General features: G+C 35.5%; 5 protein-coding genes across 9 annotated transcripts; all 5 read left to right on the forward strand.

Annotated features, from left to right (window-relative positions):
* The first annotated feature begins 8,184 nt into the window (after window positions 1-8,184).
* Window positions 8,185-10,746, forward strand: LOC122279889 (L-type lectin-domain containing receptor kinase VII.1-like). Its single transcript, XM_043090781.1, has one exon. The coding sequence runs from the start codon at window positions 8,330-8,332 to the stop codon at window positions 10,412-10,414; it is 2,085 nt and encodes a 694-aa protein (XP_042946715.1). The 5' UTR covers window positions 8,185-8,329; the 3' UTR covers window positions 10,415-10,746.
* A 7,959-nt stretch (window positions 10,747-18,705) lies between these two features.
* Window positions 18,706-20,381, forward strand: LOC122278203. The gene is made up of 3 exons (XM_043088337.1): window positions 18,706-19,073; window positions 19,374-19,599; window positions 19,755-20,381. Exons 1-3 carry the CDS (start codon window positions 18,777-18,779, stop codon window positions 20,183-20,185), a joined length of 954 nt encoding a protein of 317 aa, XP_042944271.1. The 5' UTR covers window positions 18,706-18,776; the 3' UTR covers window positions 20,186-20,381.
* Window positions 20,382-35,088: 14,707 nt separating this feature from the next.
* On the forward strand, window positions 35,089-43,515 carry LOC122279272 (serine/threonine/tyrosine-protein kinase HT1-like). Of its 5 annotated transcripts, none has more exons than XM_043089793.1 (4): window positions 35,089-35,230; window positions 35,794-37,072; window positions 37,306-37,761; window positions 38,310-38,769. In XM_043089793.1, the coding sequence occupies exons 2-4, from the start codon at window positions 36,134-36,136 to the stop codon at window positions 38,580-38,582; spliced, it is 1,668 nt and encodes a 555-aa protein (XP_042945727.1). In that variant the 5' UTR covers window positions 35,089-35,230; window positions 35,794-36,133; the 3' UTR covers window positions 38,583-38,769. The 5 variants fall into 5 exon arrangements, 2 of the variants coding, with proteins under 2 accessions (XP_042945727.1, XP_042945726.1); XR_006229542.1 differs by lacking the exon at window positions 35,089-35,230 and adding an exon at window positions 42,135-43,515 and having other exon boundaries at window positions 35,709-37,072; window positions 38,310-38,637; XR_006229543.1 differs by lacking the exon at window positions 35,089-35,230 and adding an exon at window positions 41,192-41,617 and having other exon boundaries at window positions 35,709-37,072; window positions 38,310-38,637.
* An 8,075-nt stretch (window positions 43,516-51,590) lies between these two features.
* On the forward strand, window positions 51,591-52,932 carry LOC122279741 (transcription factor bHLH162). The gene is made up of 3 exons (XM_043090543.1): window positions 51,591-51,809; window positions 51,920-52,267; window positions 52,383-52,932. Exons 1-3 carry the CDS (start codon window positions 51,684-51,686, stop codon window positions 52,455-52,457), a joined length of 549 nt encoding a protein of 182 aa, XP_042946477.1. The 5' UTR covers window positions 51,591-51,683; the 3' UTR covers window positions 52,458-52,932.
* A 2,458-nt stretch (window positions 52,933-55,390) lies between these two features.
* On the forward strand, window positions 55,391-59,551 carry LOC122279245 (eukaryotic translation initiation factor 3 subunit D-like). The gene is made up of 2 exons (XM_043089710.1): window positions 55,391-57,237; window positions 59,306-59,551. Exon 1 carries the CDS (start codon window positions 55,523-55,525, stop codon window positions 57,233-57,235), a length of 1,713 nt encoding a protein of 570 aa, XP_042945644.1. The 5' UTR covers window positions 55,391-55,522; the 3' UTR covers window positions 57,236-57,237; window positions 59,306-59,551.
* The last annotated feature ends 12,538 nt before the right edge of the window (window positions 59,552-72,089 follow it).

Below are 72,089 nucleotides of genomic sequence, written 5' to 3' on the forward strand. Positions count from 1 at the left end.
CGGTGTAACCAAATGGGAGTGGACGTCAAAATACCCCAAAACTCATATACTTAACTACAAGGAGGCAGCATGCATCCAAAGAATGGGTTCAATCAAACAAGAAGATAGTACAGTTAAAGTCAAACATCATTAGCAAAATATCATAGCATATCAACGCCAATTAGTCCAAAAAGAATATATAAGTCCTAGTTACAAAAACTTGAAATTGATACAACTATTTGAGAAACAAACACAAAAGCAAAGATCTTCAAGAAGGAGGAGATGGTGGAGGCTCTAAGGCTGTTGAGGTGGTTGCAAGTTCAAGAAAGCGTCAGGCATGCTCTTGCACCCCAAGAAGTCAACAAATTGAATTGCTACATCAGGGGGCTTGAAATCATCAAGTTTCAGACGCTTCAGGTCTGTATGAGGGTGAGCCAACAAATGATTTGCAAGTGAGCCACGCCAGCCCCATACCCATACCCATACCCAAATGCTCTGCCCCTTATACCAACCAATAGTAGAGACCAACTGCAGATGCAAGTGAACCACCTCACCCCTCATTGTAGTTAGTTCGGCCTCTAACTCTTGTGGCCGCGCCTTATGCACCCTCACCTTTTTATCCAGATTGATCAGAGTTTGGTTCTGCCTGTCTTGGTTGGCATCAAGAGTCTCCCAATTTTTCTTGTAAGTATCGAACCTCTTACGCATGTCTTCATAAGACCCCTTACTCTCGAACAGTTGGGCATTAAATTCCCTCTGAGCTACATCATATGACACCTTAGCCCACGAGAGATCAACGGAAAGCTGCTTATGACTCTCCTTAGAGGTAGCCAATGCATGTGCGTGTTCATAACAATGTTGCTTAGCCACAACCAACTATTGCTTGGAGGATTCTAATTCCTTGCTGGTGTTACACAGTTGGGCATGAGCTAAGTCACGCACAGGTTCTGCGAATCGTAAGGCAAAGCCTTGCTTGGCATTCAGAGACCCAACATGGAGTAACTGACCTTGAAGCTTAGATGTCTCCTCATGAAGAATATCGAGTTCACCTTCCCAGAGAGCGAACATGTCCATCAGCTTACTCGAGGTAAGACTTCAACTCAGTCTTCTCAGCTAATAGGTGAGAAATCTCTTGTTTGGTGTAAAATGTAAACTTTCACCGCTTGCAAACTTCAAATTCTAGATCGGCGCAGTCGTTAACAATCCAAGCCGCCAGGCTATCCACGCCCTATAAAATACAAGAAAAGTTAAGGTGAACAAATCTAAGTAAAGGACAAAAAGGATGACAACATAATAAACAAAATCATACCGAAGTCAAGAAATCCTTCAATCATAGTGACATCTCTGTCACGCCCCCATCCTGAGGAGGGCAACTTGCACGAGAAGGGCCCTCAGCCCCTTCTTCTTAACTTGGGGGTCCTCCACATAAACTCTTCCCAAGGGATGTATATCTGGCACAACAGGAGGTACTGTGTTTTCTACCTCAGGTGTAATGGGTGCAACAGAGATCTCCACCTTTAGTGTAGAGATATAGTGGGCTAGAATGGCATCGAGGTCCTCTTGAACTCCACTAGCATCTTCTTCTTCTTCCACGTTGCCACCGAAGAAGGATCCACCCCCTCCTTAGGGGTGGAAGTCTCCACGTCGCCATCGAAGAAGGAGGGGGATGATGAGGGGATAGAGACTCATTCGTTGTCCGTCAAAAGGGTTACACCTGTAGAAATAGTTGCAAGTAAAGTACCGGAGCTGGAAATTTGGTTGGTGCCAATTGTAAAGGGCACTAACTCAGGAGTCATGATCCCAACCATGCCCATAGAAAAGGCATTAAAAATTTCAAAGTTAGATTTGTTGTCTCTAGGCGTAGAAGCAAGAAGAGAGGGAAAAGGCTGTGGCAGGCAGTTCAACATCAAAGGTTGTGGCCAAGTCAACAAGGGTCTGGCCCATAAGTCCATCAAGATCATCCAGCCTAGGAGAAGCAGGCAGCAGTGTGGGTGTATTAGACATCTCCCTTCCCAAAGTTGGCACAATGCCAAAATCTCTAGTCCTATACAGATTCACATCAATAGCTGCACCCTCAACATCTTCAATTGGGAGGCTAGTAGGAGTATCGCCCTCCATTTGGCAAGGACACTTCATGGGACGTTCAGAAGAAGGCGGCAAAGAAGGCCTCTTCTTGACAGCCTTTAGCTTGCACCCCTTTACATGGAAGTCGTCGGGTACAACAAGAAATCTTTCTATATTGGCTGGCGATAACAACTTATCTGTCCACAAGGCACCTTCCTTGCCTTTGCCATCATGTTCCTTGGCCTAATGAAGAACTGCATCAACGCATTCTTATTCATAATCTGTAAGGTCAATGAGAATTTTCTTGTCATCAGGGACCTTTCTCCAATTGGCCTGAATAGGAAAATTAAGAATATCTTTCTCAGAGGCTGAAAATTCCCAGCCTCTCCCAACAAGAAAGAAAAATTTATTGCTCCAAGTCTTAGCATTGGAATTGCAGGGTCCAAAAGCCGCCAATCACTGACAATTGGTCCAAACACGAAAACTATAGATGTTACCTCATAGTCGGCTCACAGAGTAGAAAGAAAAGAATTCGTGAGTTGTTAGTTCTTGGTATCTCTCCCCCAGGGACTCCAGAACCATGTGAAACACCAAACAGGAGATTAAAAGCACACATTGGGTGAAGTTGGGTAGGAGATATCTGAAGAAGATTAAGGACATCACGAATGGGGCGGCAAAATGGGAGGCATAATCCGTATGACATTGCACAAGCCGTGAGAGCAACTCTTCCAAAGAAACCTTATTTGTTAACAACACTAGTATCCTCAGGATGAATTATGAACTCCACTAAATCAAGAATACAGCAGGAATTCTGTAACTTTGTCAATTCATGAGTGGTAATGGTAGAGTGCCAAACAAACCCCTCAAAAGAAGGGGGTGTTTGGCCCTCGTTCAGAATGAGTGGAAACCCTAGAAGGGGTCTCCACTGGAAAGTGACAGGGAAGAGAGCCGCAGTGAGCTATCCAGCGATTATATTGAAGAAAATGAGTTCAAAAAAGTGAGGGATTGTAAGTTTTCGAAGAGAAATGCAAAGAATGGAAAGAAAATGCAAAGAATGAAAAGTTTGAAAGGAAAACCTTTCGATGGTAGTGAGTCGAGGAAAGGGAAAAGACAGCAGCAAGAAGGCAATGATGGGATATTCTGAGAGATTCGTGGGAAGCTGAACTATTACTTGTGCGCCGTTGGTTATCATTCTTGAAAACAAAGAGTAAAAGAGGAGGAGCAGTAATAGATGCGTGTCAAAGCTTGGCATGTCCATGGAATTCATCTCCTACATAAGGCATCACATTAGTTAGTATAAAGCTAGTGTGGTAAATCCTTGGGTCACCACATGTCCAAAACCAGCGAGTTAGGAAAGAAGACATGATATGTTTCATTTCCCACGTATTACCACAAAAAGATTAGTAGGATAGTTGGAATGGATATTTGGCACCCACGGGCCCATCAATGATAAAAGCTCAATAGCCATGGTACAAATACGATGATGAGTATTATGGATACATATTAAAGATGATAGGCAACGCCTCCTATTTATCAGGAAAGAGATCACTCCAATTAATGTGAAAAGCCTACAAGATATACTCAGGGGATTGGTTATCTTCTATACTTAACTTCACTAAAAATAGTACTCAAAGGTTACACATTTACATTAATTCATATACTGACTCAAGATCATTTCTCTAACTTAAACATCGGAGTTCTACTAGGCATTCAGTACTGTCCTCTTATTTTATTGTAGGTATCCGTGTAGTTAGTAGTGTGAAACACATCTTCAACAAAGTCCAACAACTATAACGATCAAGAATAAATCTGGTTGTTTAAATACCACTAGAAGAGTCACATATCGGTAGTTTAAATAAGGACGCGCGCCTAAGATATAATTATTGCCTTGCAAAAAGAGACATTATATGAATATAATTATTACTTATCATATTATTTGAATTCAAATAACTGACAATTCCAAAAGTAGAAAATAAATAATGATAAAAGCAGCATTCACTTGGAAGATGGGGTAAACTAGCTAGCTCGAACAAAACCTAATCAACCGGAAGCAATGTCCAAACATACATGCCTTTGGTTTGACCTTTCTGGGAATGCTTACTCATGTCCTTTCTTACTCAATTCCATTTAAAATAATAACATCCAAACTAGCATCGTGGGTTTAACATAACCTAGGTTGTGAAGTGACTCGTAACCAAACAGAAGCGTCCAACAGGTGGCTTCTCTTGCTACCTTCCGAGTAGTTTTGGGCCTGGTGTCAGTGGGCCATGGCTCTCCAGCGCCTACCATTCTAATTCAACCCAAAAGAGCTGAATTTCATGATCTAACTCGTAAATTGCGTGCCTAATAGAACAAGTTTCTACCACCAGAGATCCATTGTCTTTCTCGTCCCAAAAATTCATTTTCGTTTCAAAAAATTTGCCTTCTAGGCTGACAAAGGAAAATACCGAATTCGATAAAGGTTCAGAGCACTTGCACCGAATATAGAAACAGTTTTATTGCTTATCATTTTTATATATTATATATTAATTTTTTTTTTATTTCTATAATTTTATTTAATTTTATTCTTTTTAAACTAATTGATTTCTTATATTCATCATTCATACGTCACACATTTAAGTTCTATTAGATATAATTATTTTTACCTACTCTCCAAATATTTTACTAATGATCAAAATAATTATTTTATATTAAAAAAATAATATAATTAATTATATTAATAAAACATATAAATATATATAAAAATAACTACCCATAAAATTTATATTTTTCATAAATAAAAGAACGGTCTACAACTGTATAATTAATAATGCTGATATCTCCCGTTGGACTATTCTTTGAGGTTTGGTTTTTCAATCTTGAATGCTGCGGCGGTACATGACTTCCGTATGTGGTTTTAATTTTGCTTCAAAATCCGTTGGTGCGTAATAAATTAGGCGACAAAAAGTCCTGTCTGATTGTCTGAGCAATTAATTAATTTGTCACGTTCCTAATTTTGTAAGATATCTATCTGGCTTGCAATATATATTTATTTTTCCTTCTGCTGACTCTGCAGGTCGTATAAATGGGGATATCTTATGGCTTCTCTTTCAAATTCTTTTATTCACAACTTGCATGCAATTAAAGATTAGAAAAATTAATTAGTTTATTTATTTTTTATTTTTTATTTTTTTGGGTGGGAAGTGCTTGAATTCAACATTCAATGTAAAAGACTCAAGAAATTGAGTTGCGATGTGTTACTAGAAGGCCGTTTAATTACCATTCAATTGTTGCATTTGCACGGGGATTTTTTTTCTTCAAATTTTTCCAAAAATGGAGGCGTTTACTTGAACTCAACCACATATCAATGTGATGTTGCATGCTCTGTGTCGTACTCTTGTGGGGGTGTGGTGCTGACTCTTCAAATAGGGTAGAAGGCTAGTCATGGACCTAATACCCATAGAAATATTAAAAAGAAAATTCAAAAGTTAGAATTGATCAACTTTTTCTTTTTCTTTCCTTGGCCGAAGGATAAAGTATTGGAAAGTACTAGTACTACACCCATAGAGAGTAGGCATCAAGAAAAGTCATTGATAGTGTAATTTCTATTTCAAATATTTTTTAAAATACTTTCAACATTTTTTTTTAAATCACAAATTTATTAAAAAATGTTTAGTTAAAAAAAAAAATGCAAACGATACATTTTGTCGATAAATTTTATCATTGAGAGTATCATTTTCTTAAAATATTGGCTAGTACCATTGTTTATGGTCCTCTAGTTTTTCTTTATATTCATATTAGACATTCCATTTTTGTGTGCTATGATCTATTTGCAACACAAATTTCAAAGTTGAAAAGAGGTGATTTTTGAAATGTCGTAGTGATCAGGTTGTGGAAAAGTTATGTTTTGTCAATAACACGAAAAAAGAAAAAAAAATCTATTTTTTCTATTTGCATGAAAATTTCTCTCTCTCTCTAACACTCTTTCATAAATATATAGAGAGGTTAGCAAGTAAAATGAGAAATGGTAATTATAGTCGTGAGTGTGCAAATGTCGCATAATTTTTTTAAAAAAATGAATAAATACATAATTTACATAAAATAAAATTAATTTTTAAATATGAAACCCACTCTTTTTAAAAAATGACTACACAACACTTACGCACTCTATGATTATATATAGTATTACTCAGGTAAAATATCCTATTCATCTGCCAATGTAATAAAAGGAAAAAAAAAAATCTTCTCAAATATTTATGTTCATTTAATGATCTCTAAATTTTTTTTAAAATATATATATAGTAATAAATATTGCAAAATCTATTCTATATATTTATTTCTTATTTAATTAAAAAGCTCAAAGTCTTTTAAATTGGAGCACACTTTCAGCTTTATCAAATTACCACCGATCAAGGGTTTAACAAGTTATGACATTTCAATGCATTCTCACAAGATTAACTGAACAGTGTGATTAGAAAAATATAGAGAATGTGCTCCATCATATCGATAATCGATCACACGTTGTCGGTTTATAATTTGACCAAAGAAATATTATTATGGAATCCAACAATTTTTTTTTTTTTTAAGTGCAAAGATTGATGCTTTTTAAGTTATGGCATGATTATCCTTTCCAAGTGTCATTAGTGAATACTAACAGAAATTTGCAAGATGCTCTCCATAAATGGAGAACAAAATAATTAAGTTAGTTTATATGATCATCATTTAAATCTCTTTATATATATATATATATATATATATATATATATATATGCTGCATTAATCAAACCTCTTAATTAATTCATTATTAATGGGCCCCTAATATGGTAGATGATCTAATTAATGGAAGTTCCCCTTTCTTTTCTAAGAAGGTTCACCCCTTTTCTTTCTACTTCCCCACTTCATCCTTCTTTTACTTTGCTTAAGGTGTAGATTTCCTCACACCTTTTAATTTCAATAAAGCTATTATAAATTGAAAAATGAAATTAATTCAAAAGCCGAATGGCCATTTTGTTTGAATAATTTTTCAAAGGGGCATCTGTCACCAGAATTGAAAAAATTAAAAAACAAATGCATGGGGAGGTGCATTTTGATGATAAGATTGAATAGTATATGGGACAAAATTGGTATTGACTTTTTTTTTTTTTTAATATCTTAATGGTAGAGCAAGAAAAAGTCAAAATGCCGACACAATTGTTTTTTTTTATTATTAAAATATTAATTTTTAACTGATGTTGTTCATATAACAAATAAATATTTTTTTAAAATATATCAAAAATAAATATTGATATACATACAATTTTTTTTTTATAAATTTATTAAATTTAAAGTATTTCTATTAAACAATATTTTAAAATACTTCTCATTTAACATAGACTGTAAAAAATATTACATATGTATGATGTATATATCATTTTCTGTTGTGATATGATTTACTATTACTGAAGTCGAGAATAATGCAACGCTACTGCAAACTTTCACAGGGTAATAGAGAGATGGAGGTAGGTACGTCAAATATATAATCATCTGTTAATAAAATGACTACACTTCGGCGATGCTATTATGCCGTCCAGTATTTATTGTAGGGCGTGCTGTCTTTTGAATTTTTTTTATTTTATATTTTTCAATATATTTAAAATTACCTTATTCAGAATTAAAAAAAAATAAAAATAAAAAAAATTTGTGACCAGCTGTAATTTAAAAAAAAGTAAATGAAGTGCATACAAACATTTTCCTCTTAACATATTATCTGAGTTAACGTACCAAAAGAATTATTATGTTCCACGTGTTTATGACAACACAGATGACGCCGTACAAAGGCAAACACAGTACAATCTACAGCCATCTTTTGACTTTTTATACGGTCTAAACTCAAGAGAAAACCCAATTCTAATCGCGAGTCAAAAAAACTTTCCCAGATCTTTCTGGATGATCCGAGGGGCCCGGCGGCTTATGCCCACTGCCAACTTTCCCACTCTACTTTAATAACTTTTTTCATCTTATCTTACTGTTCTTTACTACTTTTATTCAACTTTTTAGGGTTTATTTCCAATTACCATAAAACACACACTGCGACACATCGACGCTAGAGATATCTCAAAGCGGGTTTGACCAAAAAGTTCATAAAATTAAGATGAAAATGAAAAAAAGGTTTGCATCTTTGTAATTAATCAAAGATCCAGGGCTTCATCGTAGCCCCATGAATGTCTAAAAGCTGACCAAAACACTAAATATCTGCTAGTGATCATCTTGTATCAACCTTTCTTTTCCACCTCCCACCTCCTTCTCTCTCTCTTCAAACGCGGCCAACATGAACAAACATAATCACCAACAGCCTATCCTGATTTTTCTTCTGCTACTCATTTTCATGTTCTTCCGATCCATTTCCGCTGTTGATTTCACCTTTAATGGCTTCAAATCTTCCGATATGTTACTTTATGGATTCGCCACCGTTGAATCTCGTGTTCTAACACTCACTAATAGAACGACTTATACAATTGGTCGTGCCCTTTACCCGCAAAAGATTCCCGCAAAAAAGCCGAACTCTTCTTATGTGTATCCTTTCTCGACTTCTTTCATCTTCTCCATGGCTCCATACAAGAATACTCTTCCTGGGCATGGCATAGTTTTCCTTTTTGTGCCCTTTACTGGCATCACAGGCGCGAGCTCAGCTCAACATCTTGGCCTTTTCAATTTCACCACCAATGGGAATTCCGAGGATCATATTTTTGGAGTCGAATTTGATGTGTTTCAGAACCAAGAATTCGATGACATAAACAACAATCATGTTGGGATCGATGTGGACTCCCTCAAATCGATCCAAGCACATGATGCCGGGTACTGGCCCGACAACCAAAGAGGCAACAACGTCAGTGATATTGATGATGCGAAGTCCTTCGAGGAATTGAAGCTGAACAACGGTGAAAATTACCAAGTTTGGATTGACTATTCTGATTCTTTGATTAATGTTACCATGGCTCCTGCAGGCATGAAAAGACCTCTGAGGCCTTTGTTGAATGTTTCTCTCAATCTTTCTGAGATGTTTGAGGACGAAATGTATGTTGGCTTTACTAGTGCTACTGGAGCGTTAATGGAAAGTCACAAGATTTTGGCGTGGAGCTTTAGTAATTCGAACTTTTTATTAAGCGAAGAGTTGATCACGACAGATTTGCCATCGTTTGTTCTTCCCAAGGGGCCGATATTTCGTTCTAAAGGGTTTATTGCAGGAATGACGGTGGGAGGTTTCATAGTTATTTTACTTTGTGCCCTGTTTACTGTGTCTTGTATCAAGAGGGAGCGAAGGAAAGCCAGGGAGAGAGCGGAAATGGAAGAATGGGAATTGGAGTATTGGCCCCACAGAATTGCATACCAAGAAATAGAGACGGCGACAGAAGGGTTCGCAGAAGAAAATGTGATCGGAACCGGAGGGAATGGGAAGGTCTACAAGGGGGTTTTGGTAGGAGGGGCTGAGATTGCGGTGAAATGCATTTCACATGAAAATGATGGGATGAGAGAATTCTTGGCCGAAATTTCAAGCCTTGGAAGATTGAAGCACAGAAGTTTGGTGGGGTTGAGAGGCTGGTGCAAGAGAGAGAAGGGAAGCTTCTTGTTGATCTATGACTACATGGAAAATGGAAGCTTGGACAAGTGGGTATTCGAATGCGGTGAGAACAAGATGTTGAGCTGCGAAGACAGGATAAGGATTTTAAAAGATGTGGCTTCAGCAGTCTTGTACTTGCACGAGGGGTGGGAATCCAAAGTCCTGCATCGAGACATAAAGGCCAGCAACGTGTTGCTTGACAAGGACATGAATGGAAGGTTAGGGGATTTTGGACTAGCCCGGATGCACGGCCACGGTCAAGTGCCTACCACAACAAGAGTGGTCGGGACGGTCGGATACTTGGCGCCGGAGGTGATAAAGAGTGGGCGGGCATCTACTCAAACTGATGTGTTCGGGTTTGGGGCCTTGATCTTGGAAGTCATGTGTGGGAGGAGGCCTATAGAGGAGGGAAAGCCACCTTTGGTAGATTGGGCATGGCAATTGATGGTACAAGGGCAGTTATTGAATGCCCTGGATGAAAGGTTGAGGGCTACAGGCGGGTTTGACGAGCAGGAATTTGACAGGGTACTGCACTTGGGGTTGTTGTGTGTATATCCGGACCCGAGTTCCCGGCCAACCATGAGACAAGTGGTGAAAGTTTTGGAGGGGAATAATGAGGTGGACGAGCTTGGAAGTGAAGATATGGATGCATATTTGCTACAAAGATTGAAATCCAAGGGTGGGTGGTCCGAGTTTTCTACGCGTTTTGGCTCTTCATTTCACCCAACATTTGAAGATATTCGACAGTCTTCATTGATGTCTCTGTCTTGGTCCAATACTTTAGAGGGCAGGTGAGTGATTCTGCATATATAAAATGAATGGATAAGGACGTTTTGTTGAGCGAGAAAATTGTCGGAAATCTTGATCTTTTTGTATCAGGTTTGAAGAAACATAGAACATTGCTTGTGTAGGGAAAAAATGAATGGGGATTTGCTGGCGAACTTGCCGAGACAATGGAGGATAAAGAGTGTGATGAGGGTAGGGGCTATTTGAAAGCTTTTATTTCTTGCATATTTCTTTCATTCGTTCATTCGTGTATATCGAGCCTACGCAAGTGACGATTCAATAATGTGCTTTTATTCTCTTACAGTATATAGTAAATAGAAACATTACTGTTTGATACTCTTTTATGCCATTTCAGTCGAGTTTTTTTTGGAAGAAAAACAAATAGAATGATGTCTAGGATTTTTCAATGTATGTTCTCGTGTTTCTTAAGACACTGTTTCTAGTTTTGTAACAAGTATATTTATATAGTAATGCTACTCAAGATCCCTTTTATCACTATTTTTCCACCGTTTTGTTATATGATATTAAATGATTGAAAATTATTTATTATTTCTAATTTACAGACCAATTATTTGATATTATAATATGAGATGTTGAAAAAATAATGATAAAATAAATGATAAATAGAAAGTTTCTATAGAAAAACACTAAACCCACCGAATGTGAGTCTCGAATTTGTATTCCAATTTTTTTTTTTTTACTTAGTAATTAAGGAAATATTATTTAGAGATGTTGTGAAATTTTTTATTTTTAAAAAAATATTGAAGAATATAAAAAAATGCTCTTCTCGAGACCGGGCTCATGCTACATCATGCTCTTTTCTATAAGATTTTTCTCTTTGTGAATAGATTTATTTTAATATATTGTATAAAAGGCTTTTTGGTCCCTTCTCCACTCATACAAAACTTATGAGATTCCTAATCACAAACATACAAATATAAAAAGAGTTAGGTAAGAGAATATCAAAGTGCTCAATCAATTTTTTTATTTTTTTTTATTTTTCGCAAATCTAAACTTATTACCAGAAAAAAGATACATAGATAGCTAAAGTTTGTTAGCTCAAAAGTAAATAGATATAAAGTTTGTTGTTAACATTAATACTCCCTTGAAGGTTTATTGTATTATTTTTCTATAGCGTTTCCCTCCATATCACTGTCATTTTCCTTCCTTGTGGTGGTTGCCATGCATATTATTTCTTTATTGTTCTGAATGATTGTTGGGAACCCAGTCCCCACTTTTTGTACTCAATCCGGTTCATCTTCAGTAAGATATATTTTAAAAATTAGTATTGCACATCATGAAATGTATTCTATAATGTTGTCCTTTGCATTCCCTTCCACTTTAAGAAACTAAAATTGTCAAAGCAGAGAGATAGTGAAAGAGAGTGAAAGAAAATCTTGGCTTGGAGTTGATCGTCATGTATAGGAGTATTCTGTCCTGTCCTTGTCCAGCTGCCAATTTTGAGTTTTACCAAACTTTCATGATGTTCTGAAATGATTGTTGTTAACTTGTTAGGTGAGAACTTTGTAAGGAAAAAAAAATGTTCTTAATTGCCTTCAATTAATTTTCTTTGGATCAATAATTAAAGAGAGAATCTTAAAAAGGATGTGGTGCGTATGAGATGTATACACCATTCACATCTGCCTTCTATTGTTTTCATTGTATACCAAAAAGCACAGGATTAACACTTCTATATAGGTTACACAAGGTTTTTTAGAGACGTCAAGAACTACCTCATCCTCCCATTACTATTTTGGAGTTTTAAGATTTAAGATTTTTCGAGATTTTTGAAAACATTTTAAGGTTAATGTTGTTCAAATTTGGAGTCAGGGTGCTTCCCTTCAACTATCACTCTCTCGTAGAGTTTTAGTGGCAAGTAAGATTGAGGCCAACATGTCCGAAAACCACATCAACAAATTGCAGAATGGTGTCAAAGAAGGCAAAGAAAAAGCAAAACACTAGCACAAAAGATGAGTTCCAACTTCCAATATCTATAAACCCCTCGATTACTGTTCTTACATATGCTTCAGCCTGTGTAGGTGTATTGGTGCTAAGGGATTTCAAACTCCTAAGGAATAGATGGTACCAAAGTTAAAGTCTTGAGGAACATATGGTACTGAAGGATATCAAATAAGGCTTATGTGAAAGAAAAATGCTACTCTCATTGACAGTTGGGTTTCGATAATTTTTTTTTTTACTTAATAATTGATGAAGTATTTTTTAATAATATTTTAAATTTTTTTTAACAAAAAAATTTTGAGGGTATAAAAAAAGAATGAGAAAAAAAAAAAAGAAAAAGAAAACTGCACTTATTGGGTCCTGTCTCGTGCTACACCCGCGGTTTGAAAAGTGAAAGACTGGGTTGTTAGGTTTTTGGAGAAAAAAAAGGGGTTTGAAGATAGACATTTGTTTGGACGCTATGAAAATACTAGAAGCAAGAAGCGTTGAATTAATTAAGGACAAAACTCACTGAAATGGATTACCAGACAAAGAAATGTCAAAATGTGAAGTGAGAGAGATGGGGAGAGGAGAAATAATGAGATGCTAATATGTTAATTGTCTCATTGGTTGGTGTAAACCTTACATTTACACTGGGCCCGGTCTGAAGATGAACCCATAATTAAATAGACTTGGGCTGACTGATTTTTAAAGCCCAGTTATTTCAATCGGGTCTAGTTTCTCTCTCAATCCTTTGGAAGTCCAAATTAATAGGTCTTTCAATGATTAATGGTTTAACTTTAATGATCAGAAAAACAAACATGATCGAATTTTAGAACATATTGCAATCCAAACCCAATAACATTGTCTGACATATATTATCTTTCATTATAACGTGTTCTTCCACACAGATTTTCTCATCCATTTTCTTGTTTTCTTAGAAAATTACCACTTTCAACCTTTTAATATTGATAGATGAATTAAACCATTAAAATGAAAAGGACTACTACCGGGTCCGTGTCGATAGAGTGTGCCGCTATGGACATCAGATTAAAAAATATAGTTGAATATTATAATCCTGAAGGCTAAAAGTTTAATCAAATTAGAATCTAACAATCATAAGACTTTTTGAATAATAGTTGGGTCTTTAACATAGAATAACTTCAAATTAAAATTAACATGTGAGAGTTGTCTTTAATTTAAACTAAGGGCTATTTTAGAGGGGATTCTTTTGTGCATAAGGTTAAATTGTTGTAATGTGATTATTGAAAATGACTCCAGTTTGGTAGTGAATTGACTTCTTATAGGGCGATGCACATTGTGTTATCTATGAGATTTTTGAGAAGATTTAATGGTTGCACTTGAAGGGATAACGTTTATGGTGGTCCACCAATATCGTGAAGGAAACCAAGCGGCAGATTTCCTAACAAGGCAATGTGAGATTGGGATGAATATTAACTATGAAGGCCCCCATAATTTACCACTACTATTGAAAGGCATTATTGATTAGATAAAGTGGGGCTTCCAACTCTAAGGAATTAATTGGTTTTAATTTGATTTTGTATAGACTTGCACTTTTCTATAGGCATGTTTAGATTGTTTATTTTCTTTAAGGTCGTTGGTTTTGTATTTGAGAGCATTTTAATGGATTATTTACTTGTAATTTTTCATATGCTTCACTTGTAAACACAGTATTCCTCTACTATAAATGATGACATATTAATAAATTTAGAATGGAACTATTATATATGTGGCTACCGGCTCTCCAAAAAAATACCAGAGTCCTAATCCAAGATCAATTCCGTCCACATACATTAATATAACCCCACTCTTACTTGCTGCAATAATTAAGTTCTGGAGCCTAATTGGTTCTCTCATTTGAGCTTTGAAATTAGAATCCTGCCTGCATCAATTAGGCGTATGTAACCCCCTTACCAGAATTTGTTGTTTCTGGGTGATCAATCAGGTTCTCTCCTCATAATTGGAGCATTTGACAACCCAAAAGTTTTGTCCCTGAAAATACCAAAGGATAAGTACTAATTCTACTTAATTGCTTTGCTGATTTTGGACATTTAATGCACATGCTTATATAGAGAGTTTTTATTTTTTTTAGATAATATTGTGAAATTTTATGTTATATAAAGTAGGTAGGGGGCATTTTGAGTCCCTGATTTACAGTCTGAAAACATGAATTTTTCACTTAAATTTTAGAACATTTCCCGAGCTAAAATCATTTTTCTGTGCTGTGCCTTGCGTCATATTTCATGTATGCAGATCCTCCGATTGAACCAAGAGTTCTTCTATTTTTAAGTTGTTGTGTAGAATATACTGTTCAAATTATTTAATATAATGATATGCTATACATATATAAACTACTATTCACCTCCACATCCCACACCTGATATAGTTTTTTTTTTTTATTTTAATATCAGACCCATCATCACCGAATTTATATCTCTTATATACCTCTATTTTCATAGATCTCTTTCTTCGATCTCTCTCTCTCATCAAACCTCCTCTTTCTTATTCAGATCTCTCTTCTCAAGTTCTCTCTCTTTGAACCCCCACCCTCTGTCTTATCGAGCTCTCTCTCTCTCTCTCTCCCCGTCTTAGATTTGGGTTGATTTGATTTTCACTTTTTTTTTTTAATCAAATTTTCTACCCACAAGACAGGGAGAGATCAAAGGGAGGGTTTTATGGGATTTTGTGGGGGATATGAAGGGATTAAAATAGAATCGGTTCATTATTTGTAAATTTGATTTGTCACGTAAGGTGTGAGTTGTGGGGTGATATATCCAATTATGAGTACATTATTTTTTAATATTTATATAGCAAGACTTAATTTATTAGATTAAAATTTTAAATTTTTTTCTAAATTAAATCATGGCCATATAAATACTTTAATTGACGCATTATCTTATAAATAAGAATTTCCGTCTACCAAACTAAAGAGAGCGTAAACGTTTTAAAACATGACACATACGTCCTTATTTGTCATAAAAGCTTTCTTGACGTCGGTTTTGCATTAATTTAGGACGACAGGGCTGTGCAGTTGGGAGTTGTAACCGACTCACCAGAGAGATCTAGTACCGTCGATTCCTTGAATGATGCTGTCGGGTCACACGTACGGTTCGTGCCAATATTAGAGTTTCTAGTCCGACCAATATACTCCACACTTCGATTTTATTTTCGTCTCGTTATATTAAATGTAGCATTTTTATTAACCTTTAAATAATAGTTTATTTTTTAATTAAAAAAATATAAAAATTATGGTATCAAATCATAGAATGAAAGCGAAATGTTATATGATATATAACATTTTCGTTGTTGATACATATAAAATCATTACCACGTACCATAGTTGTTGTTTAAACAAGACCAGCCTGGCATGCATAAATGAATTCAAAGATCTTTTTGGGATGAGTATCTACAGAACAAAGATAAACACCGCTATCCCTTCAATTTGTTATTAAATATTTTTTTTTGGTCTTATCTGATCTTTAATTAAAAGGATAGTTTTACGATGGATGGTACTGGATAGTACTATAACCATCGTTTCGAGCTATCGTTAATTATTTTTTATATTTTTTTATATGTATTTTTTAATATTTTTAAATATCTTTTTAAAAAAATTATAATATTATTAAAAAATATTTTCTTAATTACTAAATTAAAAAATAAAAAAAAATTCTAACAGTAGCTCTCAGCGGTATAACTAATATTTTTTTTTTTTTTATCATCCGCATATAAGTTCTGACCATAGTTTTGGTTGCTTATTTGCTGACACGTGTTTAGATGTCACGTGAAGTTGCCAAGAAGGAACTTGATATATTTTTTAAAATAAATTAAGATTTATTAAAAAAATAGTTTTCTTTTTTTATATAAATCTTATATTTAACTACTTTTTTTCAAAATGTTATATATTTTCAATTATAAATTTATCTTTTATAAAAATAAACTTGTAAATTAACGTTTGTTTATTAAATATATCACAATTATTCATTTAACCTATTATTATGTTATTAATTTATAAATTTAATTTATCTTAAAATAATACGATAATGTTATGTTTCAAGATCTACCGTCTACGTCTGGGAGAGGAACCTGACAAATGAACTGTGACTAACGTGTTCATCTTATCGATTATGTTCATCTTATCGATTATGTTCTGAACAAGCTGTGGATATTAAAATGAGAAACGAGTGATACAAAGAATGTGGATCATGTTTAGCAATTATGTTAATATCTTAATCGTTGGTATCATCTCTTTACTTTGTCCTTTTATGTTTTGACAAGACAGGGTTACAACTGTCCAAAATTATCAAACCGAGGAGATGTCTAACAAGGAGCTGTGAGTTTTTATTCATCCACTTGTAGTTGTTATCGTATATGTATATATAGATAAAACTTAAGAAATCCATATCATTAAATTGGATATACAATGCTGCTGACAAAGCGAAGTTTAGTTTATCAAAATGTAAAGTTACATGTAATTTTAAAATAAAATTTTTTATATATTATACTATTATTTTATTTTTATTAAATTATATATAATATGAAATATATATTATTATTAAATAATTATTTATTACATATTTTTTATTACTTAATACTTATGAATATATAATATCTTATTTAATAAGATAAAAATAAAATAAAAATGTGATGTATAGTATTATTTTTTTAAATTTATTTATAATTTAAAAAAAATTAAATGATATTTATATATTTTAAAACTGTATAAATAATTTTTAAAAAAATATATTTAAAATTTCACATATAATATTCGAATTACGAGCTACTTGGATGATGGATCTCCACAAGCTTTTAATGATTGATCGAAGTGGGACCCGTCCAATGGGAAGTTGCGAACAGAGAGCAAAAAAGGTACCATTCACGCATAAACAAGATGTCGCGTTTTTGGTTTCGTTTGTTTTTTGGTGCCAGCAGAAATAATTGGGTTAGGTGAGACGTGTGGGTCCCGTCCATTGGATAAACTCACACATGGCCCTACCTATTACCAGCAACAATGGTGGTCCCACACCCTCACTACACCATGAAGATGGAAGATAGGACATCACTCTCTTTGAATATGTAATAATTATTTTTTTAGAAAAATAAAAAAAAAAGTAAACATTTTTTAGAAGCATTTGGATCCGGTCAGCTGTCAAGTGGTTTTTTACACCAGCGAATAACAATATGCCACACATGAATTTCAGTAATATTGTAAATAGAGCCGCAAGTAGCAGATCACTACTTTTCAAGACCGCGACGAAGACCACAACTCCTCTCTTCTCCAGTTTTATCTTCTCTCTCCTCCTCTCCTCACCCCCGTCGGCCTCCTCTTCTGCCTCTCTCTGAAAAAAATTTGTCACGTCGGCCTCCTCCCCTGTAGCTTCCAAAGAATCTGAGGGGTTGTTATTCCACAGGAGTTGATCAGGATCATACAAATCAGCTTATTTGAGTATTTTATCACATATTTTGCATCTATTTCCATTCCTAAATACAGCAAACCAACCCAGCAATCACAACAAGCATTCACCATTACATCACAGTTTTCATTTATCAGGTTCATTACAGCAAACATTTAGATTCATAACAAATTACTATGGAATACACAGCAAGAATCGGTATAAACCAAATAGAAGAAAATTTTGAAAATTCTTCCAAGCATTTACGCGGCCTAATGTTAAAAAACAGTGCTCAATTATCTAATTAAAGAAAATGACAATTATAAGACATTTTGACAATTATAAGACTTTTGAACAAATTATGCATCGTACGTAAGTGTTTCAATGGAGGAGTGCCTCGGAAGGGTCCAAAAAATGTATAAGATTTTGATGGTCCAGAAAATGGATTAGATTTTAAAATGTGTGGAATCGGAAGAACCTAACGAAAAAGAAGAAAAAAAGAAGAAATGGAAGAGCAGAACGAAAAAACAGAGATAGAATTGGAAAGAGGATAAGCAGAAAAGAGGAAGAATCAAGAGAGAATAGGAAAAGTCTCAAAGTTTTTTACGATAAGATGCGGTTCATTGTAAGATAAATACACTTACCATATGCTGTGTTCCTATTAGCCGGTGTGAATATGAGTTAGACATCCGACCGTTTCTTACTCAACATTTTTTATTATTAGAAACCCATTAAGATAAACAAAACAAGTGAATATCCGAGTATATCCATCCATATGGGATTGGTGTGGATCGAAATTATTGAACCCTGACTGACGTGGATCCTTGCTGTTTACACCACATGGGTCTAAAAACTAACCCCAAATGCGCGGCGGACCGTTCTTCTCTGTTGTCTGTACTTCGGTCCCACGCTAAAACCATTCTTTGGTCTATATAAGTAGACTTTAGCCCCTCATCACATGGTCTATCCCAACCGGTTCACACATTTGCTTACTACCAACTCGACCATATTTGTGAAACATCATGGTTGGCCTGTCCCTCGCTAGACTTCCGGTGGACAGCCACCGGGATTGGAGGTATAATAATAATAATAATAGTCGTGAATTTACGCCGCCTATGCAGGCGCCGGTGAGTTTCTACGATATGATTTTCGGGTTTTTGGAAGAAGGTGATCAAAGTTTGCCGGAAAGTGTTAGCAGTGAGGAAGGGTCTTCGGAGATGGAGAACGGTCTAGAGGTGGAGGAAGAGATCAGAGAGAATAATGGTAACAACGTGGAGGAGGATAAGAGTTTCTGGGAGAATCAGCACCAGATTTTGCAGGTAATTGGAATTTTTCTTGTATGTTTCCATAGCACCCTATAATTGTACGTTACAATTAATCCTCCAAAGCTAGAAATTAAAAGCTCCTTGGCAACCGTATTAAATGAATTATTATAACCTTAAGGATCTTGAATAACGTCAAAGATTTCTTAGCCCGTTATACAATTTTTGCTTATTTTGGTAGATTTGGTTAACTATTTTGGTTCCATCTTAATTTCTTACATGGAGTACTGCTTTTTGCATGAATGCATGAGCGTGATCTCATCGATTTCTTCGTACTGATTAATGTCCGTGTCACAGTCTACCCTACACAGGAGCAACTCCCTGGAATCAAAGATTAGGAGTGTAACGAAAGAAACACTAAAGGAAATACGGATTGCGAATACAGTCTGTGCTTGCGGCAGACCCTTGGCAACCGGCTGTCGGAAATGCCTGATGGTGGAAGTTTCCGGTCGCCTCCGAAGTGCTGGTTACAACAGTGCCATTTGCAAGTCTAAGTGGAGAAGCTCCCCAGATATTCCGTCAGGCAAATAAACAAAGATGTTTTGACTTTATATCCTATGATTATTTTCCGACCCACTTTCCCATTTCTTTTTGTTTGTTTACAAATTATTATTGTTATTGTAATTCTTAATTTGTTGCTACTTTCGCCTGAAGTTATTATTATTCTATATGCTACAGGGGAGCACACCTTTTTGGATGTCATAGAAAACTCTAATACTAGTTCAAAGAAAGGAGAGGTGAGGATTATAATTGAATTGAACTTCCGGGCCGAGTTCGAGATGGCAAGAGCAAGTGAAGACTACAACCGAATGGTCCGGCGGCTACCGGAAGTGTTTGTCGGAAAAGTCGAAAGACTGAGTAACATCATCAAGATTGTTTGCTCAGCTGCCAAGAAGTGCATGAAGGAAAAGAAAATGCACATGGGGCCATGGAGAAAGCACAAGTACATGCAAGCAAAATGGCTTGGTGCATGTGAAAGGACAGCATCCTCCCCACTCTTGTCAATGGATCTCTCTGTCCAGTTGCCAAAGCCAAGGGCCTCCATGCTGACGGTAGATTTGCTAGAGAAGTTGCCTGACGTGCATTGTTCAGCAGTTGCAGTTGTGTGATTGTAAGACGAGAGTACGCTGTTCCTTTTTCCTCCTCTTTTTTTTTTTTTTTTGGCTTGTGATCCTAATATGGTCATGATGTTTCGACTACTTGGAGGTTTAGAATTATATTTGTACAGACAAAGGGATCTCTAAGTAATAGAACCAAATACTTCGTTTTGGTCTCCAATACATGCTGAATTCGGATTAACTAATATTTCTTTCTAGCACGTATTGCGTTAACCCCAAAACAAATTAACAATCGTGGTTTCTTGTGGATCCAACCCTCTGGGTTCTCAGGCTATTGATATTCTGTAAGTGATTCCATATCAGCAGTGATAAAATGATAAAAGACTGGTGTCTCCGTGATTTGTTATACTTGTTCGCTGAAATTTTTCATATAACAATTTTGAGTTTTAAAAGTAAATATTAAAATATTATTATTATTTAAAAATTTAAAAAATAATAAAAAAAATTAAATTATTTATTATATTTTATATACAGATTTAAAAAAATTATAATAATAAAATAAAAATTTTATATTTAAAATAAAAATTCTTGATGACTAAACAGAATAGAATGTAATGCATATGTTCATGAATGTACAGAAATACTATTTATATTTGTTGTCACATCAGAAAATGACGAAATAAGGTAGAACTGTTACGAGAACAGATTCCACTCACAAATTAGAACAGATTCAACGCAGGACTAAAAAGTCCCTCTTGATGATGCCTCTCCCCATTGTCACCACCTAGGATTTTTTAGAGAATTTCTTTCTAGAAGCCTTCAAGTCTTTTATAATCTTGTAGAATTGTGTAGAGTCATCTAGAAGGGGCGTTATAGACAATTTAGAGTAGTGTTCTAGAAAGGGCGTTATAGACAATTCTAAAGTAGGAATCTAGAAAGTTCTTTACCCTTAGATTGATGACAAGTGTCACAATCCTAACCATTCTTTGTACCAAGAGTTCCCTATAAATAGAGGGGCTCTCATTTGTGTAAATCACCAAGCAATAAGAGAAACAAGTTCTCTAGAGCATCTCTCTCTATCTTCTCTCTCTAGTTTGTTCTCTATTGTCTTGAGTCCTTTAGAAGGCTTACTTAGGAGCTTTGTGGGAGAGAAAGCCTCCTAAGGCCGCACGGGTCGAGTGAAGAAATTCTAAGTCCGTGACAGTTGGTATCAGAGCTATCCAGGTTAGGATGGCGAATCCAAGTGAGATCACCATGGAGGTTCAGGAGACAAGAAAGAGCAAGAGGTCGAAGGACTCAAGCTCATCTATGGAGTCTCGTCTCGATGGGATCGAGAGGGCCATGGCCAAGATATTGGCCAAGATCGAGGAATGGGATCAGTCTCACAGGGAGGTGAGCACCCTCGACAACACAGTGACCAAGATGGAGGTGGCAGTAGCGGATGTCAGGGACCGACTTGACATCGTGGAGCAAGGTTTGGAGGAGTTAGGATTGGAGGGACAATCCGAATCGCTCAAGGAGTCCATTCTAAGCACCATCCACCCTACCATCGAGGCACAACGTGTTGAGAACGTTGCTTTCCAAGACCGGGTCTTGGGGGAGCTAACGAAACTCCATGGGCAAATGGAGGAATACCGCGTCGGTCTGGAGGAGACCAAGGCGGATTGGGCCATATGCAAGCGGGCAGTGGCTAATGGGGCGCCGTCGGAGCTGGAATGATGGCGACACCAAGGGTGGATACCCCCAAACCGAAAGAGTTCGATGGCAAGCGGGATGCCAAAGAACTTGATAACTACATGTGGCACATGGAGCGCTACTTTGAAGCTTTAAACATGCAAGACGAGCGTGTCAAGGTACGTACTGCTTCCCTCTATCTTACTAATCTTGCTGGTACTTGGTGGCGTCGTAAGCATAGTGAGATAGAGAAGGGTACTTGCTCCATTGATTCTTGGGAAGAGTTCAAGCGTGAACTCAAGAGGCAATTCTATCCCGAGAATGTGGCTATTCATGCGCGGAAGAGAATGAAGGAGTTGAAGCACACTTCTTCTATCCGCAACTATGTTGAGGAATTTTCTGCCCTCATGCTTCAAATTACAAACATGAGTGAAGAAGATCTCCTCTTTAACTTCATCGATGGTCTCAAATCTTGGGTGGCTCAAGAACTCAAGCGTCGTGGAGTCAACGACATCTCCACCGCCCTGACCGTGGCAGAGACCTTAGAAGAATTTGAGTACCATAAGAGTGACAACTCTTCAAAACCCAAGTCTTCGAAGGACAATCACACTAAGGGTGAGGGAGCGAAGGGGTTCAAGTCTCCACAATATAAAGACCGAGGTGACAAGCCTTCAACATCAAAGGAGGGTAAGAAGGACTACTCTAAAGACAAGAAGCCAAAGGATGCTTGTTTCCTTTGTAACGGCCCACACTGGGCTAGAGATTGTCCCAAGAGGAAGGCCATCAACGCTATGTTGGAGGAGAAGGAAGTTCAAGAGAAGTCGCACCTGGGGTATCTACAACTTCTCAACTCCCTAAAGGCAAGCACAAAGCCAACCACCAAGGATGGGTCTTTGATGTTTGTAGAAGTGTTCGTTAATGGGAAGAAGAGTCACGCCATGGTCGACTCAGGAGCTTCTCATAACTTCATTAAGAAGGAAGAGGCCACACGGCTAGGGATTCCTCTTAAGAAGGGTCAAGGATGGCTAAAGACTGTGAATTCTGAAGCCAAACCCCTTGATGGCGTAGCTCACGGGGTGGAGCTACAACTTGGCACTTGGAGAGGCACGGTGGATTTCTTGGTTGCTCCTATGGATGATTTCAACATCGTGTTGGGGATGGAATTCTTGAGACAGTTCAATGTAGTATCTCTTCCCCACTATAACTCGGTGTGCATCTTGGAATGGGGTCCATGCATGATACCCACCGTGTCCAAGCCAAACACCACCCAACTTCTATCCGCCATGCAATTCAAGAAAGGATGGAAGAAGGGAGATGTGTCTTACTTGGCCTCCATGGAGGAGGATGAAGTGAAGATTTCCTCCCCTCCACCCAGGGAGATCCAAAAGGTCCTCAGGGACTATGAGGATGTCATGCCGCCAGAGTTGCCCAAGCAACTACCACCTAGGAGAGAGGTGGATCATCAGATCGAGATGGAACCCGGCGCCAAACCACCCGCCAAAGCCCCTTATCGCATGTCGCCTCCAAAGCTTGAAGAACTAAGAAGGCAACTTAAGGAGCTACTTGATGCCGGATTCATCCAACCCTCCAAGGCACCATACGGGGCACCCGTGTTGTTTCAAAGGAAGCATGATGGGTCTTTGCGGCTGTGCATTGACTACCGAGCTCTAAACAAGGTAACCATCAAAAACAAGTACCCTATTCCTTTGATTGCTGATTTATTTGATCAACTAGGCCATGCAAAGTACTTCTCCAAGCTTGATCTAAGATCGGGATATTATCAAGTAAGGATTGCGGAAGGAGACGAAGCCAAAACAACTTGTGTAACTCGCTATGGGGCATACGAGTTCCTAGTGATGCCCTTTGGCCTCACAAATGCTCCAGCTACCTTCTGCACGCTCATGAACAAAATCTTTCATCCCTATCTTGATCAATTTGTGGTAGTCTATCTAGATGATATCGTCATCTATAGTTCTATCCTTGAAGAACATGTGGAGCATCTAAGGGTTGTTTTCCGTGTCTTAAGGGAAAACCAACTCTATGTCAAGAAGGAGAAGTGCTCATTCGCTCTAAACGAAGTCCATTTCCTTGGCCACAAAATCCAAGGTGGAAAACTCAGCATGGAGGAGGGAAAAATTGAGGCAATCAAGAAGTGGGAGCCTCCCACTAAGGTTACCGAGCTCCGATCCTTCCTTGGGCTTGTCAACTATTATAGGAGATTTATAAAGGGATACTCCACAAGAGCATCACCCCTCACCGACTTGCTCAAGAAGAACAGGGCCTGGGAGTGGTCATCAAGGTGTCAGGAAGCCTTTGATGATTTGAAGACAGCCATCACGGAGGAACCGGTCATGGCCCTACCAGATTGTGCCAAGCCCTTTGAGGTACAATCCGATGCATCAGACTTTGCCATAGGGGGAGTTCTCATGCAAGAGGGACATCCTATTGCATATGAGAGTCGCAAACTCAATGAAACTGAGAGGCGATACACTGTGCAAGAAAAGGAGATGACAGCTATCATCCACTGCCTCAGAGTTTGGCGACACTATCTACTTGGCTCCCGTTTTGTAGTCAAGACAGACAACATTGCCACTAGTTACTTCCAGAGTCAGAAGAAACTAAGCCCAAAGCAAGCTAGGTGGCAAGACTTCTTGGCAGAATTTGACTTTGTCTTGGAGTACAAACCGGGCAAGGTCAACCTCGTTGCTGACGCACTAAGTAGGAAGGGTGAACTTGCTGCTATCACTCAAGCTCAAGGGGAGCTACTCGAGGTGATCCGTGAAGGCATGGAGCATGATCCCTTAGCCAAGAACTTGGTGAACATGGCTAAGGAAGGAAAAACCAAGAGATTCTGGGTAGAAGACGGTCTTCTCTACACCATCAGGCGGCGAATCTATGTTCCAAAGTGGGGAAACCTACAGAGGAACCTTATCAAGGAATGCCATGATTCCTTGTGGGCTGGACACCCGGGCCAACGACGTACTCGAGCTTTGCTGGAAGCTTCATACTATTGGCCTCAACTGAGAGACGAGGTGGAACTCTTCGTGAAGACTTGTCTTGTGTGTCAGCAAGACAAGGTGGAGAATCAAAGTCCTGCAGGATTGCTAGAACCACTACCCATTCCTTCTCACCCATGGGAAAGTGTGAGCATGGATTTTATAGTGGCTCTACCTAAATCCGAGGGTTGCGGTACCCTCATTGTGGTAGTAGATCGATTCTCCAAGTATGCCACCTTCATCGCAGCTCCTAAGGATTGCTCAGCTGAAGAAACTGCAAAGTTATTCTTCAAGCATGTGGTGAAGTATTGAGGCTTACCACAGAGCATCATTAGTGATCGAGACCCTCGCTTCACAGGAAAGTTCTGGTCAGGACTATTCAAGCTTATGGGGTCTGCCCTACATTTCTCTACTAGCTTTCACCCTCAGACAGATGGGCAAACTGAGAGGGTGAATGCCTTGTTAGAGTTATACTTGAGGCACTTTGTAAGTGCCAACCAATCCGATTGGGCCAAGTTATTGGATGTCGCTCAATTCTCCTACAATTTACAAAGGAGCGAGTCCACAAACAAAAGCCCATTTGAGATTGTAATGGGACAGCAGCCACTTACTCCCCAGTCATTGGAGACAAGCTACGCGGGGAATTGCCCAACAGCCTTCAAGGTTGCTAAGTCTTGGAACGAGCAATTGGATGTGACCCGTTCCTACTTAGACAAAGCAACCAAGAAGATGAAGAAGTGGGCTGATCAGAAGAGAAGACACGCAGAGTATCGTATAGGCAACTTGGTGTTAGTAAAGATCTTGTCGAGCCAACACAAGTTCACAAGAAAGCTACACAAGGGGCTTGTACGACGTTACGAGGGACCATTCCCAATCATCAAGAAAGTAGGGAATGTCTCCTACAAGCTAGACTTACCCTCCAAGTTTAAGCTTCATCCAGTCTTCCATGTCAGCTGCTTGAAGCTTTACCATGGTGATGAAGAAGAGCCAACACGAGGAGAGTCTAAGCGTGCACCATTGGGCATAACTACCAATTTTGATAAAGAAGTAGAAGAAGTCTTGGCGGACCGTGTCATCAGGCGAAAGAGTCATATGCCACGCCAAGAATATTTGATCAAGTGGAAGGGATTGCCCGAAAGCGAGACAACTTGGGAACCAAAGGAGTCGTTGTGGCAATTTGAAGATCACATCCGAAGGTTCCATGAGGACACCGCGTCGAGGACGTCGCGAAGCTTGGTGGGGGAGAATGTCACCACCTAGGGTTTTTTAGAGAATTTCCTTCTAGAAGCCTCCAAGTCTTTTGTAATCTTGTGGAATTGTGTAGAGTCATCTAGAAGGGGCGTTATAGACAATTTAGAGAAGTGTTCTAGAAAGGGCGTTATAGACAATTCTAGAGTAGGAATCTAGAAAGTTCTTTACCCTTGAATTGATGACAAGTGTCACAATCCTAACCATTCTTTGTACCAAGAGTTCCCTATAAATAGAGGGGCTCTCATTTGTGTAAATCACCAAGCAATAAGAGAAACAAGTTCTCTAGAGCATCTCTCTCTATCTTCTCTCTCTAGTTTGTTCTCTATTGTCTTGAGTCCTTTAGAAGGCTTACTTAGGAGCTTTGTGGGAGAGAAAGCCTCCTTAGGCCGCACAGGTCGAGTGAAGAAATTCTAAGTCCGTGACACCATGCTCTTTTCACTCGCGATAAAAGCTAAACCAAACTGTACCGATTCACATTAAGCATAGCACAATGATCCCTTTTCATCTTTAGCTCCTCGATATTTTTCTAAGTTTTATTATATATAAAAACAGTCGTGTACTAATCTATGTATCAATACTGATTCATTCATATTTAAAATTTAAATTAATAATATTTTTAATAAAATCTATTTTTTGATTAATCACATCACATTAGTGTACAGATTAATACACAATTGTGCTTGTAATTATATTTTTCCTTTTCGTAAACAGACTTACTGTAGCACCCACATCAACTTCGTTAGGATATCTCCGCATGTATAGCAGCCCAGCTAGCTCACAAGGAACACAGGACTACGGTGCCTCCGTCTCTTTTCTTTCCTTTCTGTTGTTTCCTCAAATAACTCTCGTTATAGCACTAACCACAACTTCAGGTTGCTCTGCGCACACAACTTCAAAATATACACTTTGGTCATTTGTTATGACTGCAAAACGACTGGGATTCGGATACTTTGAACCGGTGGGTATTATCATAAACGAATTGCAACATAAAAAGTTGGTAAGGTATATTCAACTATGAGCTGCTTCTGCAGCCGTTTATGAGCAGGATTGGCATCTACGCATCTTATTTCATTTCCACTTCTAATTAATTATGAAACCAAAATATATAAAGGTAAAGGTATCGAAGATAAAGAATCTATAAGGAGTATTACAAGACAAGCAAATTTATAATTTCAGTACAATCAAAACAAAGATAGTGAAAATGTACAGCCGACAAGAAGATTCTGAAATAATCTTAACAATGGTACAAGCAGCTGTCATGTGCAAGTGCACAAGGGAAGTCTTTTTTTTTTTTATTTTTTTTTATTTTTTTTGGGAGTAGGAAAAATATGTCGTTTGGGCCCTGCTTGCAGGAATCAGGATCAACTTTACGTAGTGCCCTATCTAAATTTGATGAGGGGGTCCCATAGAGGTCTGACAAGTCAACAATTATGCAAAAAGTTAAAAGCCAAAACATATCACAAACAGTCTGACCCAACTGTTGTGTTTAAGATAAAAAAACTTCACAAGAAGTTCAGTCACACATGACATTCAAAGGCAATAACTAATGAATCAACCAACCAAAGTTCAAGAAGTCTGGATGGGTTTTGCATCTATACCATATATTGGACGACCTTACATTTAAAAGTACATACATATTTGATAGCTGCAAAATCCCAAATTCTGCTCAACACCAGGTTCAGCACCCCTCCATCCCTCCTTCCCTTCAGGGGATCCAAATAAGAGACAGCAACACAAGATTTAAAATCTGACTTCCATTAAGCTGAAATCTCCCTTTCCAACTTTAGAGCCTCCATAACATACTAGGCATCCCAAGCGATGATAACACCAATGACCACAACTCCCTCACCATATCATGAAAAAGGTTATCCACTGCAGTAACAATCTACATTGAGACAATAAATTTTCCTCTCTTCCTAAGCATTTCTGTGTCGAATTTTACCCAATTTCATCGTCAGCCCAATGCTTCCTCATAATGATACTCATATGGAAACAACTGGAAGTACATACAGGGTATGTATTTTTCCAACCTACAATGATGTAAAAATCTAATGGAAAATGCAATAAGCTCCATACCTCAATAGCATCAATATCAGAAGGGCCATATGATTCATCATCAGGGATTAATGAACTTGTACCCCTAGGTATCTGACATGCATCAGAAACACCATCCATTTCAATCTCCCATATCAGTAGCTGAGATTGAACATTTCTTAATATAATTGCTTGTAGACATATTGCACAAAACTATGTGATTAGGCCTCGTTTGGTTACACAAATAAGATAAAAATTGAATAAAATATTGTTAGAATATTATTTTTATTTTAAAATTTGAAAAGTTGAATTTTTTATTAGATTTTATGTGAGAGTTTGGAAAAATTGTAATGATTAAATTAGATAAGTTGAGAGGATTAAACCAAACGAGGCTAACTGTTAAAATTATACCACTTTCAATTACTTTCACCCTCCCTCGATCGGGTCCAATTGTTCATTCTTGGTTACCTTTCGGCTGCTTTAAGATTAAACAATAAATCAACCAAAAAAATTAGTTATATATTGGAGTTTTAGCCATAGATGTCGATCAATTCTAAGAATCAGTAACATAGTACTGGAATATAGAAGATGGGATAAAAACCCAAACTGCAAATTGTTTGTTTCGAATCTACATAGGAAGGTAAAAAATTTAAGCCTTCGGCCTTTGTCTCTTTCTAATACAACCGATAAGGAAGTTGGCGGTGTCAAAATATATAGGATTTAAGTTACCAGTTCAATGTTTTCAGCCCCGGGCTGCAGCATGAGAATAACACTTGATTTATTCCCCTTATTAGCAGATTCCATGGAATGCTGGATGTTCTGTGTAGTACCCAGCCCATTTGTCTTTGTAAAAAGAAAAAACACTTAAATGAAATGGTGGGCTTTTGCTTTTAATTTTTTTTATGCACAGTAGCCATTTATCTTCCTCTTCCTCTGTTATCATTCCAAAGTTCAGCCGCACCTTTCAATCGCTTTTTGCACGTTAAACAGCTTGCATTTTCTCTCGTTTCCTCTTATAAATATCCATTAAAATGAAATCATCAGCCCTTCAAATCCGTGAAGTTTCCTTAATTTCTGGTCATTAATTTTTTTTTCTTAAGTGAATGGTTTTTTCCTTAGAAAAAGTCCAAAGTCTTCTTTCAAAAAGATTTCAAAATCCTTATCATCTCTCTCATAATAATCTATCGTTCGGATCTTTCCTATAACTTGATTGATTTCTATAAGTTCATTTTCTCATATTCATTATATTTTATTCTCAGTGGTGTGAGTGAATTTTTTTTTTTATAATATCATAGTATTAAATTTTGTTAAAATTCTCTATATGGTTTTAGTGATTTTTTATTGTTTCATCACATTTGTATTTGGGTTTTGACTTTATATCGTTTGTGCATATTTTTTTTTTTTAAAAGTCTTTCCACTTGCACTTATCTTTATTTGTTTTATGTTATTATCTTAGTGTTGATAAAAAAATAAAAAATAAAAAATAAAAAAAAATAAAAAAAAAACATTTTTTATGAAAATCATTATTGATGAAAACCATTATTGCGGAAATTCTGGGACTTTGGTGTTAATTTGTTAGACATAAAGTGGGATAGATTTTTCTTGTATACATCGACGAGATGGGTTTTTTAGTGCAAAACTTGCATGTTGATATACGTGTTTTTCTTATATGTTACAATACTATTAAGACGCTAGTATTCCGATTAAATGAAAGGGAAATCCAGTAATAAGTCATGTTTCGAATGTTGTTTTGAATTGATTCAAGTTCAATTAGTACTATTATGAGCTTATTTTGTGTTGAATCAATGTTACGACGAAATGGATTTTAAGACAAGTTTGATATCATTTAGGCCTTGAGTAATACGACTGTATTTGGCAAATGATAATTTGGATAATGAGATAAGTAGGTTTAATTAATCTGGTATTTTTATAAGAAGATTCTAAACTCTTCGTTTCTAGTAAAGCATGTACCATTCAGAAAATTATTTTACATTGCATAAAAATATTAGAGCATCTCAAGATAAATTATTATACCATGAAATGTGTGACTTGTACCTAAACTTTTATGTAAGTAGTTATGATATATTTATAGAAACTTTATGTGCATTATAGTTACGTGAAATGTTATATGGGTTATATGATAATACAGTACTGTTACTAATTTTAGTTTGGGAGGATAACTATATTAAAGGATTTTGAGAAGGTGTGGATCTGCTCAATGAGAAATGTATAGATATGATAACTATATTGAAAGACAATGAGAATGTGTAGATCTTAAATGAAAAGGGAAATGAGAATGATAATTATACCAAAAGATATTTAAGAATGTGTAGATCTCAAATGAAGCGAGATTTATGGAAATGATATCTACCCTTGAAGGTAGTTTCCATGTGGAGACATTTTTAGAAGTATAAGAGTTTTATTTTACCATGTTACCATGACTTCAGCTATTAATTAATTTTACTTATCAATTTATTTTTTTTGAGTCTGATATGTTACCCTTAGCTTAATCAATCCTACTTACGAAGACGTGAATTTACCTTCTATCTGTAAAATTTTATTTCATTTTACAAATATTAAAGAGAAGCAAGATAAAAATAGAGCTTAGATGACACGGGGAAGGGTTAGATTAAGAGTGATGGAAAAAAGTATGGTTTATGGGATAGTTTGAATTTTAGTCATTTTTATGTACATACCCTTAAGCTCTTAAGCATTCTTGGTTAACAACACAACATATTCAGAAAGGAATAAACAAAACAAACGTCAACCTCATATTTTTATAGCAGAACATCGTATTTAAAAAGAAAAATGCTGGATGCAAGTGCCGGGTGTAATCGGCTTGCAAGCGGCGTGTCCACATCATTTAATAAAACGGTGGGTTTTTCATCTATTTTTTCTCGCTCTCAGTTTCCTCCCTTTCTCCCTCCCTCCATTTCTATCTCCGTCTGACCTCTCCATCTCGTTTCCTCCTCCCTCTTCACCTCCATATCGAAATCCATCCATTTCCATCTCCTCAGAACCAGTTCTTCCATTTCCCTCCTCTCTCTGCTTCTCTCAAGTCCACGCTTGCCATTCTCATCAAATCCCATTTCCTCTATTTTCCTCCTCAGATCCATCGAAGGCTAGCTCTCCCTTTCTCCTCCCTCCGAAAAATTCTCTGTCTCCCTCCGTTATCTTCCCCAACTCCCTTCGAAGACCAGAAAGTGAGAAAGGGGCCCTCGTTTCAATTTGCTTTTGTTTCCTTCGAAATCCCCTTCCCCTTCATCCCGAACCCCGAATCGTCTTCGTTTGTCTTCAACACCACCACCATTACCTCACCCCTTCTCCACTTCTCATCCTCACTCTGCAAACCTTTCCTTAATCCTCTCTCCAAACCCAAATACAGGCCCCTCGGACATCTCTCCAAACGATTTACGACTACCATGAACCTCTTGAACAAGCTCAGCTTCGGCTCCCCCAGGGCCACACAATCCACAGCCGACGCGTCGATTGCACAGGGACCGGACGACGACGTTCCCACCCCTGGCCAAGAGTTCGCTCAGTTCGGGGCCGGTTGCTTCTGGGGGGTTGAGCTGGCCTTCTAGAGAGTCCCTAGCGTGACCAAGACCGAGGTCGGGTACACCCAGGGGTTCGTGCATAGTCCCAGCTACGAAGACGTGTGCTCGAGTACCACCAACCACTACGAGGTCGTCAGGGTCCAATTCGACCCCAAGCAGTGCAGCTTCGACGCTCTTGACACGTTCTGGGCCAGGCATGACCCAACCACGCTTAATCGCCAGGTGGGTATGTTTAGGTTTTGGGTTTCTCTGTTAATTTTGAAAGAAATTGGATATGCATCTCTCTTGTTTTGACTTGCTGTAATTGATTTTCAATTCATGTCTGCTCTGATTTTTTATGGGTGCTTTGAATTGTTGTGGTTGTTGTCTTGGTCTTCAAATTCTAGGTCTTCAAGCTTCATCTCGCAGTAATGCTTTGGCGCTCGTCGTGATCCATGGGGGTAGAGTGGTTGTGGGCGGTGGGATTTTTCTGGTAATGAAATGTGAAGAATCGGGACGTTTGAAACACTAGCCTCTTCTTCCCCCATCTTCTCTCTCAGCTACGGTTCACAAAGTTAAAGTAAATTTTGAAACCTTGAAACAGAGTCCATAGAGTGGCTCCTCGTTTGGAGTTGTCCTCCGCCAGAATAGGCGCCTCCAAAGAATGGGAAGAAGATGGAATGGGCAACATGAACATCTTAAAAACTCGGGCAACAGCTTTAAAGCTTCAATTAATTCAATTAAGTTGGACAACATGAACATCTTAAAGCTTCAACGATTCCAATAAAATCTATCAGAAAGCTATGGCCTCCGAATAATCTTCTCTGCTATTAATCAAAGCCAACTGACATCGCGTAATAGTTTTTAGATAATTAAAAAAAAAAACACATAACCCACTACAAGTATCAAGCTGCGAGGAGGCTACTTCTCGATGCCGATAGCTTGGATTGAAAGGGAAGAAGGCTGCGATGAGGTTAGTTGAGACTTGGCTTTTGTTCTCTTTGAACGAAATGGAAAGTAGATGACAAGCGTAGACTTGAGAGAATAGCAAATGTGTGAGATTTTATTTTATTTTTTTAATAGATGCTGACGTCAGCCGACTGCACAGCAACTATAACCGGTGACTGTATATAGCAAAGCCCATTTAAAAACGTCGTTTCCCAAACTCCATTGAAGAAGACTTCGTTTTCGCGAACTACATCCTCCTCCATGACATCATTTTTCTTTTTCAAGAGATTATAGGCGTTTGTAAGTAAAACTGGACAGTGGGAATTATGGGAGAACTCTGAGAAAGTGAGACTAAAATTTTAGGACAAGGCCCATAGTCTCGTGATCCAAACTATGCTTGACCGCCCATACGGCATCAATTAGTTTATTGTGAGAAGAAAACCAATCTTCACCGCCCACGATATCTCGGGCCAAGTGCTAAGACTTGGTGCATACATTTTTGGTAGAAATATATACATTTATTTTATTTTTTATTATAAAATAAAATTAAAATATTATATAAAATAATATTAATTTGTAAAATCTTTTTATAGTTGTAATACTTCTCTACTACTAATATGACATGGCTTAATTTTAAGAGAAGTTTATAAATCAAATCTTAAAGAAGGGTGAAAGTTACAAAATGAGTGATAGTTTAAGGGTCAAAGTAAAAGTTTTGATAATTTAATGGTCATATTATAACAAGAATAATAGTTTGAGGGATATCATGAAATTTTATTAAATACGTCAAACTTTGAATATAATGGGGGGTATACAAATTTTTGTATAATTACATACAATATTGATTTATTATCTCAGATCTCAAAAGCTATAACTCTTGTTGTTAATTAGAAAAAATCCAAAATATTTTTAAGTAATATCAACTTAACCATGAAAAAATATAATTGAAAATACAAAATTCATAGTAAATGCTTGATTTAGGCATACCTTTCAAACAATTTTATTTTATCTCATCTTAACATTCAAACCATATTCAAATGCAAACATTTTAAATTTTAAATTTTCAAATTTTTTATTTAATCATTACAACTTTTTCAAATTTTCAAATAAAACATTAAAAACAATTCAGTATTTTCAAATCTCAAAATAAAAATAATATTAAAAAATTATATTCTAACATTCTTTTAATCTTATAAATTTTTTATTCAAATTTTTATTTCTTATTTTTAAAAATTCTATAAAAATTTTAATTCAAACAATTTCACCATTATTAATAAATTATCTTACTATTATTTACAGCGACGCCTTAAAATCATAAAAAAATATATAAGAAAAGAGAAATGGCAAGAAAGAATACCACTATACTCTATCCCAATCATTATTTAATTGTTATAACAATGATCAATCTAAAAATTAATAATCCTTTAAATTTTTATTTTTCTAACGTCGGAATAATCTAAAGATCACTAATATTATATATAAAGTTAGGAAGGAGAGTAAGATAATTGAGGCATCCGTGCGAGAACCGTACCGTGAAACGTGATTCCGCTGGATAAAATTCCAACCGTACCTACTACTACCTTATTATTTCCCGATGGAGACACTTGGATTCCTCCCTTCCCCTTCCTTCTTTGCCCACCTTTAATCGAACGAGTAATTCGCCCTCTCTCTTGAGTCTCTGTCCGTCTTTTATGGCTTTCTAGATGCGGTCCCCACACCCCCACAGCCCTACTCTAGACTCTACACCAAAGTTTTGAATTCGGTTCGGAACCGTAGGGATTTTTCATTTCGGTGTAATATGCGATATATCAAATCTCATTATTTCGTTTCGCTTTAAATTTCAGTCCATTTGATCCGTTTCGACTATTTCGGTTAAATTCCAACTATTTCGATTGAAATTGACATTTCGGCTTCTGTTTTGTTTTGGACTATTTTTATAATTTTATTATGTTTTAATGGTATTTTTATAAATTTAAATAGTATTTAACTAATTTTAAAATATAAAATATATTTATATAATTTTAATTTTTTTTGTAAATTTAAAACTTTCTCCTTATTCTCCTTAATCTTTATTCTTTTTTTAAATTTAATAATTTATTTATTCTTTAATTTTTTTTCTTTGTTTATGTTTCTCAATTCAAACTTATGATTTTTTAAACTTATATTTATTTTATATATTTTCAATTCTTTCATATATATATATATATATATATGTATACATGATACACACTTATATATATTTATATATTTTTTATATTAATTGATAGTTTATATATACATATAATTATTTATAAATGATATATAATTAATCTCGAATATCCAAAATGTTATTGGTATTAAAATATTTGATTCAATCTTTTAATTAAAACGGACACCGAAACTATATTAAAAACTTTGGGATTGTAGACACCATCTCCCCCTACACTTCACAGACCTCAGCCAAAATGTCGGGTCCATGGAAATTTGGAATCTACGGCCTTCATTTCCCTCCATGTACGATTCGTCTAATAGTTTACTAGCTTAGGAAATATATATACAACGTAATTGTTAAGGATAGAGGGGAAAAAAATCTACCAATCTGTGTCTGCCTATTGATTGCTAAAGCAAATGGTCAAATACCCTTCAAGCTCATGGTGATTTTGTCACCATCACTTGAGGTGAGCTTGTGTTTCTTTTCAGGCCTTCTTGCTCTGTACTTTATCGTGTATATTGGGTGGTTTATGCATCTGGGTCTCTTCCTTATTTGTAATATTTTTCTGGATGTATGATTGTTTTTGCACAAGTATTTTCTTTTTTGCGTGATTAATGGGGTTTACAATCATTGGTGTTTCTATGTTTTCAATATAAATGAATTCACTTTTTTCCGCTTTTTGGGCTTTTATATATTTAAAAATAGAAATTTTACTGTTAAAGAATTTTTTGTTGTTTTTTACTGGGTATCTGTGTGGGATTTTTCAGGCTTTTACGGAATGGAATGATTATCATAATTCTAAGTCACATATTTTATATATTTTAAAATTGTTTTTATTTTATTTTTATTAATTATTTTACGCATTATTTATGCATTATATACTTATTATAGAAAAAATATAAAATAAAATAAAATATATGGGACGTGTAGTGCTGTGAAAAATACTTGTGAATTATTCTTTACGGAACGCGGGTAGTATTTGACTTTGAAGCTGAAAATGGGTTCGTTGGCTTTGGTCTTGATGAGCAGATTCTGATGTCTGGGGGGTCTGTTCTGTGGTGGGCTATGATGGGTTTGAGATTTTGCTTCTGATGGAAATGAAATTAGTTTTTGGTACCGGCTCATTCATGATTGGTCTTCAAGGAGTTCAATGGTTCTTTGATTTTCATGAAGGAAAATTTTGATTTTTAGCAGTCAAATTTTCAATGGTTGTTGATGGGTTTTAGGAAATTTGGTTTCTGGAGCTTCGATATTCATATAGTATTGTTTGAGGTTGACCCATCTTCTCAGCTGGAGGAGAAGAAGAAGAATAAGGAATTCTCTGGGTTTAAGGTCTTTTAGAGTTTCAACGGCTTACCGTGACGCAGTAATGGCAGAAGAGGCTAATTCCTGGATTAGGAGAGCGAAGTTTTCTCACACAGTTTGTCATCGGTTGGACTCCTCAAGATTGGCCTCTATTCCATTCTCAGTACAGCTTGACCGATATTCAGGTTTGAAATCAAGTCCCGGAACAACTTCTTCTCGTGAGAAATCTATCCCTAGTGATTCAAAGATTCAGCGGAATCCTTTGACAGTCGAGCAGAGATCTTTGTCCTCTTTACCTGAAACTGTGTACTATGACGCGTTCAAGGAAGCAAGGTTTGAGCCGAAGAGATTCCTGTCTCCCTTTCCCGCTGACCGATTTTCAGGTTCGAAATCAAGATCCGGAACAACTGCTACTGGTGAGAAATCTATTCCCAGTAATTCAAAGATTCAGCGGAACCCTATTAACAAGCAGAGATCTTTGTCCCCTTCACCTGAAACTGTGCTTCCTGATGCGTTCAAGGAAGCAAGGTCTGAGCGGAAGAGATTCCTGTCCCCCTTTCCGAGGAGAAGGGAATCGCAAAAGGGGATTATGAAAAAGTTTGTGAATAAGGATTTCCCAGAAATCACGGCATCCAATTCGAGCTCTCCATCGAATACTAGCCCGCTTAGGCACTTGGCTTCGCTGAAAGTCAATGAAAAATCGAAGACCCGGAAGGAGTTGTCGTGGGCAAAGTATTTTGATCATGGTGGAGGAAGGGTGACTGCTGTAGAAACTGCAGATGAATGGACCGTTGATCTGTCTAAGTTGTTTCTGGGGCTTAAGTTTGCTCACGGGGCTCACAGTCGGCTTTACCATGGGATATACAATGATGAACCTGTTGCAGTCAAAATTATTCGGGTTCCTGATGATGACGAAAATGGAGCCTTGGAGGCTCGACTAGAGAAGCAATTCAATCGGGAAGTCACTCTTCTATCTGGTCTCTACCATCAAAATGTCATAAAGGTGATCAAACTTTTCCTTTTGCCTCCCTGTAATATGTTATTCCGTCATGCATACATGCTTCAGGGCAGAAACTGTCCTTTGGCTTGTTCAGTTTTTAATATGTTGATCACGAATTTGCCATAGGTTTAAGCTTTTAATTCATCATGGCCGAAATCATCATTATTGTAAACAAGTTCTAGGATGCTGCCTTTTTAAAACCTTAATACTGATGTTATTTTGATCCGTGAACACAGTTCGTCGCAGCATGCAGAAAGCCACCAGTTTATTGTGTCGTCACAGAATATCTATCGGAGGGCTCCTTGAGGGCATATTTGCATAAGCTCGAACCTGAAACGCTTCCTTTACAGAAACTAATCGCAATTGCTCTGGATATTGCTCGTGGAATGGAATACATTCACTCTCAAGGTGTAATTCATCGAGATCTTAAACCAGAAAATATCCTTATTGACCAAGACTTCCACATGAAGGTCGCTGATTTTGGTATAGCTTGTGGGGAGGCGTACTGTGATTCTTTAGCTGATGACCCTGGGACTTATCGCTGGATGGCACCTGAGATGATCAAACATAAATCCTATGGTCGAAGGGTTGATGTGTACAGTTTTGGGCTCATCTTGTGGGAAATGGTGGCTGGAACAATTCCGTATGAGGATATGAATCCCGTACAGGCTGCATTTGCTGTAGTTATTAAGGTTTTTCCCCCCTTAATTTCATGTTTCTTATAAGATATATGTCTATATTTTCAATGCATATATGTAGGTCTTTTGTGTTCAGTCTCTTTAAGTATTTTCTGAATTTTTAGCTGTGCTAAGTTCTACATGCAGAGAATTCCTTTTTCTGCTTTTCGTTTTGTAGTTGTTGTTGTTTTCCCTCTTTTCAGTTTGTCTACCTTTCTATTAGATTTGAGTCTTTTGCGGTTTGAAGTTATTTCACACTTAATAGAAGTAAAACACGTACAACAAATACAACAAATCACAGATTGACTGTGTTCTATCTGTGTCATTCATTCTGCAACCAGATGATAACCATGTTAACCTCAATGAAGGTATTGGATGATTTTGACATATTACAAAAATTGATTTTTAATCTGAACTTAGAATGAGAATTGAAGTTAACTGCAACATATTCTTGTATCATTTGGTCATCTGGTTTTCTTCCCATGTTGCCTTACTCTTGTGGAGAGCAATTTGATGGGTTTTATGGATGCCAGTTCTAACACCAGTAAAGTTTGAATTTCCAGAATTTGAGACCTCCTATTCCAGGTGACTGTCCGCCTGCCATGCAAGCTTTAATTGAGCAATGCTGGTCCCTACAACCAGAGAAAAGGCCAGAGTTTTGGCAGGTTGTGAAGGTATTGGAACAATTTGAGTCTTCGCTTGCCAGTGATGGAACCTTGACTCTGGTACAAAATCCTACTTGCCAAGATCATAAGAAAGGACTTCTCCATCGGATCCAAAAGCTTAGTCCCGCACATCCTAATAGCTCATCAATGCCTAAACCTAAATTCACTTGAATCTTTCCTAGGACCTGGCTTTGTAGCTGACCAGGCCGTTGTAATTAGAAAGAAGGTTTGTTTTCTAAGCCTAGCTTATTGTGTTATTCTATATTCATGTGACAATGAATGAATAGATTGGTGGCGATGCATTGTATTTTATTTATATTATTAATTTAAAGTGAATGAAAAACAAATCAGTGTATCATGGCCTGGTTTTTTTTTTTTTTTTTTTTTTTTTTTTTTTTTTTTTTTTTTTTTGAGTAAGCTTTCATGAAAAAACAAAAGATACAAAAGGATGGAGCGAGGGACCCCCATAAAACACCCCATTACAACCAATACAATATATGGAAATGGAAATAAAAAAAGGGCAATGATGCCAAAACTTTGGTCTGGACCCATGTTTCTCAATTGGACCGAGGAAGAAATCGCTAAATAGGCAATTTCTGATGCAATACCATGGGTTCATGGGGATTACGGTATTGTTGCTAAAAGCCACATTAGGTGATGATGTGTTGCACTCAACTGCTTCGGGGCATGGAGAAGTGTACAGGGCATGGAGAAGTGCCTGTACAGTTCTCCATGCCCTCACCTCCAGAGCCTTGATAAATGAAGCAAGAACTAGCCCTCTTCCAACAAATGAGAGAGAACATTGGGCTGCCTGTTTATCATGATGGAGGAAAAAAAAAATGAAGCGTTGCCAGAAGAACTGGCAGCAGATTGGGGATTTTAACTTTCAGTCAAATGGGGTAAATGGGAGGAAGATAAGGGAAAACAAAGGAGAAGTGCTGAAAAACATGATGGTGACCAGGAAAAAGAAGTTGGAAATGTGAAAATTGGTGAGAAGAGGATGAGAGGTTGCAGGGACGGGTGGTGCATGGCTGTCATGTGAGTAGGTGGCAGTGCGTGACGGTTATGCGCCAATGGAAACTTATCACTGGAGGCTGGTCTTGTAAGAGTGGAGTGTGGCGATTCTGAGGTGAGGGTGCAGTTGGTTGGAAGTGGGCAGATTATAGTAAATCTAGCCTCCAAAGACTATAACAAAGAGACAAAAAAACAAAACTAAGAAACAGAGAAAATGAGGACGGAAGGAGAGATAGAGCAGAAGAAGGGTAAGGAGCTAGAGCTTGAAGAGAGGGAGGAAGGCTTCGGTTTGGTGATTTTCTGAATGAGGGGAGGCCTAATGAGAGGTTCACCAGAGAGTGTACTGCTGGCCAAAGAAAGAGATCCTTGTGTATATATTGCTGTAAAAGCATTTTTCTCTCGTGTGTGTCTCCTTTCTCTTCCACACTCGGTTCATTGCTGTGCATCTTACAACTTTATTTTCATTCCACTTTTCTTGAATCATTGTAGATTTTGTTTTATTGAATTGCTAAAAAAAAAAAGGAAATAGAAATAGAGAACTGAACCCCAAATTAAAACAAGACAGGTTTTATTAGTACTAAGGGATTTTTGAAAAAAAAAAAATATTTATAGCGGTGTCATAAAATCTAGAAGAGGGGGGGGGGGAGGAGGAGGGGGTGTGGTGGGGGGTGGTGGACATGGTTGTAGGGGAAATTTATGCTAGTTAGAAAAGGAGCTTCTTTCCATGATGCTTGTTTTTTTATGCAAATAAATAATCCCCAGATAGTCAATCTTTTGTATTCATAGCTGATCATACCTTTTGAAATTGAAATTTGGGTGCTAATTTCTATGGCATTTCATAAGACATGTTGACATTAGGTTGATTAATGGCTTCATCCCTATGCAGTAAAGTATGTCATCGGCTACCCATAAAAAAAATAGAGTAGAGTAGGTTATCAACTTGGTGATTGTGGCAGTGGTCCTGTTCTAGTTTATTTACGCGAATGCACATCAAATGTTATGGTTTACTAGACATGTTACATTGTTCAATTTGCAGGCAATTCTTTAGTTCTTCTTCTTTTTTTCTTTTTTCTTTTTTTTCTTTTTTTTGGAAAAGGGTGACGATCAAACATCTCTATTCATATTCATACTGGGTTTGCTTGTGGTTACCTTTAATTTTTATTATATTTTCATTATGCTCATTTTCTTTTTATGTGGATGTGTCTTTGCATTTTTCTGTTCCATAAAGGCAATCTTCTTCTGCCTTGCTAAATTATACACGTTATCTATAAACATATCTTTCATGTAAATGAATGTATAAATAAACATATACATGCATGGTCTGCACAATATCTTTCATTTATTTTCTATGATGTTTGTCATATCAAATTATGGGTACTAGTATCCAAGGTCAGGAAAGGAAAGGGGGCAGGAGATGGCAGACATTCTCATGTTATCTTGGTGTCTTTTCCACAACCTTAATGCTACTATCATTGCTGAGAGGATGGTTTCATTCTAATAAATACGAGAAAGATAGAGGGTAATTTCACATCTGATCACGGAGTTTGTGTATGGACTGGGTTTTCTGTTTTTTGGTAGTCATGAAATTCCTCTGTTATTATTAACTTTCTTTTGCCAGAATCGCTGTGGCTCCATCACCTCCAGCAAGATATCCCAACATTGATTGTTACAGCTTGGTCAGCATGCATTTGTAGCTCACATTTATGGCACTCACATAGCATGCATGAAGACCACTTAAGAACAATTTCTTTTTTTATTGGCACCAGATGTCCGAAAACAAAGTCCCGACTAATATTTGGGGTGTATAGGCTCTGAGGCCCAACAAAGAATTTCTTACAAGTGCAGGAGAACAATTACTTTGTTGAAATTCTTTTTCGTTTTGGATTTTGTCTTTCAATTCTCTTGACTTGTGAATCTTGACACACCATGAGTCGCATTGATGTCAGTTGAATCGTCTCAGTTCAAATACAATGTAACTGCCAGACCAACTGGTCGGGATTGTGATCTTTTCTTAGTCCCGCATGGATGGGAAGTGAAGGAAAGCAAAGGCCTCGAGCCTATATAAGGAGGTTAAACCTCCTTAATTTAAATACATTACTTGATAGCTTATCTAGTAACTTTTTACTTTAGTTAAATTTTTCTGTTGAAATTTTTGTGTAAAAGGAAAAAATGTAAAACTTAAAATTTTGCTAGTGGGGAAGTTTTGTGGGTGTATTTAGGGTGGGGAGACAAATTGTATGATTGTAACAATTTTTCACATAGTGAATTTTTATTTTTTGGATCTGGTGGTTTTTTTTTTTTTTAGGAGTTTTCATGTAAAATCTTGTTATTATTTCTGTATTTTTCTTGTTATTCCTGTAAATGGTAGATCTTAGGGGGGTGAATTTGGGATGTTCAAATTTTCAACAAGTGGTATTAGATCCACTAGGTTCTTTTTGTGGGGTGGAGCTTTGGTGTGGTAGTGTAATACGTACAATCTAATGAAGTTTTGTCTAGGAGATTGAAAATTTTAAGCGTGTCCGTTGTGACCTTCTAATCTTTCTTAAGAACTTACTTAATAAGATACTATTTATTCCTACGGTAAATTTATCAAAGCAATGTTAGGAAGTATGGTTTTACATCCTATCAGATTTGAGGTGGAGAAATTTGATGAGAGAATTAATTTTAGCTTGTGGCAAGTATAAGTCAAGGATGTTTTGATTCAATCAGGAGCAAAAGGCATTGAAGGTTATACCAACCCCTGAAGTTAGCAGTGATACTAGCGTAATTGATGAAAATAGTATATTTGAAATGAGCAATGAAGATTGACAGGATCTGGATTTGAGAGCAGCAAATGCGATATGTCTGTGTCTGGTTAAAAATGTTTTTGTAAATGTGCATGGAATATCTACGACAAAGGAAATCTGAGAAAAGCTCGAAGAGTTGTATCAGACGAAGGACGTCTCAAATTGGATGTACTTGAAGAAAAATTTCATACATTGCAGATGAGTGAATGTACAATTATTTTAAATCATTTAAGTGTTTTCAATGGCATTGTCTCTGAGCTAGAATCTATTGGAGTTAAAATTGATGATGAGGATCAAGCCTTGAGACTCATTTGGTCACTTTCACCTTCCTAAGAGCATATGAAGTCTATTTTGATACATGAGAATGAGAAAATAATTTTTTTAGAGGTTACAAGTAAAATTTTTTATGAAGAAAGAAGACTAGGTAGTGGAAAAAATTGTCCACCTGAGAACTTAGTAATGGTAGTAGTTGGAAATGAGAAGATAAAAAACTGTGAAAAAAAAAGCAGTCTGCTGGAGGTCTGGACAATCTGGGCACGTTAAGAAAAATTGTCTAAGAGCTGGAGTAGGTTTGACAAGTGGCTCCAATTCAGTAAATGGAGATGGTAATGATGCAAACATTGTGTCTCTCTCCATAAAAGATAATTTATTGTAAAAAAAATGACATGTACATCCTAATAACATGCTGCTAATTCCCAAAATTGCCATGATAGAGGATGTATTAATGTTAACGGGTTCACAAGTTTGCACACAGGCATTGATTTAACATTGATGCAGGGTGTGGTGTGAATTCATGTCGATGATTGATGAATTTTAAGGAAAGCTAAACATAAAAGTTATACCATAATTTTCAACAAGGTTGTTTTCGACATGGGCCGAAGTGAAATGCTTAGAATTGGTTTATTTTAAGTTGGTATGCTTTTATGGTGAAGCATGATAACAAACGTTATGAAGATATTCATTAGGGTGGAGCTTGACTGTGGAATCAATCAAAATCACAAGGTGGAGATTGTTGGAATTGTGCTCATTTCTTAGTTCTACATGGATGGGAAGTGAAGGAGAGCAACAGCCTTGGGCCTATATAAGGAGGTTAAGCCTCATTGATTTAAATACACCAGTTGATAGTTTATCTGGTAATTTTTTACTCTAGTTAAATTCATTTGTTGACCTTGTTGTGTAAAAGGGAAAAATGTCAAAGTTAAAGTTTTGTAAGTGGAGAAGTTTTGTGGGTGTATTTGAGATGAGGAGAAAAATTATGTGATTGTAATAATTTTTTATATAGTGAATTTTTCTTATTTGGGTCTGGTAATTTTTTTCTTGTTTATGAGTTTTTCCGTAAAATCTTATTGTTATTATCTTTATTTTTTTTGTTATTCTCACAAATAGTAGATTTTAAAAAATAAATTTAGAAGGTCTAAATCCCTAACACAACTTAAGAGTTTGCATGCCTCGAAAAGGTGGTGCTTTAAAATGGTGCGTCTTTGTTGGGAAGGCATCCCGATTCACAGTAAATTTCTTTGGAAATGTATTACTTTTTCTTTCGGGATATTTAGCCTATGTTTAGAGAATGTCTCGTTTACTCGAGAAGAATCGATGGAACTACAAGGTATGATTAATGGTCACAGTGGAGTTAATACAGAAAAACTAAATCCAGAGGCACAGGGTTTGATCTGTTTTCAGTGCCCGCAGCTATATATAGACGTCTGCAGGCTCTATATTCTATATTTATCTCAATGCAATTTTAATTAGCTTCAAACATTTTAGTAGAGGTGTCTAAAATATGAGAAATATGTTGTTTCGTTTGGAAACGTGCACCTTGCAACACAATTGTGAATTGGTTGAAAAAGCTTTTAGGAAGGGAAGAGCTTATTTGCCTTTTCTCAATCGGTGAGGATAATGAAGTTGAAAAATTGTTTGTAAAATTATTAGAGTAATGTTACACAAAAAGATTGCATAAAAGTAAATTCACAGATTAATTTGACTTTATGTGATTTGTTATGTATATTTTATGATAAATATAATTTTACAATATGATGTACTATATCTAATTATGTCAATTTGTTAGTTTACTTTTACTGTATTGTTACTATAATGCCCCATTTATTCTATCCATTTTACCTTATTGATGTGGTGTAACATGATTTATTAAACAAATAAAAAAATCTATATTCAAAATAAAATAGCATTCCGAGACACTCAAAGATAGAGGCTGAAACTTTAAATTTCTTTACTCATTTTATATTTGTATTTTTTTATTTTTTTAATAAACCACGTGGCATTATATGGTAATGCCAAATCAGTTAGACAAAATGAGTGGTATAAATGAGACGATATAGTAGTATATATTTTATTTTTTGTGTAATTTTTTTTTTAGTTAAAAGTATTTATGTTATTAATACGAATCATTTAAAGCATATAGCATTTTCAAAAAACATTATTTTTAAAAAAATGAATGCAGTAAATTCGAGCTAGTATCCGCATTGAAGAATCTGGATACGTCCTGTCTGGATATCGAATTCAGTATTTAGTTTTAGTTTCTTGGTTTGAATGTTTTGATATTTTTTATTTTATTTTTGTTCCTTTCTAGCAACTGAATGGACAGGAACTCAAAAGGAAAATGATATGGGTCTCAACAATGGGTCTCGATTGTCTAATTTTTTTTTTAACTTAATGATTAAACAAATATTTTTTTAATAATATAGTGATTTTTTTCTAACATTTAAAGGAGTTAAAAAGTACATGAAAAGAAAGGAAAAAAAAAAAAAAACCACTCAAATAGCCTTGTCGTAGCACTGTTCAACTCAAAATACTATGTGAAGTTTGTTTGTAACAGTAGCATGGACACATCAAAGTTGGCCCAAAACCTAAGGTAAGGCCATATAATTGGTTGGATCAATTGGTCCTGTTGCTGAGAAGATGTGAAGATGTTTTTGGAGGTAGGTGGGGGAAGAAATGCCTTAATATAGATATATATATATATATTAATTATCTCAAATGAGAAATTTATATTAGAAAAAATACTTTAGATATAAAAAAATTACATAAAAATAATCTCACAAATTAAAATGATTTAATATAATTCATTAAATTATAAAATTATTTTTATTGTAAAGTAAATTTAACAGATCAGATGAACTCACATCAATTTATAAGATTATTTTTATATGATTTTTTTATGAATGTAACAGTACTTTAAAAAAATGAAACACTTCAAAATTTGGATTTTCAAATTTTAAAAACTCATGTTATAAATGGAGCTAATTCAGGTCAGAATCTAGCTCAAATTTGAAATTAGAATTTTGGATTGGATATATCCGAATATCCCGTCCAAAATTTCTTGATTAACTTCTCTATTTTTGTTTCGAGTCTTAAATAAAATTTTAACAAAACATTTTTTTGTTTTTGGAATCTATCATATAATAAATAGTGTGGAGAATGACTGACTGACTGACTGACTGACAAATAAAAAAAAAAAGTAAAGGAGTAGTGCGTTGTTAGGTAAGGTAAAAGTTAAATTTCAATAATCCAAAGGGCCAAGTTTTAGTCTGTGCACGAACTTCTCAGAAGTTCATGCCTACCTACCATATATTGTTATTTAATTCCCAATCGTTCTTTTGTTCAAGGGGGTAATATTCTAAGGTTAAAAACAGTTATAAAATGAAAGTTGAAAATTAAATATAATATTATTATAATATTATTTTTTAATAATATTATTATTTTTAGATTTGAAAAAAATTAAATTATTTGTTATATTTTATGTAAAAATTTAAAAAAATTATAATAATTAAATAATATAAGATGAAATGAGTTGAGATCAACTGTATGACCCTATTTGAATGTCCAAATAGATACAAATTATCTCATTTGAGCTGTATTTTATATTTCATTTGTCTATCCAAATAATTGGAAACAAAATCTTATTTTATATCTGATTTTTCAAATAACGCTACAATAATGTTAAGTAATACTAACTATCACATTTGTAATATATATATAATTATCTATTAGATTTTTTTATTTTATTGTAATATATAATTAGAAAAATATATTTCAAATTTTATAAAATATAGTATAATAAATAGGTCATAATATAATAATATAAAAATCTATATTGGAAAAGTCAAAATATTTATGAGTTATAAATTAATAATATATATTACTTATTTGTAATATATTCATAATATTTTTATCTAATAATTAAAAATACTTTTTAATAATTAGTGGGATCTGTCATTTTATTAAATCTCTAAAAAGTTAAAATTATTTCATATCTTCTCACTATCTAAATATATATTTTTTTAAAAATCATCTCATTTCATCTTAAGTCAAAAATTTTATTACTATTTAAAATCTATTATCTTATTTTATTTAAACTACGTAACAAAATGAGATTTAAATCCAAACAGAGCCTTAAATGTTTTTATTTTTAAAAAAGAAAATCTTGAGACTTAATTAGATATTGAATTGGTAAAAACGAGAATTTTTATTTATTTATTTATTATTATTATTATTATTATTTTGGATTCTAAATTAAAAAAAGAAGGGTTAATAGCGTATGTTGTGGAGGTATTTTTAGGTATAGGGCGGTGCTACTCAAGTGGTAGGTGCTACTCATCGCTCTGTCACTTGAGTAGCACCGCTCATTTATACTATTATTTATTTTTTATTATATTTAAATATTTTTTAAAAATAAAAGAATATATATTAATACATCTAAAATCACTTACTTATATATTTTAAAAAAAAAAAAAATTACTCAACGGTACACTGTAGCGGCGGCATAAGAGCTTTTGTCTTGGTTGTAAAAGATGAGGAGCAAATCGTGCAGCTTTAATTGCCTTACCAAACCATAAAAGGACAAAACAATGTATAGCTGAAAATCCCAACCCCACCATATTATAAACATATGGCATATATGGTGCCAACGAAACCATTCTGTTTTCCAATAAAAAATTATGCAAAAACCTTCTAGCAAGTTATAAGCAAATTAAGTTGTAATATTTCTTCTTAAGTCAATACATGTTATTTCTTGTTTTCTTGTGAGATTGAAAAAAGTTCTAAGATCGTATTTATTACTTATTTAGACGACGACAACAACAACCACAAAAATCAATTTCATCCACTTTGGTTGTTGTAAAGAAAAGTAATGCTTCAATTACAAAAGAAATTATAAATATAAACTCACAAAATGACATAACTTTATTGATATGTCATATTGTTAAATTATTTATATCGTAAAATAAATTTAACATATCACAGTAAATTATGTCAGTTTATAAGTATAATTTTATGAAATCTTTTTGTGACTATAACTTTTTTCTTTTATAAAACTTAAGTGATCAAGATAGACTTTGACACATATAATAGATAGGCATGAACAAAAGCTAGGATTTAAAAAGAAAAAAAAAATCAAAAAAATGTATATCAGCAAAATTATAAAAAAACTCATTTTTATTTTTGAGTTTTGCTAAAATTAAGTCGGTGTTTTTTTAACACTACTTATAATGGGACCTATTACAAAAAATTAAAAAAAAAATTAAAATACTTATATTTTTTTAACATAGCTGATGTGGAAAACTTCACATTAAGGATGTGCTAGGTGTGTAAAAATATTGGTGCTTTGATTATTTTTTTAAAAAAAGGTTTATAGATAGATTTTGTTTTATTATTTTCTAGGACAAATTCAAATTTTGGGAGCAGTGGCCTGGTCCCCCAAATTGCGTTAGTCCCTTGGACATGTAGGGAATTCTTGGTGGTTTATCTGATAAGCATTATCTTGACCATATATATATATATATATATATATATATATATATGTATGTATATTAAAGCTGCACGTAAGCATCAGTTATCTTCAACCACTGAAATTGCGTCTGTAAAGGCTGGAGTCTGAAGGGCCATCGAATAATTAATCGGCCGTAAAGAGGAGTTTCCAAGGAACCCGACTGACACAGAGCACGTGATAATATATGTCCCAATGCGGCAGCATGACCCACTTAGAGATATAGATAGAGATAGAGGACGTGGATCATGTTCTTTATTTTATCTGCAACACTATTACTACATTATTTGAAATAATTTCTTGCATGTTTTGTAATTTTGCACCCGAAATATTTGGATTTTTTCGTTTTTTATATAATTTATATAAAGTAAATTTATAAATTAATATAATTTTATAAAATTTATTAGACCTATTTTATAATAAAAATAATTTTATAATCTGATATAATACATCAAGATATATTAATTTGTAAATTTATTTTTATGTAATTTTTTTTTGGTTATGATATTTTTCATATTATATATATGGCAAAACATGATGAGTGCCAAACTGCATGCAATGTTGGAAAGAATTAATTAGGGTTCGGATACGTATATATTTATATGAACTATATATATAAAGGACTCGGGTCCAGAAATATTAATGCGTATCACAAACAAATATATATATATATATATATATATATTGATTGAAGTTTGTAAAAGATAACTAGCTAATACCGGCTATGTTGGGGTCCTCGATCTCTCTCAACGTGCACGGTAAAACTAAGTAAATTATGGTAACTCTCCTGTGTCCATAAAGACCTCGACAGTGGCCTTTTTTTTTTTTTTTTTTTTTCCTCGCCATTTATGGCTAGGGTTAACGAATATGCATGCATGGCAATCCAGTACCAGTACTAAAGATTTTTAACCCTAGAAGAACTCGACAAAGAATAGCATCCTAGCTATCAGGTTGTTAAAAACATATATGTATATATATATGTGTGTGTGTGTGTGATTGGTGGCATTAGACGTTAAATTCCAAAGTAGGATGGCCCATGTAGTTCCTCCTTTGGAGGAGAGTTGTACGTTATCCTCAAATCTGTCTTAAAGATCACCCATTTATTTGTGGCTCTGCCAATGAGACCCAATTAAAGCTACTTTAGAGGCTACAGATCTCTCCTTTTTCTCTGTTTTTGATAGAGTGCTCTTGACGACGTTTTCTAATTGCCTGGAAACGGAAACTATTCAACCATGTCATGAACACAATCTTAGGGTTAATGCCAATTGACCACATCCACTCTATTTTTCCTTTTTCTTTCTTCTCCGAATCTTCCCCACCCCCCCTACAGAGAGTCACATGCCTCATCTATTAAACATTAATATTGGCCAGCCATGTGATCTCATCAACCAGTACGTGCGGCATGAGGTCAATCAATAGAACTATTCAAATAATACTTGTTTAAAAATGGTCGGCTGGATATATATATATATATATATATATATATATAAACTAAATAGTAGAAGCTGCAAGCATCCATTTCAGGCCCCCTTAGCGCCAATTTGTAATTGTATCTAATTAATTAAGGTAGTCTAGTTATGGCGTACTCGGACGGGAATTGTTTCATTGCTCTGTTGCACACAATGTTAAGATATTCCTAGTACGTACTGATCAACGGGTGGTCCTTCATTTAGCTTTTGTTATATGGTCATATGTTCTTGATCATCTTTAACTCGACTTTTCTATTTTTTCTTATTTCTTTTTTCTTTTTTGGTTTGATCAGTGACTAGATTACTACAGAATTTCAATTCCAAAAGTAAAAGTAGATTATTGTACGGAGCATATATGCTACAACAAACCATGCATATTAATTAACCAGCTAGCTAGCTGAGCATACTTCCATTCCAGTTCATTCAAGCAATTGCACCCTAGCAAATTAAAATGCCATGGATCGATGAGTTTAATAATATTTGAGAGCTTATATATATATATATATATAGAGAGAGAGAGAGAGAGAGAGAGAGAGAGAGAGAGAGAGAGAGAGAGAGAGAGAGAGAGAGAGAGAGAGGATACGTATAGCATTTTAAAGATTTCTACCTAAGAAAAGATCGATCAAGTTCTAGTACTCCATGTATATTGTATAGCTATATGGAAAAGCATTACACAAAGGGTTAGATCGATGCATTTTCCACATGACTCTTAGCAAGTCATGTTTTATATTTTGTGTCCCAAATTAGGACAAATGACATTGCACATTCCAATTATAATCACTTCGTTTTTTGAATAGCACCCTTTGTCCAAGTCTAACTGCTCATGAGACGACAAAAATAGATGTTGTATAATATATATACACACACAGAGGATACGTACTCATGATCATTTGGCGATAGTCGCATGCTGTTGGACTAGTCAATGTGCATGTACGTTTTGTATTTCGGAGTACATGAAAAGTTAGTTGAAAGGTAAGAGCATTCATATGAGATGTCCTAAAACACCGGATTTTCCATAATTTGAGATTTATTATAAGATTTTTATCAAAATATTCCCTGCATCTAGATCCATATTTTAGGAAAAAAATTTGAGAGATGAACAATGAGTCTCCAAATATGAGGACTCATTGTTCATCCCCTAAATTATTTTTTATCAATATTTTATTATAATATATAAAATAAATATTTTTTCAATCATCTACACTTTCTCTCATACTCATATTTATTATAGTTTTAAATAATAATTTTAAAAATAATTTAATTAATTATGAAAATATAAAAAAATAATTTTAAAAATATTATCATATCTACAAAAAAATAATTTAAATTTTTGTTTAAAATATTTACTAGAGTAATAGTTCAAAACATAAGAAAAAATATTGAGTATTTAAGTTTATAAATGGAAGTGAGAGAAAAAAGTAATAAAAAGAATAAATAAATATTATTTTAATGGAATAGAGAAAGGATATGGAATATAATATAGGAGGTTTTTGAAAGATGAGTAAAATTTTCGATAAAAATTTTAGGAAATGTATTTTTTAACTAAATTATAGAGAATTTTATGGAGAATAGGATGTGAATGCTCTGAAAGCTGAGTATGCCTCAAATCCTCTTGGATGGAATATCTCTATTAATGTGTAATGATTTTCTTTTTCTAACATGATCATATACATATAGAATTAATTTTATTACTCCCAAGGGGAAATATTTTAATTTGAAAAGCAATGTGATTCAATTTCCATGAAATTTAACAGCATTTGATGATATATGTGTGTGTTAATCCAATAACTTTTTGAAATAGTCAAAGCATTCACACGATATCTGCAATATTAACTGAGCGCCTGTGCTAATAACAACAAAATGAAAAGAACACCGTGTTAAATATGGACTAATTAAATTGATGGTACTACCTGATCGGTTGATATTATTAATAATAATAATTAAGGTTGTTAAGGCCGAAATTCATACAGTCTATTTAATTTCTAAAACGTGAACGGTCAAAGATGGTTGTATGGGCCTTGAAGAAAATGAGCATAACGTACCCCACCAGGCTCTCAAATCAGCGAACTTTTTCCAGAGGCATGTAATGATAGTAGTTTACTTTCACCTTTGGCTTTATACTCTGATAAAAAGCCTTCAATAAGTTAATGACCAATGTCTCTGGTGACATTTGATTGTTTCTTCTGCTGTTGACTTGGTGTTGCTCCTCATAATATTACTGATGGAGAACAACCCTAGTTCATCCAGATCAAGTACTGATCGCAAAACCATTGAGCGAAATAGGAGGAACCAAATGAAAGCCCTTTACTCCGAGCTTAATTCTCTTGTACCCCATCAAAACTCAAGGGTCTCTCTCTCTCTCTCTCTCTCTCTCTCTCTCTCTCTCTCTACATTTACATATATACACTATAACGTCTGATCACAGATGAAGAAATTTTGATATATGGTACTGTGCAGGAAGGTACATCACTCCCAGATCAACTGGATGAAGCTGTAACCTATATAAAGAAGATGCAGATAAACTTGGAGAAAATGAATGAGAAAAAAGACAGCCTCATGGGCATTGATCAAAAGCCGAATGCAGGCACAAATGGTTCTGGAATGACGTTGACAGCGCAGCTAAGGTCACCACAAATTGAGATTAGTGAAATTGGTTCGGCTTTACAGGTTGTTTTGATAACTGGGTCGGATTTTAAGTTCATGTTCAATGAGACCATTCGCGTGCTTCATGAAGAAGGAGCAGAGATTGTTAATGCCAATTTCACCATTGTTGATGATATAGTGTATCACACAATACATGCTAAGGTAGCCATCAATTATTATTCCGTTTTTTTTTTTTCCCTTCCTTTTCAGCCACTTTTTGTGAAATTAAGATTGTCGTGAATTTGTAATTTGTTTTTGGTATCATCTTAACATGTAGGTTGGGGAGTCGGCATTGGGTTATGAAGCTGCAAGAATATCTGAGAGACTAAAGAAAATTTGTCATGAAAATTGATGTTGAATATCGTATAATTTGAATTTATATTTGATCATCACCGTGTGCTTGTTATCCAGTACTTACGAAAGAGGCAAGCTGCTCATGATCAGTGCAATATCTTCCTGATGGAGAGGTATTTTAACAAATCAAATTGGACAAATTCGTTCATGGTTTTCCACAATATCCATCAATCACTGAGCAGTGTGCAGTTGTTAGGGTATGCTGATGAGTCTGAAGATTTTCAGCAAAAACTTGTCATGCAGATTGTGTTCTCAATTCACATAATGCTTAAACAAGAAATCAGGATGATATACACATGACAAGATCTAAGTTCAATTGGAAAACCATATATATAGTTGTTTATATAACTAATTCCCTATCAATTGTGCTTCCATTTAGTCATTCACCATTTAATTAAATGTGTGTGTTTGACTATATTACAAGTTGCTAAGCTTGTTGGTAATTGTGGATTTATTGATCTGGTTTAAGAATTCTTCTACTTGCAGTGTGGATATAGTATTTCCTCATGCTACTGACATAATAGAATTTGATTTATACGAAAAAGTTAAAATCAAATTCTCTTGCAAATTGATCAAATAAGTATGTTATATGAAACAAATGTCATTTGTTTTTTTTAAAGTTCTTTTTAGCATGCTTTAGAAACTTTCACACTTCCTTGGAGATTATGTTTTAAATGTCAATGAAAGTGAGCTTTTGAGAATTTAAGATATGGAGGAATTAGTTGTATCATTACTATGACAAAGCATTAATTAGAAATAGCTATTGTGTGGTTAGGTACAATACTATTTTTAGAGATCAAGAAGGCAATCGAGCTATACATATATAGGCATAATTGCTTTGAACTCTTGGAATGAATTAATGTTATGATGTGTGTTAGTTATCAGAGATGATAATTTGATAATGCAATGATTAGAAATATTAACTCTTAGAGGAATAATTCTCAAAAGATGACTGATATAGCCACAAAGAGATTACATAAAAGCAATCTCACAAATTGATGTGGTTTCATGTGATCCGTTAGATAAACTTTACAATAAAGGTAACTCTACAATAATCTGATGAATCACATGAAAACATATCAGTTTGTAAGATTACTTTTATGTAATCTATTTGTGATTAAAGTATTTCTTTTCTCAAAATATCAATTATAAATGATCAGACTTATATATCCAGGCTGTAATTATTGAAAACAATTCAGACTTAACAAGCTTGGTCAAATGCAGTCTTCAAACGACACTTCTCTTCCTAACCAAGATCCCTCATATCACAGCACTAGTATTCCTCTTGACCGTTGCACGAATGGATTCTATACAAAAACTTAAACTGATGGAAATAGGTAAGTTTTGTTATTTGTTTTATATCCCAACTTCTGGTAATTATATGGTACGTACTTATTAGTAATTTCCCAGACATATCATGCACAACCTCATGCATGTATATGCTATAAGTCATTCAAGTAAAGGCCTTTGAAGAAAGAAAGAAGTATATATTGGAGAGGTGCCTTAAGATATATCCATATTTAGTACTCTTGTTGGGTATTTTATACCTTTCTTTCTTATAAATAACTAATTGAGAAAAACTTTAATCACAAAGACATCTTACAAAAACAAGCCCATAAAATGATGTGGTTTGATGTGATATGTTAGATTATAAATCTATTTTTATTATAAAGTATATGTAACGTATCATACGAAATTACATCAGTTTGTAAGTTTATTTTTGTGGGATCTCTTTGTGACTATAGCACTTTTCAAGCTAATTATCCTTCATGAGCACATGATCGATCTCTTCTCTTTTATATAAGGTGATATTCATGTGCTAATTGCATTGGTTTGAAGTGCAATCTCTTATCAATTATATAAACCATAGAACTGTTTGAAACGAAAGCTGTGAACATATATATATTCATGAATATTGGTAATGGTATATATCAAATTAAAGCTAAAAATCAATATATATATATATATATATATATATATGGTGCTCTTCGATCAAGGTAGAAAATATAACAGAAAAAGAGGGAAATATGGTGGTCTAGCTAGCTATATAATGTTCAGAATCCAATGTCTCAGATTTTTCCAGCTTGAAAGTTTCCCACTAAGGAAATGAATGTAACCTCCTTTTTGCGATGGAATTATGTGGAAAGTAGTTTTCGGACGAAAGTGCAACCTAGAAAACATGGCAGCCAGTACTTTAAATAGTAACATGGATCTGTACAGTAAAGAGATTTTTTTTTTTCCCATGCATCTAAGGAAAATTTCTAGGAAGTTCCTGAATGTTTTAATATGTGCTATGTGTGTATTAAAAGTTAAAACGAAGAAGATGGGATTTCGTAATTTTATTTATAACCCTCGCTTACATATTGGGACACAAGCCTTAAGGATAGAATCCGGATGAAATTTATACATACGAAAAAACAAAGGGAGTTGTAAATGAAAGAGGAAAAGATAGTAATCCCTTGAAGAACTTACGTTTTGCACAATATATAGCATATAAAGAGAGAAGATGGTCCATATATAGTTGAAGGAAGGCTGGAAGCTAGGAGTTGTGACTTGTGACTCTTGAAATGCCTACATTTACCATAAATTTTATTAATAGAAGTCATAAGAAGCAGAGGTTTTTTTGAAGTTTTTTAAAATCATTTATCGTAAGACCAAGCCCAACGCTTGTGGGAAGGGCTCCCCTAAAGTGGATCTCATTGAGCCCCTAAGTACAACCTCAATACTACCAACTGCCAAATGGATCCAAAATACCATGGGCTGCAAAGTGCAAAGTCCATTTCCAAAATGGTAATAAAAACCTTCCATCGGTGACATGCGAATAAGCGAATGTATTATAAAAATTGAGATAAAGATAATTTAAAAAAAAAAAAAAATACAACACACACGTGCAATCCACACGCGCATGAAAACCCCTTCTCAAGACTCTAACCGAGCGTCTTCATCGTCTTATTATTTTCCCTTACCCAAAAACCCTAGCGTCTCCTAGGGTTTCCCTCGTTTTTTTCATCGCTTGGCAGTGGCACCCAGAACCAAAACCTCAGCGAGGCAAAATTCTTGATCATGGTCGTAGGACTCGACGCTGGATCGGTCCCATTCAATCCCGAAGGGTGGGGCCCACCCGACTTCACCGAAACCACCACATCCGTCGCCACTGGCAGCACTAACAACCTTCCTCTGAACGTTCCCTTTGCCCCATTCTCCCGCTCCGATAAGCTCGGCCGGATCGCAGACTGGACTCGCAACTACAACAATCCGGCCCGCCCCAAGAACCCTTCCGACTCCGTCTTCGACTTCTCCCACGACGATTCGTTCCCCGCCTCGGCCGAAGATGACTCGTTCCGACTTGTCGACGGCAAGCCGCCTCCGAAGCCCAGGTTCGGTCCGAAATGGCGGTTCCAGCAGCAGCGCCAGCTCCCCCAGCGGCGAGACGAAGAGGTCGAGGCCCGCAAGCGCGAGGCCGAGAAGGAGCGAGCCCGTCGCGACCGGCTATACCACCTCAACCGTTCGAACCCTAACGCGCCGCGCCGCGAGGCCGCCGTGTTCAAGTCTTCCGTGGACATCCAGCCCGAGTGGAACATGCTCGATCAGATCCCCTTCTCCACCTTCTCCAAGCTCTCTTTCTCCGTTCCCGAGCCCGAGGATCTCATCCTCTGCGGCGCGCTCGAGTTCTACGACCGCTCCTACGATCGCATTACTCCGAAGAACGAGCGCCGCCTCGAGCGTTTTAAGAACCGCAATTTCTTCAAAGTCACCACCACCGACGATCCAGTCATCCGTCGCCTCGCCAACGAGGACAAAGCAACGGTCTTCGCCACCGATGCAATTCTATCCACGCTCATGTGCGCACCGAGATCGGTGTATTCGTGGGATATTGTTGTTCAGAGGGTTGGAAACAAGCTGTTCTTCGACAAAAGGGACGGCTCGCAGCTTGATTTGCTCTCGGTACACGAGACATCGCAGGAGCCATTACCGGAGGCGAAGGATGATATCAACTCAGCGTACTCCCTCAGTGTCGAGGCCGCTTACATCAACCAAAATTTCTCGCAGCAGGTCCTCATTCGGGACGGGAGCAAGGTGACCTTCGACGAGCCCAATCCCTTTGCAAACGAAGGGGAAGAGGTCGCTTCTGTGGCTTATAGGTACAGGCGTTGGAAGCTCGACAATGATATGTACTTGGTGGCACGGTGTGAGGTCCAGAGCGTGGTCGAGGTTAACAAGCAGAGGTCCTTCCTCACTTTGAATGCGCTCAATGAATTCGACCCGAAATACTCTGGAGTCGATTGGAGGCAGAAGCTTGAGACCCAAAGAGGTGCTGTCTTGGCCACCGAGCTGAAGAACAACGCGAACAAGTTGGCTAAATGGACCTCTCAAGCTCTGCTAGCTGGCGCGGATTTGATGAAATTGGGGTATGTCTCGCGGGTTCATCCTCGCGATCATTTTAACCATGTGATATTGTCGATCGTTGGGTACAAGCCGAGGGAGTTTGCGGCGCAGATTAATATGAACACTTCGAATATGTGGGGTATTGTGAAATCCATTGTGGACCTTTGCATGAAATTGAATGAGGGCAAGTACGTGCTTGTGAAGGACCCAACTAAGCCGCAAGTTAGGATCTATGAGGTGCCATCTGATGCATTTGAGAATGACTATGTGGAGGAGCCACTGCCTGAGGACGAGCAGGTTCAGCCACCTGTGGAGAATGCTGATACTGGAGAGACAAATGCTGCTGCTGTAAATGATGTCGAAGAGAAAGTGGTCGACGCTCAAGCTTAGAGGTAATGGTTTTCCATCCAATTCACTTGCCACATATCTGTTTTCAGTCATTATTTGAGTAATGAGCATGATGATTTAAAATTCCTCCTGATAAAAGTGGAAAAAATAATGGTATTAGCTCTGGAGCATTCTTGTTTCTAACCAATGCGTAAGAACTCTAGATGAAATATATCAGATAAGGTCTTGACAGATGCGAAACAAAATTATTGACTTGCAGAATGACTAGAGAGTGCCGAGCAAAACTCTTAGGGATTGGTCCATCAATATAGTTGCGAGTCTGTGACTAAGAATACTATTAAATGGAAGTTACTTTGCTTACACTTCAGAGTACCAAATGGTCGTAGAACAAACTTATGACAATGTTCAAAATGGTAGTTAAAAGTCACTGCTACAGGTGGTCTGAGATTTTCACTTTTCTTTTTTGTTTCTTGGAAAACTCTCATAGTTGATGTGGTCGGTTTTTGGTTGTTTGGTTTATAATTTGTAAGTTGAAGTATGCCCTATGAGTAGGCCTGCAACCCTATCAGCGCAAAGCGGGTTTGAGACCGACCCGACCCGAATACGATCGCCCAAGGAACCGGATAGGATCAACCCAAACCGAATAAAACAAAAACGGGTTGAACCGTATGACCCGACCTTTGCCTAAAAAACAACAAAAGCTTTGCAGAGTCTCCCGTCTGCAGAAGCCATTTTCAAACAAAAACCATTACAAGAACTTCATTTGTTCCACCATCACTGCAAGATCCAGAGAAAAAGCACACATCTCAGATGATTAGAAAAGGCCCAAGGAAAAAAATAAATGGAAAGAGAAGCTTTCAGCGGTCTCCTCATTCCAATTTCAGCCCCGTGACAAGTTGGTGAAGCCCATCGATGTCGCTAGCCCCTCTATGTTTCAACCCCTAACCGCCGCGTCTCACGGTGAGGTTCTTCTCCTCAATGCCATGCCCACTCTTTCCGATGTCTCTCTCTGTTCTCTTCCTCTCATCACTCTCTCTCTCTCCCTCTGTTACTTGGCCATGGAGATTGACGGCAGTTTCACCACGCCACCCAGGTCAGCCATGGATTTTTGTCACCTGTTTGACCGCCTGGAACGGCAGTCACGTGCCTTGTATTCCCCATGGTGACCTCTGCTGCCTTGGGTAAGTTTCTGCCGCTTCCCCAAACTACTCAACGTGATCTGATTTTATTGGAAGCCATAACTTCTTATTCGACTCAGAGAAAAAGAATGATAGTGTAGAATTATATTTCACTGAATCACTGCAATGGACTTTAAGTCGGTGTCGTCCGATATTGGTCGGATTTGAAGTTTGTTGAAACCGACATTTCCTCTACCCGACTTTAGCGGGTTCAACCCAATCGGGTTGTGCGGGTTGTGCGGCCCAACGGATATTTTGCACAGGCCTACCTTTGAGTCTGCATCAGATTCAAAGTTTCCTTTGGCGGATTTGATCTCATCTGTTCTTATGCCTCTTAACATTGTCATATGTCCCCCCCTCGTTTCTCTTTTCTCTTCCTGGGAATCTACAGCATATAATTTTTGAAGCAGGAGTTTTTATTCCTGCTTCTAATGACCAAAAATTAGTGGCTGAAATTTAAAATACTTTGAAAGGTTATGTAAATAAGGAGAGGCCCAGGCTTCGTGTGACGTCTTTCGGCCAAGAAATTGTGACATAATCCCTTCGGTAAGTATAGCATTAATCCTTAGTTGGATTAATTGATCTCTCTGGTATTAGATAATTTGGAATTTAATTGTCTCAAACACCCCATCTTCTTTCTTCTATACAACGTCTTCTTTCCTGTTTATCTTAATTCGTCAATTGAAAGGGTTAAGTATGCAACTTGACACTATTTTATCTCTGTTTTGAAACTTTCCTCTGATGCTATAATCAAATTGCACATATTATTAGTCAGTTAGGTGGTATTATGTCTTATGTTGCAAGATTTAGAATAACAAGCAACCAAATTGAACCATATTTTGCCAATAATTTCCATTGCTTTCTCGCAATTTGCATGTATATCCCAGAATACAGTTATGTTGTTGAATGCTATATCTTCGATTGGTTTTTGCAGATCAAAACCATTTATTCCGAGGAACAAGAAGAGATTGTAACCTATGTTGCCGCGCGAGAGAGAGATTTCTGCAAGAACATCATGCCATAGTAGTTTATTGTTTTTCAAACTGTTATTGCAATTTGGCGGAAAGACAACAAGCTTTTATAGCTTTGCCTTTTTGGAGACTTGGTTGATTCGATTACTTCCCATGTGAAGGATTTTCTGCGGGGTCTAGAAATGAAAGCTACACAATTTGTTTGTTTAGATGCCATGTTTTTGTTTTCACTTCACATTTCAACTATCTGGATGAATTGCGTACTGTTCTAAATTCTCCTATGTGAGAAAGAGAGATGGGTGTCTTGGCAGAGCAAGCCCTTGGGCAGAGACCAGAGCCTATTAGTGATGTGACATTCTTAACTCCTATACATGTAAAAATCGAGGTGTCGGGATAATCACAACACGAGTCACACATCCTATCGTCAAGTGTCAAGTATGTGTGCAAGCGAAAGTGTACAACAAAAATAACACGCGGAATAATAAAGTTGATCGATTAAGTATTAGAATTTATTTAAATACAAATTCGTTTAAATCAAGTGTACTAAAAATATTATAAGTAACCAATAAAAATCTAATACAAACCAAAAGTAATAACTAAAATCGATAAATAAGTTGCAACTCACAAGAGAGTGATCCTTGACCAGTCCTCCAGTAGAGACGCATCCTTAGGTTCAACATTTACATCATCTGCATCTAAATCTACAGTATTAAAAATGATATTACAAGTAAGTAACAATTCAAACAAATCTTAAGATAAAATATATTCATGTAATAACCAAATGCATGAACATGATGTTATATGCATATATCCCGAAAATCATTATTTTCCTAAATAACAAATTTTACACTCACACGAAAATCTCATTTTGGTCCAAAACATTTCATTCAAAACATTTCCTTGCCATTATCCTAGATAATTGCCCAAAAATCTAATCCATTAAAACAATTGTCATTATTTCAGAAAATTGCCTAAAATCCAGTTTCAAATCAATATGCAATTTAATCTACATGCACGATGGTCTCCTTTACGGACCATCCACACATCCTGACTCCTATGCTACATCACAAGTAATAATTACACATGTGACATCTACACAAGCAATGCTCAGTTCCGTGCCCAGCGCGTATGTAACCAAACATCATCTATCTCTCGCTAGTAGAGAGGCTACGGAGTCGGCACGAGAGTGTTACCATCCTGTCCGATCCTGTTGTTACCCAACGACAACCCAGAGGACGTCACTCAGTATATTAAGCTCCTGAGTGACTAGAGGAGCTCCACTGAGATAATGTCTCATTTCGGCTTGGGGTCGTGATACGCACGCATCCAAAAATCCATTTAACACTTGAAAACCCAGTTTTCAATATTCAACACATGTACATGCATGTATCATGTAATGCAAATGACAAGACACAAATATCTAACATCATCCAAATATAAAATAACTACATCCTCAAATCCATCCGACCCTTAACTCCTCGGACTCAATCTGACACAACCAACCAATCACAAATTATTGTTAAAGTGAAAATATATTTAAGTCTTAAAAGAAGTTTAAAAAATACTTATATACTATAAAACATTTTTTGAATGATCAATAAGCTGCAAAAGATGGAGGAAAAATAATGTAATAGTGCAAAATGCATTGTGGCCGTGGGTCACAAAATACCCACTTTTGAATGGGGACAAATTAAGACTTGGAATTGATAAGGAATATCTTAGAGGTTTTATTGAAACTAGTGGAAGTGGTGATTGGTCATGGGTGAAGGCGAAAACGACGGTGGAAGTCAAAAATGGCTAAAACGGAGTATAGCTTGTGATGGTTGCTTCGACGACGGATCGGAACTAGAAATGAGTGGGTTAGGTTGGAAAGAGGTTGGTGATGAAGTGGTGAAGAAATGGTGGCCGGAGGTGGAGCGACAGCGGCGGAACAACTCAAAAGTCGTGCAAATTGGTGGGGTTCACAGCGGCTAACAGTGGCATGGGAGGGGCTAGAAATTGGTGGGGGTGTTCATCGGCCGGAGGGAAAAAAGAAGGGAGTGGCGGTGTGGCTCATGGTGGCGAGCGGCGGTGGGCTAGAGGAGAGAAAAGAAACGACGGGAGAGGGGAGTGAGAGACGTTGCACGGGGCTGGAGAGAAATAAGGACAAGGGAAAGAAGAAAAAAGAAGAAGAAAAAGATAAAGAGAAAAAGAAGAAGAAAAGAAAAAGGGAAAAAAGAGAAAAGGAAATAAAGAAATGAGGTCTAACTCTCATAACTTGGGTCATGAAACTGATCAATCGAAAATTATTTTCAAAATAACAAGTTAAATAAAATATTTCAAACGCAGTGTTTAAATAAAATAAAATAAAATAATAAAATCTAAAAACATAAAAAGTTTAAAGTCTAAAAATAACTAATTTAAATTAAAAAATAATTTAAATACAAAACAATAATAAATAACAAGAAAGTATATTAAAATAATTTCACAACTTAAAAATCATAAAATAATACCGCGAAAATCTCATTTAATTTAAAACAAGAAAACCCACTAATTATAATAATTTAAATAAAATCACATAATAAAAATACACTTAAAATGGGGATATCACATCCTCCCCCCTTAAAATAAAATTTCGTCCTTGAAATTTATGAGATCAAATATCAATGCCAAAGCAGGATACAAGATATCACTTAGAGCACATTCGAGAGAAATGTACAATCATTACCACCCAAACCATTAAAAATACTTCTCTCTCATGTCTACTCCTATAGACAATTTCATCATACTTGCACTAGTCTCCCAATGGCCCATCACATCAGTAATCCTAGGGTGGCTACGTAAACCAAAATCTCTATTCCCACAAGAATCTTAATATAGTATCTAATAAATTCCAATGGTTATTATCTTCACGCCATAAACTGTTCTAATCTCAATTGACTCCTATGTTAAAAACTTTCAAACCTCTATTGTATTCTACAAGTTGGTAACCTATTAGTCATTTTCAAAGTTAACCATCAAAATCATAATTAGTACAACCAAAAGATTACTTTCCAATTACAAGTATTTTCTCAAAATTTCAAGTCACCTCTAATTCCTCAAAATCAGCACAAAATTTTAGCACCTAATTATCTTTAAATATCACGCTTTCATGCGCACTCTGATAACTCGCCAAAATGCAAAAAGACTATATTCTCATAAATTAACACCACTGAGTACAAGCTAACTCAACACCTATAAACAAGAAAACCATTTATCCACATTTCAATAGAAAATAATATACCTCTAAAAACAACGAATTATTACTCATTCCTCAGTTGACTCTAGCTACTTTAATCAAAATCCGTGCTCCACAAAGTGCATCCATAATCATTGACAAAAGCCAATACCAATCAACCTCAATGTCCCAAATTGAAAACAAGTATCATCATTTCAAAATACACAGACTCCACCTAAGATAAAGAATCCTAAAAGGCTCGAATCCATCCTGACTAACCAAAAAGAGTGCCTATAAACTTCTATCAGATAACCTAAACCCAAAAGCTCATCTCTTAAATTCTGAATACCATCTACTTTGGCGGTGACTAATCTCACTACGAACCACTATTGACTTCACCAAAACATTAATAAAACCTTCTCGGTAACTTGCCCACTTGCTTTTACTCTTATAAGCTCTAATATGAGCATCACTAACTCTATCAACCGCACATTACCACTAAATCTCAAAGCAGGTCATACTGTTCAATCCCTAATCTATCAAAACTATTGACAACACTCTTAGATCCAAAAGCCAAATTACCTCATAAATCTGTTTATGTTACCCACCATTGATGCCTACGCTTGATTTCCAAATACACCACACAAAGTGACCCAATAATCTCTTTTTAAATTAAATAATAATGTCCATAATTCTCACAGCTTGAAGCTCAATCTCCAAAGTAAAGCATAGTCTCCAAAAATTTAAATTCCTATATAACCTCAATTCACAACTAATTTTTGAAGATAATCACATCAATTACTACCTACCATCACTTCATTAGGTATCACACTTTGACTGAACGCTCCGATCGACTCGTCAAAAACTCCAAACTAAGATCTCTTGAATTTAAGAATATCATATCGAATCCATTTCAATTCCTAACAAAACCACTTCTTTCAAATAAAACAAATGAAACAAAAATCTGTACTCTCCAAAGTCCATACACACTCACCACCACTACGAATCGATTCCATACACCCTTAGCTAAAACAAATAATAATTCAAACGTACAAGTGATCTATTACTACTATTTCCATCATCTGGACTCATCTCCTCAAATCAACAAGAATCATTCATGAATCTGCTCAACTTAAGTCCTTAAAATTAGCAAACAGTTATTGCTTAAAGTTTTGCACCAAGAATGACCTAAAACCTGCTAATAATCCATTCTCGAAAGTCTCTGGATCATACAACCTCAAATTCAATTGCATTCAATACCAACAAATAAACTATTGTTTCCAATACCTCGATGGATCTATTTCTTCCGAATCTATAAAAATCATTTCCTAAAATCTATTACTACAACCTCGAGTTAACAATAATCATTTTTTGAACTAGGTTTATATCTACAATCCTTAGAGAAGTACACAAACTAGATCATTACCTTCAATCCTCAAAGAAATGTACTCCAAAAAAATTTTAATATTAATAACTCAACTTAGATCAAACTCATTTTAATGGTTACAAACTAATCACTCTCCAGAATAGATTAAGCTAGCGCACCAAGTCTGCAAAACTAAGAACTCAAATCTTATTATAGATTAGTCATTCAACTCTGCAATTCAAACGCCTTAAATTAAATAAAAATTATCTTCCAGAATTTCTAAGATCAATGAATTTACAACCCATAATAGAACAATCAACTTCCAAAATTTTCAAAATCTAAAACATTAATGGATAATAAATCATTTTCTAAAATCCTCAGATCAATGACCTCAATATAAAACATTCACCATATAAGGCTTGTAAGTTCTAAAGCCCTAATTGCTACCAAATTGCTTATCCGAATCAGCGAAATTTAAAACTTGAAATTTAAATTAATCTCCCCAAAGCTTATCGAACCTAACACCATAAACTTATTTCCTAAAATATATAGGGCCTCAAAACCTTAGATGAAATTCTCATAAATCTATCATTAAAGTTCATCGAACCTATACCCTCTCATTCTATAAACTCATTCTATAAACTTTACGGAACCTAAAATCTCAAGTATCCTAAATAATTTAAAACTATTCCCCTCCCCAGCTTTAACTTTATTCCCTACTTTAGAAATTGCCTAAACTATGCCATTCCTTTCAAGCCCCGATATTATAAAACAACATACATTGATAAAAGTTCAAGCCTACTACATTAAATGTTCAAGCCTAACAATGACATTCTCAATCATACCATCTTCCTGCCAAAGCTTAACCTTTAACTCACTTTTCAATTCCGGACAAAATAAAACAAAATCAAATCAAATCAAATAAACAAAATAAAATAATTTCAATTTGAATCAAGTCAAATTAAATAAAATAAATTCAAATTTACTAAAATAATTTCAAATCAACTAAAATTGAATCCATTTAAATAAAAACAATTCAAATTAAATAATTAAAATAATTTCAAATCAAGACTTTAAAATTTTCTGGTACTGTACCTATGGACATGTGGTTTTATTCAGAGCCAAATCTCTCTGATACCGCCTGTGACGCCCCCAACTCCCACGTACGGATACGCGAAAATTGAGGCGCCAGGAGGATGACAACATGGGTCACACATCTCATCGCCAAGTGTGTGTGCAAGCGAAAGTGTAGAACAAAAATAACGCAGCGAAATAATAAAATCAGTCAACTAAGTATCAGAATTTATTTAAATACAAACTCACTTAAATAAAGCGTCCTAAAAATATTACAAATAATAAGTAAAAATATAATACAAACAAAAAGTAATAACTAAAATTGAGAAATAAGTCTCAACCCATAAGAAAGTGATCCCCGATCACTCCTCCGGCGGAGTCGCATGCTCAGGCTCAACCTTCACGTCATCTACATCCAAATCTACGATACCAAAGAAGGTACCGCAAGTAAGTAACAATCCAAACAAACCTCAAGATAAAATACATTCATGCAATAACTAAATGCATGAACATGATGCTATATGCATATGTCCCGAAAATCATCATTTTTCGAAATAACCAATTTTACACGCATGCCAAAATTCCATTTAGATCCAAAACATTTCCTCGCCATTATCCCATGTTGAACCCAAGATTTCAAGTTTCATGTGATTATAAATCTACACATGGATTTTGATGATAACAAATGAATTCAAAGAATAAAGGAGTTTTAAGCTCAAGTTGTCCACACAATGGAGTCAAGCACATCAAAGAACCAAGCATGAGCAAGAAGGAAACAAGTTCACATTAAAGTCATAGAGTAATGTTGTAAATCTCTTAAAATTCGAAATTAGGATTAATGCGCAAAATTAATATTTTATCATAAAGTATTAAAATACATTTTCCACATGTGCATGAATATTTTTGAAAATTAAATTTGAAAATTTTGAAAGATGATTAATTGTCATCTTTTACATGTGCATGCCTTGATTCAAGGGTTAAACTTTGAAAATATTAAAGATGATTGATTGTCATCTTTTACATGTGCATGTCTTGATTAAAGGGTTGAATTTTGAAAATATTAAAGATGATTGATTGTCATCTTTCACATGTGTATGTTTTATTTGAATATTTTCAAAAGTGATTGATGCTTTTTTAGACTTATATAAAAGATAGATGATTTTGTTTGAAAATTTTGAAAAGTAAAGTGTGCTCCTTTTGTCATATACAAAAAGTAAAAGATTAGGTTTGAATTTTTTGAAAAGAAAAGTGTGCTCCTTTTGTCATATGCAAAAAGTAAAAGATTAGGTTTGAATTTTTTGAAAAGGAAAGTGTGCTCTTTTTGTTATATGCCAAAAGTAAAAGATTAGGTTTGATTTTTTTGAAAAAGTGAATGATATTGTCTTTGACATGTGAATCTTTTTAAATTTGAATATGAAATCTCATATGCTTATAAATAGATCATTTGAGAGCTTCACATTCACAACATCCAGAGCATACAACATTCATTCAAAGCTTTCATTCTCTCTTCTCTAAGCATTGAACCTTAATCCTTATTCATTTTGAGAAATATAGTTTGCATTGTATTGTTCTTATTTTACTCATTGAGGAGTGTTTTCTGATAACCTACCCACTATCAGCTCTTGTATCAGAAAAATGGTGTGTATAACCCTTGTGCGTGCAGAAAGTTTTCTACACGGGGAATAGTTGAATCACCACGTGTAAGGTGATTGCAAGTGTAGAGGGTGTTCTACACGGATCCTTTGTAGCGGTGTTGTTCAAAGGTGTAATAGGTTTCTATCTCCACCTGAAGGAGGTTGAATAGTGAATTTGGGGATTCTCAAGGGGTAGCTTGAGGCGAGGATGTAGGCAGTGAGGCCGAACCTTGTTAACATACTGAGTTTGCTTCTCTCTTACCCTTACTCTTTATATTTATTACTATTTCACATTTTGTTTATATTTTATATTGTATATTTTATTTATAATTATTATTTTTTTAAATATAATTCAATTCACCCCCTCTCTTGTGTTAGTCATCTGGGCAACAATTGGTATCAGAGCTAAGAGCTCTATTATAAGATTAACTATCTTTTGAGTTAAAATCGTATGACTAACATTGCAGCTTCATTTGATAAGGTCAATCTAGCAGTCGGCCTCCACTCTTTTGTAGAGATAATTACTCATTCTGGAAAGTTAGAATGAGAATATTTATTCAGGCTCAAGGTAGAGAAATCTGGAAATCTATTGTAAATGGACTTTATATTCCAACAAAAGTGGTTGATGGAGTAAAGGTCAAAAAGGAAGAAGAAGAGTTTGATCGTGAAGACGATAGATTTTATACTTTAAATTTAACTGCTATGAATTTATTATATAATGCTCTTAATGGAAATGAGTTTAATAGAATAATGAATTGCGCTACAGCAAAGAAAATTTGGAATAACTTGGAAGTAACTTATGAAGGAATTTCGCAAGTCAAGGAATCAAAAATTTATATTCTTACTCATGAATATGAAATGTTTAAGATGAATGATGATGAATCTATTTCTAGTATGCACACTCGTTTTACTAACATCATAAACAGCTTAACAGCTCTTGGCAAAGTTTATTCCAAGGTGAAGATAGTAAGAAAAATTCTCAACTTTTTACCAAAACGTTGGGACTCAAAAGTTACAGCGATTCTTGAAGCTAGAGACCTCAAGAAGCTCGAAGTCAATGAACTCATTGAGTCACTTATCACCCATGAGTACACATTGAAAAGAGGAGAAGAAGAAGGAAAGTCAAAGAAGAGCTTAGCACTTAAAGCTGTTCCTCATGAAAGTGAAAGTGATGAAGATGAGAAAAATGAAGATAAAGATGAAGAAATTGCGATGATAATAAGAAGAATTCAGAGGTTCTTAAAGAAAAATAAAATTCCTCCGAGAAACTCCTTCAAAAATTTTTCCAAGAAAAATTCAGGTAAAAATGACACTTTAATTTGTTATAAATGTAATAAGTCTGGTCATATAAAGTCAGATTGTCCTCTGCTAAAGAAATATCGAAACAAGGACAAGAAAGCAATGAAAGCTACATGAGATGATGATTCAAGTAGCTCAGATAGTGAAACAAGTAATGAAGAATCAGCAAATCTTTGTCTTATGGCTAAAGATGACATTGAGGTAACAAATCTTGATAATATTGAAGATCCTTCATATGAAGAATTGTAAAATATTTTAGAAGAGGTATATGAGAAATTTGAAAAATTGGATATCAAGTATACTGCTTTGAAAAATAAAAATTCTTCTTTAACAAACGAAATTGAAATTTTAAGAAAAGAAAGTATCATTTTGAAAGATGAAAATCTTGAATTGAATAAGAAGAAAACCGATTTAGAAAATATTGTTGAAAACTTTACGAATGGAAAAAGAAATTTTGAAAAGCTTCTTGGTAGTCAAAGATGTGTTTTTGACAAGACAGGTTTGGGATATATGCCAAAAAAAAAATACAAATCTTATAAAAATTTCTTTGATAATCATTCTACATCAAAGACTAATATTCAAAATTCTTTTCATAAAAATAATTTTGTCAAAAAAGGATATTATTATAATCATTCAAGTTTTTCATATATGTCACATGCTAATTACAATTTTTGTAATAGAAATGGTCATAATTATCATACTTGTCCTATTAGAAGAAATCATACAATGACTATTAGGGCCATATGGGTACCTAAAAATATTGTTTCTTCTAATACTAATAAATAAAGGACCCAAAGAACTTGGGTACCAAGAAAAATCATTTTAATTGTTTTTATAGGTATGCATGAAGTCATCCACAAGCAAAAACAAATGGTTTTTAGATAGTGGATGTTCAAGACACATGACAAGAGATAAGACTAAGTTTTTTGATCTTAAATCTAAAGAAGAATGACACGTGACATTTGGAGACAACTCAAAAGGGAAAATTGTGGGAATAGAAATCTATTAATGAAGAAACAGAAGGTATAAATAACACGGAAAGTCTCAATCTCAACAAAGAGAACACAATAGAAAAAGTTCAACATTGAACCATCAGGAAAGATCATCAAAATTTAATACAAGATGCAACCAAACAGTGGAAATTTATGAAAGATCATCCAGTGGAACAAATTTTGGGAGAATCTTCACGAGGTGTAAGTGCTCGATCATCTCTTAGAAATATTTGCAATCATATTGCTTTTCTATCTCAGATTGAACCCAAAAATATTGACGACGCACTTCTTTATGAATCTTGGATTCTAGCTATGCAAGAAGAGTTGAATCAATTTGAAAGAAATGATGTTTGGACACTTGTTCCTAGACCCAAAAATCATACTATTATTGGAACAAAATGGGTTTTTAGAAACAAGAAAGATGAGTCTGGAGTCATTACTAGAAATAAGGCTCGACTTGTAGCCCAAGATTTTAATCAAGAAAGAATCGATTATGATGAGACATATGCACCAGTCGCAAGATTAGAAGCTATTCGAATGCTACTTGCATATGCTTGTTATAAAAATTTCAAACTTTTTCAAATGGATGTTAAAAGTACTTTCTTAAATGGTTTTATAAACGAAGAGGTATATGTTGAGCAACTTCCAGGTTTTGAAAATCATATTTCCCCAAATCATGTTTTCAAACTCACAAACGCACTATATGGACTTAAACAAGCTCCTAGAGTTTGGTACGAGAGATTCAGTGGTTTTTTGATTGAAAAAAGTTTTTCAAGAGGAAAAATCGACATAACTCTTTTCATTAAATATGAAAATGATGATATTCTTTTGATTCAGATTTATGTTGATGATATAATATTCGGTGCTACTAATGAAAATATGTGTCAAGTTTTTGCTAAGACTATGCAGAAAAAATTTGAGATGAGCATGATGGGAGAACTTACATTCTTTCTCAGATTGTAAATTAAGTAAGCAAAAAGTGGGATATTCATCAATCAATCAAAATATATTAAGGAATTACTGAAGAAGTTTGGGATGGAAAATGCTAAGGAAATTGGAACACCAATGAGCCCATCAACTAAACTTGATAAAAATGAATCCGGTAAGCCAGTAGACCAAATATTATGTTTAGTGTGTGCTTATGTGCACGCTTTCAATCATCTCCAAAAGAATCACATTTAATTGCAGTTAAGCGCATTCTTAGATATCTTAGTAGTACAATTAACCTAGGGTTATGGTACCCTAAGCACGCATCTTTCGATCTAATCAGCTACACAGATGCAGATTATGCTGGCTGTAAAATAGATCGAAAAAGCACTAGTGGAGCATGTCATTTCTTAGGTCATGCACTAGTTTCCTAGTTTAGTAAAAAATAAAATTATGTTGCACTATCTACTGCTGAGACAGAATATGTTGCTGCAGGTAGTTGTTGTGCTCAAGTTCTCTACATGAAGCAACAACTTGAAGATTTTAAACTCATGTATAATCACATTCCAATCAAATGTGATAATACAAGTGCTATAAATCTTTCAAAGAACCCAATACAACATTATAGAACTAAGCATATTGAAATAAGATATCATTTTCTTCGATATAATGTGCAGAAAGGTGATATAATACTAGAGTTCACAAACACACACGATCAGCTAGCAGATATTTTCACAAAACCTTTATCAAAAGATAGATTATGTATGATCAGAAGAGAAATAGGTATGATGCATGCTATGAATATCTCTTAAAAGATAGACCAGAGTCAATAAAAATAGAGATAGATTTTTTAAATACTTTTACATAAACTTGAGATTCTTAACCTCATGTTTGATACGCTCATTCTCTTCATACAATATCATGTCATACTTATTCATGGGAACCGACAAGCGGAATGAAGAATTTAATAAAGATTTCAACTGTTTATTCTTCTGCCGAATGATTCCTTCCCTTGTGTGAGACTCTTGAACAATTCGTTGAAGTACAACAATTTGTTTTTTGAGCTTTTCAACTTCATGATTTTTGGCTTGTAGCCGCTGAAAAAAAGCAACAATAGAGGAAGAGTAGCGAGTCTCAAGACTCACCAAGTCATAAATAGCATCAGAATCTGACTTATTAGTCAGATTATTATTTTCTTGCTGCAACATGACACCAATGGCAGCTGCAGAAAGGACAGGAGATTGAGATGCAGAATGCCTCATGGATGAATTTAGAGAAATGTTAGAAGAATGAGCCATTGAGAAAAGAATAGAAGGCTTAAAACGAGAATGTTGAAGGAATGCAGATGAGTTATAGAGATGAGAAGAAAACTTGATACGGATTGGATGAACTTCAGGACTGATTTTATAGAGATAGCATAAAGAATAAGACAAACTATTGTCTCTTCAAATCTTATTTAGTCAAAAGAAATACAAGATATGCTGGACATACATTGTCAAAAGTTTTCTTACTAAGCCAGCGAGATTAACAGTAGATTGTCCCTATTTTTTTAGTAAACAATGAACCTCTGCTGTTATCTACCGATGTTGACCTTGTATATGAATCCTTTCTCGTTCCAGCTCCTCTATTCGTGACTACAAATCATGAGCATACCAATTTGTAAATTTTTTTAACTATTGGTTTTCTTGTTTTAGCCTTTTATTCTCACTATCCTTATTAGCAAGCTTCTGTTGTAATTCAGATATTTGCATGTTAAGATAATCAATCTCACTCACCCTCGCCATTAACCTCCGAGACATGATCGTAACAGAGGCAGCATATTGACTACTGAGCATTCTTGATTCTGCAATAATCTCAGAATCAGCTTTACTAGAAAAACGGTTCTCTGCTCCTATCATGGTATTGACGACCTCAGGAGAGAAGATTGATGATTGATGCGTCAAGGGTTCCTGATTCAAGTCTGGAACATTAGTGGAAGAGAATTGCTCAGTCATTCTATCGTTGTGGAAAAACAGAACTCAGGTCAAGAAGCGATGTATTTTTTTGGCATCCGATAGATGAAAATGATCATTTTTTTATAGAAACTCAGAACCTTCAATCACGTTTGTCAACAACATCAGGCGATTGTTTAAATCTCCAGCCGCATTAAATTCATAGAGTTAGGCCTCGAGACTTTGCAGCATTTGTCGGGTCACGGATGGCTCCTTTTTCAACTATCTACAGTGACTATTAAATGCATCATTTTCTTCAGTTCATTTA

This window comes from Carya illinoinensis, chromosome 10 (assembly GCF_018687715.1).
Source record: "Carya illinoinensis cultivar Pawnee chromosome 10, C.illinoinensisPawnee_v1, whole genome shotgun sequence".
Lineage (NCBI taxonomy): Eukaryota > Viridiplantae > Streptophyta > Magnoliopsida > Fagales > Juglandaceae > Carya > Carya illinoinensis.

Bases quoted from the DNA above. Each gene is read 5' to 3' on its own strand.
- LOC122279889 (XM_043090781.1), top strand. From the start codon at position 8,330: ATGAACAAACATAATCACCAACAGCCTATCCTGATTTTTCTTCTGCTA.
- LOC122278203 (XM_043088337.1), top strand. From the start codon at position 18,777: ATGGTTGGCCTGTCCCTCGCTAGACTTCCGGTGGACAGCCACCGGGAT. The intron at 19,074-19,373 runs GTAATTGGAATT...TCCGTGTCACAG, and splicing joins ATCAGCACCAGATTTTGCAG to TCTACCCTACACAGGAGCAA. The intron at 19,600-19,754 runs GCAAATAAACAA...TATATGCTACAG, and splicing joins CTCCCCAGATATTCCGTCAG to GGGAGCACACCTTTTTGGAT.
- LOC122279272 (XM_043089793.1), top strand. From the start codon at position 36,134: ATGGCAGAAGAGGCTAATTCCTGGATTAGGAGAGCGAAGTTTTCTCAC. The intron at 37,073-37,305 runs GTGATCAAACTT...CCGTGAACACAG, and splicing joins ACCATCAAAATGTCATAAAG to TTCGTCGCAGCATGCAGAAA. The intron at 37,762-38,309 runs GTTTTTCCCCCC...TTGAATTTCCAG, and splicing joins CATTTGCTGTAGTTATTAAG to AATTTGAGACCTCCTATTCC.
- LOC122279741 (XM_043090543.1), top strand. From the start codon at position 51,684: ATGGAGAACAACCCTAGTTCATCCAGATCAAGTACTGATCGCAAAACC. The intron at 51,810-51,919 runs GTCTCTCTCTCT...GGTACTGTGCAG, and splicing joins TACCCCATCAAAACTCAAGG to GAAGGTACATCACTCCCAGA. The intron at 52,268-52,382 runs GTAGCCATCAAT...CTTAACATGTAG, and splicing joins ATCACACAATACATGCTAAG to GTTGGGGAGTCGGCATTGGG.
- LOC122279245 (XM_043089710.1), top strand. From the start codon at position 55,523: ATGGTCGTAGGACTCGACGCTGGATCGGTCCCATTCAATCCCGAAGGG.